Source organism: Centropristis striata, chromosome 23 (assembly GCF_030273125.1).
Source record: "Centropristis striata isolate RG_2023a ecotype Rhode Island chromosome 23, C.striata_1.0, whole genome shotgun sequence".
In the NCBI taxonomy this organism is placed as follows: Eukaryota; Metazoa; Chordata; class Actinopteri; order Perciformes; family Serranidae; genus Centropristis; species Centropristis striata.
In genome coordinates, this window is record NC_081539.1 from 157,769 (window position 1) to 227,335 (window position 69,567).

General features: G+C 43.3%; 3 protein-coding genes across 6 annotated transcripts in view; 1 reads left to right on the plus strand and 2 right to left on the minus strand.

The window, feature by feature from the left end:
- Positions 1-1,775, minus strand: part of LOC131962434 (guanine nucleotide-binding protein G(olf) subunit alpha-like) — a 14,391-nt gene extending 12,616 nt beyond the window's left edge. Inside the window, exon 1 of one of the 2 annotated variants that reach the window (XM_059327434.1) lies at positions 1,418-1,775. The gene's annotated coding sequence lies outside the window, so the exon portion shown is untranslated. Of the gene's footprint in view, positions 467-1,417 lie in introns of those variants that run through there. The other variant, XM_059327435.1, reaches the window with a different exon arrangement.
- Positions 1,776-2,070: 295 nt separating this feature from the next.
- Positions 2,071-25,348, minus strand: sycp2l (synaptonemal complex protein 2-like). 3 transcript variants are annotated; one of them, XM_059327259.1, is made up of 24 exons: positions 25,338-25,348; positions 23,744-23,863; positions 22,816-22,965; positions 21,038-21,142; positions 20,846-20,870; positions 20,603-20,682; positions 19,816-19,904; positions 18,471-18,505; positions 18,233-18,375; positions 10,990-11,042; positions 10,866-10,911; positions 9,829-9,921; positions 9,325-9,397; positions 7,497-7,624; positions 7,106-7,202; positions 6,964-7,013; positions 6,810-6,876; positions 5,983-6,026; positions 5,864-5,903; positions 5,255-5,347; positions 4,634-4,682; positions 2,765-2,864; positions 2,495-2,553; positions 2,071-2,414 (listed from the first exon to the last, which is right to left on the minus strand). In XM_059327259.1, exons 1-24 carry the CDS (start codon positions 25,338-25,340, stop codon positions 2,258-2,260), a joined length of 1,899 nt encoding a protein of 632 aa, XP_059183242.1. In that variant the 5' UTR covers positions 25,341-25,348; the 3' UTR covers positions 2,071-2,257. The 3 variants fall into 3 exon arrangements, 2 of the variants coding, with proteins under 2 accessions (XP_059183242.1, XP_059183241.1); XM_059327258.1 differs by having other exon boundaries at positions 7,106-7,205; XR_009389918.1 differs by lacking the exons at positions 2,071-2,414; positions 2,495-2,553 and having other exon boundaries at positions 4,634-4,728; positions 7,106-7,205.
- A 3,222-nt stretch (positions 25,349-28,570) lies between these two features.
- On the plus strand, positions 28,571-40,557 carry gcm2 (glial cells missing transcription factor 2). The gene is made up of 8 exons (XM_059327290.1): positions 28,571-28,663; positions 36,925-36,988; positions 37,627-37,815; positions 38,071-38,183; positions 38,575-38,700; positions 38,780-39,036; positions 39,259-39,499; positions 40,243-40,557. The coding sequence occupies exons 1-8, from the start codon at positions 28,571-28,573 to the stop codon at positions 40,555-40,557; spliced, it is 1,398 nt and encodes a 465-aa protein (XP_059183273.1).
- Positions 40,558-69,567: the final 29,010 nt, after the last annotated feature.

Sequence of the window (69,567 nt, forward strand, 5' to 3'; positions counted from 1 at the left end):
ATAAACTCCAGAAACCAGTAATAAACTACAGGAACAGGAAATAAACTACAGAAACCAGTAATAAACTACAGAAACCTGTTAATAAACTACAAAAACAGGTAAGTAAACTACAGAAACCAGTTAATAAACTACAGGAACAGGTAAATAAACTACAGAAACCAGTAAAAGATAAATTACAGAAACTAGTAAATAAACTATTGAAAACAGTAAATAAACTACAGAAAACAGGAAATTTACTACAGAAACCAGTAAACAAATCACATAAAAAGTAAATGAAATACAGAAACCAGTAAATAAAATACAGAAACAGTACTTTTTCGTCACAGCACTGCTACTTTTACTGCAGTAATCTGAGTACTCTTCCCACGGCTCCTGAACCCAGTGGAACCAGTGAACCCAGTGAACCAGTAGACGAAGTGGAACCAGTGGAACCCAGTGGAACCAGTGAACCCAGTAGAACCAGTGAACCCAGTGGAACCAGTGAACCCAGTAGAACCAGTGGAACCAGTGAACCCAGTGGAACCAGTGAACCCAGTAGAACCAGTAGACGAAGTGGAACCAGTGAACCCAGTGGAACCAGTGAACCCAGTAGAACCAGTGAACCCAGTAGAACCAGTGAAACCAGTAAAACCAGTGGAACCAGTAGATGAAGTGGAACCAGTGGACTCAGTGGAACCAGTGAAACCAGTGGACCAAATGGAACCAGTAAAACCAGTGGAACCAGTGAACCCAGTGAACCCAGTGGAACCAGTGAAACCAATGGACCAAGTGGAACCAGTAAAACCAGTGAACCCAGTGGAACCAGTGGACCAAATGGAATCAGTAAACCCAGTGGAACCAGTAGAATCAGTGGAACCAGTGAACCCAGTAGAACAAATGGAATCAGTCTATAAACTAAAGAAACCAGTAAATTAACTATAGAAACCAGTAAATTAACTATAAAACCTGTAAATGAACTCTAAAACCAGTAAATGAACTATAAAACCAGTACATTAACTATAAAACCTGTAAATTAACTATAAAACCAGTAAATGAACTATAAAACCAGTAAATTAACTATAAAACCAGTAAATGAACTATAAAACCTGTAAATGAACTATAAAACCAGTAAATGAACTATAAAACCAGTAAATTAACTATAAAACCAGTAAATTAACTATAAAACCTGTAAATTAACTCTAAAACCAGTAAATGAACTATAAAACCAGTACATTAACTATAAAACCTGTAAATTAACTATAAAACCAGTAAATGAACTATAAAACCAGTAAATTAACTATAAAACCAGTAAATGAACTATAAAACCTGTAAATGAACTATAAAACCAGTAAATGAACTATAAAACCAGTAAATGAACTATAAAACCAGTAAATTAACTATAAAACCAGTAAATTAACTATAAAACCAGTACCTGTACCTGCAGCTGTTGGTGATCACAGATCGTCTTTCTGTCCGTCCATCAACGTCCAAAGAGAAAAAACAGGATCTCCTCAACCAGTCAGCCTCCCCGTCTGTCCACCAGGTCTAGTCCAGGTCCAGGTCCAGTCCAGGTCCAGGTCTAGTCCAGGTCCAGGTCCTGATCAGAGGCTCAGTGTGGTGTTAGTCTTTTGTTACAGTGGAGAGAAACACCTGAGTGTGTCTCCTCCCCGCGGTCTCTAACAGCGTCTCATTAGTCGACTCTGACTCGAGTCTTCGGGGACTCGCATGTTTTTCCTCTCGTGTCATTTTGCTGCTTGACAACCAGCAGCTGGATCACAAACACAAACTCCTCCGCTGCTGTCTTCTGTGTCTTCTCATTGGAATGAACCAAAACACCCACAGAAGACACAAAAAGACACAAAATGACCAAAGACACAAAAAGACACAAAAAGACACAAAATGACCAAAAAAGACACAAAAAGACATGAAAAGGATTCACTATAAGATTTTATGCTAAAGTTATTTTATATTTTCAGATGAAATATAGAAAATAAATGCGACAGTTTGATGTGAATATTTTATTGAACAAGAAACAAAAGTGACTGAAGAAATCAATAATCAATAACTTCAGTTCCAAACTAATTTTCACATTTTTTACCCAAAATGTTTTAATATTTATTATTACTTATAATAATAATAATAATAATAATAATAATGGTTCTGGTTCTGGTTCTGATCTGGGTTCTGGTTCTGGATCTGATCAGGGTTCTGGTTCTGATTAGGGTTCTGATTCTGATCAGGGTTGTGGTTGTGACCAGGGTTCTGGTTCTGGATCTGATCAGGGTTGTGGTTGTGACCAGGGTTCTGGTTCTGGATCTGGATCTGGACTCAGAGACCGGGTCACAGGTCTGTCCTGCTCCTGATTGGACGAGCTCGTCTCTCCTCCCTCATTGGCTGGACGGACGATTCGTCCTCGACTCTCCAGCGACTCCAACCTGAGGGGACAGAAACCAGATCCAGGTCTGAACGGGTCTGAACCAGAACCACAGAGAGTCCAACAGGATCTGGATCAGACCTGCTCAGGTGTTGGTCACAGAAGGAGCCCAGGCGCTGCATCTCAGACCGGAAGAACCTCTGCAGGGACAGACGGGGCCACAGTGAGACCTGGACCAGGACTGAGACCTGGACCTGGTCTCACTAAGACACAAAATGACCAAAAAAAGACAAAAGATGACTAAACCAGGACCGAGACCTGGACCTGGTCTAACTTTGTTGTTGCTTTCATGCATTTAACGTTTCTGGAGTTTTTCAGAATCAAACGATGAAACTAAAAGTTAATAAAGACCAGAATCTGAGAGCTGAGAGAGTTCAGAGACGACGAGTCCTGGTCCAGACGAGTCAGCAGACCAGAGACCTGGACCTGGAAGCTCTGCAGCAAGTCCAGCCTGCAGGCAGACAGACAGACAAGTTAATGGACAGGTGTGAGTGGGCGGTACCTGTGTTGATGGACAGGTGAGTGAGTGGGCGGTACCTGTGTTGATGGACAGGTGAGTGAGTGGGCGGTACCTGTGTTGATGGACAGGTGAGTGAGTGGGCGGTACCTGTGTTGATGGACAGGTGAGTGAGTGGGCGGTACCTGTGTTGATGGACAGGTGTGTGAGTGGGCGGTACCTGTGTTGATGGACAGGTGAGTGAGTGGGCGGTACCCGTGTTGATGGACAGGTGAGTGAGTGGGCGGTACCTGGGTTGATGGACAGGTGAGTGAGTGGGCGGTACCTGTGTTGATGGACAGGTGAGTGAGTGGGCGGTACCTATGTTGATGGACAGGTGTGAGTGGGCGGTACCAGTGTTGATGGACAGGTGTGAGTGGGCGGTACCTGTGTTGATGGACAGGTGAGTGAGTGGGCGGTACCAGTGTTGATGGACAGGTGTGAGTGGGCGGTACCTGTGTTGATGGACAGGTGAGTGAGTGGGCGGTACCTATGTTGATGGACAGGTGAGTGAGTGGGCGGTACCTATGTTGATGGACAGGTGAGTGAGTGGGCGGTACCTATGTTGATGGACAGGTGTGAGTGGGCGGTACCTGTGTTGATGGACAGGTGTGAGTGGGCGGTACCTGTGTTGATGGACAGGTGTGAGTGGGCGGTACCTGTGTTGATGGACAGGTGAGTGAGTGGGCGGTACCCGTGTTGATGGACAGGTGAGTGAGTGGGCGGTACCCGTGTTGATGGACAGGTGAGTGAGTGGGCGGTACCCGTGTTGATGGACAGGTGAGTGAGTGGGCGGTACCTGTGTTGATGGACAGGTGTGAGTGGGCGGTACCTATGTTGATGGACAGGTGTGAGTGGGCGGTACCTGTGTTGATGGACAGGTGAGTGAGTGGGCGGTACCCGTGTTGATGGACAGGTGTGTGAGTGGGCGGTACCCGTGTTGATGGACAGGTGAGTGAGTGGGCGGTACCCGTGTTGATGGACAGGTGAGTGAGTGGGCGGTACCCGTGTTGATGGACAGGTGAGTGAGTGGGCGGTACCCGTGTTGATGGACAGGTGAGTGAGTGGGCGGTACCCGTGTTGATGGACAGGTGAGTGAGTGGGCGGTACCTGTGTTGATGGACAGGTGTGAGTGGGCGGTACCTGTGTTGATGGACAGGTGTGAGTGGGCGGTACCTGTGTTGATGGACAGGTGAGTGAGTGGGCGGTACCTGTGTTGATGGACAGGTGAGTGAGTGGGCGGTACCTGTGTTGATGGACAGGTGAGTGTGTGGGCGGTACCTGTGTTGATGGACAGGTGTGAGTGGGCGGTACCTGTGTTGATGGACAGGTGAGTGAGTGGGCGGTACCCGTGTTGATGGACAGGTGAGTGAGTGGGCGGTACCTGTGTTGATGGACAGGTGAGTGAGTGGGCGGTACCTGTGTTGATGGACAGGTGTGAGTGGGCGGTACCTGTGTTGATGGACAGGTGAGTGAGTGGGCGGTACCTGTGTTGATGGACAGGTGAGTGAGTGGGCGGTACCTGTGTTGATGGACAGGTGAGTGAGTGGGCGGTACCTGTGTTGATGGACAGGTGTGAGTGGGCGGTACCTGTGTTGATGGACAGGTGAGTGAGTGGGCGGTATCTGTGTTGATGGACAGGTGTGAGTGGGCGGTACATGTGTTGATGGACAGGTGTGAGTGGGCGGTACCTGTGTTGATGGACAGGTGTGAGTGGGCGGTACCTGTGTTGATGGACAGCTGTCAGCAGTGAGGTGACGTGTCGTTGACACTCTTGTAAAGACAGAAGAACTTGAGTTTCAACATTCTGCAGGCAGTTCTGTTAACAAAGCTTCAGTTACTGATCGTCAATAATCATCAATAATTGTCAGTAATCGTCAGTAACTGTCAGCAATAGTCAATAATAAACAATAGTCAATAATAATCGATAATTATCAGTAATCAATGACTTTGTGCACTGACGGAGAAGTGTTGTTCCAGTTGTGTTGTGAAGATGCTGAAAGCCTCCTTCAGCTCAGACTCTGGCTCCGCCCCCAATGCTGGCTCCGCCCTCGATACTGGCTCCACCCCCAATGCTGGCCCCGCCCTCGATACTGGCTCCTCCCCTAATGCTGGCTCCACCCTCGATACTGGCTCCGCCCCCAATGCTGGCCCCGCCCCATTGCCTGGCTCCGCCCCTGATACTTGCTCCGATGCTGGCCCCGCCCCCTTGTCTGGCTCTGCCCCTGGTGGCTCCACAGGCTCCTCCCTCTGCTCTGGAGGCCCCGCCTCCTCAGGTGACTCTGCGAGCAGGTGAGCAGGTTCAGAAAACAACAAACGCTGAGGCACATTCCCAGACAAACTACCTGTCAGAAGGGAGATAGACTCCTCCCCCTCCGGATGAGGCTCCGCCCTCCTCTTATGGGTCGGCAGGCCCTCAGTTTGGCCTGACAGGTAGCCTTCAGACAGGAAGCAGGGAATAACATAAAAACCCCTCAGTCAGAAAAAATAACACGTCTGAGAGTAAAATACTCATACATGATTTAAAATGTGTCCAGTTTCTCCTGTTTACACAGAGCAGAGAGGAGAGGACAGGAGAGGCTGTTTACACAGAGCAGAGAGGAGAGGACAGGAGAGGCTGTTTACACAGAGCAGAGAGGAGAGGACAGGAGAGGCTGTTTACACAGAGCAGAGAGGAGAGGACAGGAGAGGCTGTTTACACAGAGCAGAGAGGAGAGGACAGGAGAGGCTGTTTACACAGAGCAGAGAGGAGAGGACAGGAGAGGCTGTTTACACAGAGCTGAGGGGAGAGGACAGGAGAGGCTGTTTACACAGAGCAGAGAGGAGAGGACAGGAGAGGCTGTTTACACAGAGCAGAGGGGAGAGGACAGGAGAGGCTGTTTACACAGAGCAGAGAGGAGAGGACAGGAGAGGCTGTTTACACAGAGCAGAGAGGAGAGGACAGACTGTGAGACCTGAGTCCGGAGCGCTCCTCTTCCTGTCCCTGAACATTTCCTGCAGAAGTCAACAGGAAACAGAAGTGACACACAGGAAGTTTGACTTTTTTAATCTGGACTTTAGAGAAGACGTTTACCTGTCGGAGAGGAGACACGTCTGGCTGCGCCTCCACAGGAAGTCCTGAAAAACAAACCGTCTCATGGACATCTTGTTTTATGTCTCTCTGGTTGTTTTGAGTCTCTCTGTGGTTGTTTTGAGTCTCTTTGTGGTTGTTTTGAGTCTCTGTGGTTGTTTTGAGTCTCTCTGTGGTTGTTTTGAGTCTCTTTGTGGTTGTTTTGTGTCTTTCTGTGGTTGTTTTGTGTCTTTCTGTGGTTGTTTTGAGTCTCTTTGTGGTTGTTTTGAGTCTCTTTGTGGTTGTTTTGTGTCTTTCTGTGGTTGTTTTGTGTCTTTCTGTGGTTGTTTTGAGTCTCTTTGTGGTTGTTTTGAGTCTCTCTGTGGTTGTTTTGAGTCTCTTTGTGGTTGTTTTGAGTCTCTCTGTGGTTGTTTTGAGTCTCTTTGTGGTTGTTTTGTGTCTTTCTGTGGTTGTTTTGTGTCTTTCTGTGGTTGTTTTGAGTCTCTTTGTGGTTGTTTTGAGTCTCTTTGTGGTTGTTTTGTGTCTTTCTGTGGTTGTTTTGTGTCTTTCTGTGGTTGTTTTGAGTCTCTTTGTGGTTGTTTTGAGTCTCTCTGTGGTTGTTTTGAGTCTCTGTGGTTGTTTTGAGTCTCTCTGTGGTTGTTTTGAGTCTCTTTGTGGTTGTTTTGAGTCTCTCTGTGGTTGTTTTGAGTCTCTGTGGTTGTTTTGAGTCTCTGTGGTTGTTTTGAGTCTCTTTGTGGTTGTTTTGAGTCTCTCTGTGGTTGTTTTGAGTCTCTCTGTGGTTGTTTTGAGTCTCTGTGGTTGTTTTGAGTCTGTAGCCAGAGAGGACTGACCTGAGCAGTATGTTGGAGTCGAGTGTCTGATCTGGTCAAACAGAAACTCTGATCGGCTCACTGGAGTCTGAAAACAATAAAACATCTTTAATGTTAAAGTCCAAACAAGTTGTTTTTACTTACATAATAAACATCAGCTGATGTTTATGGATACCTTCACGACAGACGAGTCTTCTTCACTGCTCGGAGACGACAGAGGCAAAACTACAGACAGACAGACAGACAGACAGACAGACAGACAGTTCATTAAGAGCTCATTTAGTTCATTAAGTTGATTAAGTGCCGGTCTGTCTCACTCTTCAGCTGACTCGGAGGTTTCTTCTTCCTGCTGTAGGATCTAACAACCTGTCTGTCTGCTGGGGGGGACGCCTGGACCAGACCACCTGCAGACCCCTTCTGATAAACAGACAGACAGTCAGTGAGACAGTCAGTGAGACAGTCAGTGAGACAGACAGACGGTCAGACAGACAGCCAGGTGGACTGACAGACAGACAGGCTGTCAGACAGACAGACAGACAGACAGACGTTCAGACAGACAGACAGACCCTCAGACGTTCAGACAGACAGACAGACATTCAGACAGACAGGCTGTCAGACTGACTGACAGACAGACAGACAGACAGACAGGCTGTCAGACAGGCTGTCAGACAGACAGACAGACAGACAGGCTGACAGACAGACAGGTACCATGAAGACCCTCCCAGCAGCTGTCTCCAGCTCTCTCTGATGTTCAGGGTCAAAGGTCAGCTCCACCGTCTGACCTCGGCTGTCCAGGTGCATGATGGGATTGTTCAGCCGAACGCTGAGGACCACCTCTGCCCCAGTGCATCATGGGAACACACACACACACACACACACACAATTTTATATATTTTTTTGGTGATGTAAAATAATCCATAAAAATATGTAAAATTACACAGGTTTCTAGGTCCAAAGGTTTCTAGTTCTAAAGGTTTCTAGGTCCAAAGGTTTCTAGTTCTAGAGGGTTCAAGTTCTAAAGGTTTCTAGTTCTAAAAGTTTCTAGGTCCAAAGGTTTCTAGTTCTAGAGGTTTCTAGTTCTAGAGGGTTCAAGTTCTAAAGGTTTCTAGTTCTAAAGGTTTCTAGTTCTAGAGGTTTCTAGTTCTAGAGGTTTCTAGTTCCAGAGGTTTCTAGTTCTAAAGGTTTCTAGTTCTAGAGGTTTCTAGTTCTAAAGGTTTCTAGTTCTAGAGGTTTCTAGTTCTAGAGGTTTCTAGTTCTAGAGGTTTCTGGTTCCAGAGGTTTCTAGTTCCAGAGGTTTCTAGTTCAAAGGTTTCTAGTTCTAGAGGTTTCTAGTTCTAGAGGGTTCAAGTTCTAGAGGTTTCTAGTTCAAAGGTTTGTAGTTCAAAGGTTTCTAGTTTTAGAGGTTTCTAGTTCAAAGGTTTCTAGTTCAAAGGTTTCTAGTTCAAAGGTTTCTAGTTCAAAGGTTTCTAGTTCTAGAGGTTTCTAGTTCTAAATTGTTCTGATTTTAGAGGTTTCTAGTTCTAAAGGTTTCTAGTTCTGGAGGTTTCTAGTTCTAAAGGTTTCTAGTTCTAGAGGTTTCTAGTTCTAAAGGTTTCTAGTTCTAGAGGTTTCTAGTTCTAAATGGTTCTGATTTTAGAGGTTTCTAGTTCTAAGGGTTTCTAGTTCTAGAGGTTTCTAGTTCTAGAGGTTTCAAGTTCTAAATGGTTCAGATTTTAGAGGTTTCTAGTTCTAAAGGTTTCTAGTTCTAGAGGTTTCTAGTTCTAAATGGTTCTGATTTTAGAGGTTTCTAGTTCTAAAGGTTTCTAGTTCTAGAGGTTTCTAGTTCTAGAGGTTTCTAGTTCTAAATGGTTCTGATTTTAGAGGTTTCTAGTTCTAAAGGCTTCTAGTTCTAGAGGTTTCTAGTTCTAAATGGTTCTGATTTTAGAGGTTTCTAGTTCTAGAGGTTTCTAGTTCTAAATGGTTCTGATTTTAGAGGTTTCTAGTTCTAAAGGTTTCTAGTTCTAGAGGTTTCTAGTTCTAAATGGTTCTGATTTTAGAGGTTTCTAGTTCAAAGGTTTCTAGTTCTAGAGGTTTCTAGTTCTAGAGGGTTCAAGTTCTAAAGGTTTCTAGTTCTAGAGGTTTCTAATTCTAAAGGTTTCTAGTTCTAAAGGTTTCTAGTTCAAAGGTTTCTAGTTCTAGAGGTTTCTAGTTCTAGAGGTTTCTAGTTCAAAGGTTTCTAGTTCTAGAGGTTTCTAGTTCTAGAGGTTTCTAGTTCTAGAGGTTTCTAGTTCTAAATTGTTCTGATTTTAGAGGTTTCTAGTTCTAAAGGTGTCTAGTTCTGGAGGTTTCTAGTTCTAAAGGTTTCTAGTTCTAAAGGTTTCTAGTTCTAGAGGTTTCTAGTTCTAGAGGTTTCTAGTTCAAAGGTTTCTAGTTCAGAGGTTTCTAGTTGTAGAGGTTTCTAGTTCTAGAGGTTTCTAGTTTTAATGGTTTCTAGTTCAAAGTTTTCTAGTTCAAAGGTTTCTAGTTCTAGAGGTTTCTAGTTCTAGAAGGTTCTGACCGTCCTGGCGGAGCTGAAGACTGTAGAGGTCCACGTCCTCCTTCAGCAGGTGGATCGACCCCCACAGGAACCCCTGAGACACACAGGAGACATGAGGACACACAGGAGACATGAGGACACAGAGGAGACATGAGGACACAGGAGACATGAGGACACAGGGGACATGAGGACACAGAGGAGACATGAGGACACAGGGGACATGAGGACACACAGGAGACATGAGGACACACAGGAGACATGAGGACACAGGAGACATGAGGACACACAGGAGACATGAGGACACACAGGAGACATGAGGACACAGGGGACATGAGGACACACAGGAGACATGAGGACACACAGGAGACATGAGGACACAGGAGACATGAGGACACACAGGAGACATGAGGACACAGGGGACATGAGGACACACAGGAGACATGAGGACACAGGGGACATGAGGACACAGGAGACATGAGGACACAGGAGACATGAGGACACAGGGGACATGAGGACACAGAGTACCTGAGGCTCGTCTACGAAGAAGCTCACACATCCTGAACTGACATTAAAATCAATCCAGAACTCGTCAAGTTTCTCGTCTTTGGGTCGGAAAATCTGAAAAGTAGAAAAATACATTATCCTCACAAAGTCTGTTCAGAGTCTGTGTATAGTTTGTATATGGCCTGTGTATAAACTGTATATAGTCTGCATATAGTCCGTGTATAAACTGTATATAGTCTGTATATAGTCCGTGTATAGTCTGTAAATAGTCTGTATATAGTCCGTGTATAGTCTGTATATAGGCCGTGTATAGTCTGTAAATAGTCTGTATATAGTCCGTGTATAGTCTGTATATAGTCCGTGTATAGTCTGTAAATAGTCTGTATATAGTCCGTGTATAGTCTGTATATAGTCCGTGTATAGTCTGTAAATAGTCTGTATATAGTCCGTGTATAGTCTGTAAATAGTCTGTATATAGTCCGTGTATAGTCTGTATATAGTCCGTGTATAGTCTGTAAATAGTCTGTATATAGTCCGTGTATAGTCTGTATATAGTCTGTATATAGTCCGTGTATAAACTGTATATAGTCTGCATATAGTCTGCGTATAGTCTGTATATAGTCTGTGTATAGTTTGTATATAGTCTGTATATAGTCTGTGTATAAACTGTATATAGTCTGTGCATAGTCCGTGTATAGTCTGTGTATAGTCTGTGTATAGTCTGTGTATAGTCTGTGCATAGTCTGTGCATAGTCCGTGTATAGTCTGTGTATAGTCTGTGTATAGTCTGTGTATAGTCCGTGTATAAACTGAATAGTCTGCATATAGTCCGTGTATAGTCTGTATATAGTCTGCATATTGTCCGTGTATAGTCTGCATATAGTCTGTGTATAGTCTGTGTATAGTCTGTGTATAGTCCGTGTATAAACTGAATAGTCTGCATATAGTCTGTGTATAGTCTGTATATAGTCCGTGTATAAACTGAATAGTCTGCATATAGTCTGTGTATAGTCTGTATATATCGATGTAAAGTCGTCATTAAGGGCAGAGTGTTTTACCTCAGTGGATTCTAGGAAGGCTCTGAGACAGGGGAAGGTGTACACCCTGTCAGACAGAACACAGGGAACAATAAACAGGTAAACATGTAAACAAGTGAACAAGTTGTTTATTTCAGTTAATCACCTCCTGTTGTCGCCATGGTGACGGTTCACAATGTTCAGGAAACGGCGACAGTCCTGAAGAGAGAGAGAGACAGGTCAGAGATAGAGAGAGAGACAGGTCAGAGATAGAGAGAGAGAGACAGGTCAGAGAGAGAGAGAGAGAGAGAGAGAGTCAGGTCAGAGATAGAGAGACAGGTCAGAGAGAGACAGGTCAGAGATAGAGAGACAGGTCAGAGAGAGAGAGAGACAGGTCAGAGATAGAGAGAGAGAGACAGGTCAGAGATAGATAGAGAGAGAGAGACAGGTCAGAGAGAGTCAGGTCAGAGAGAGAGAGAGAGAGACAGGTCAGAGAGAGACAGGTCAGAGAGAGAGAGAGAGAGAGAGACAGGTCAGAGAGAAACAGGTCAGAGAGAGAGAGAGAGAGAGACAGGTCAGAGAGAGAGAGAGAGAGAGAGAGAGAGACAGGTCAGAGAGAGTCAGGTCAGAGAGAGAGAGAGAGAGACAGGTCAGAGAGAGAGAGACAGGTCAGAGAGAGTCAGGTCAGAGAGAGAGAGAGAGAGACAGGTCAGAGAGAGACAGGTCAGAGAGAGAGAGAGAGAGAGAGACAGGTCAGAGAGAGACAGGTCAGAGAGAGAGAGAGACAGGTCAGAGAGAGAGAGAGAGAGAGAGAGACAGGTCAGAGAGAGTCAGGTCAGAGAGAGAGAGAGAGAGACAGGTCAGAGAGAGAGAGACAGGTCAGAGAGAGACAGGTCAGAGAGAGAGAGAGAGAGAGAGACAGGTCAGAGAGAGACAGGTCAGAGAGAGAGAGAGAGAGAGAGAGACAGGTCAGAGAGAGACAGGTCAGAGAGAGAGAGAGAGACAGGTCAGAGAGAGAGAGAGACAGGTCAGAGAGAGAGAGAGAGTCAGCACAGACCAGCACACCAGCAGCCTCCTGAGAGACAGACTGGCTCTACTAGAGGTGGAGCTGACCGAGCTGAGAGAACAGCTCCTCACCACCAGCACCAGCACCACACCACACTCTGACCTCCAGGAACAACTCAGCCAATACAAACACCAGATGGAGACGACTTCACAAGAGCTAAGAGAGCAGATCTCCAACCTGCAGAAGGACAAACAGGCCCTCACCACAGAGCTGTGGGAAACAAAAGACACCATGAGAAGAGAAATGGCGCAGATGAGAGACGAGATGACGAGGGAACTCTCAGCCATCATGGTAGAGCTACAGCACAGAGCACAGACTGAAGAGGCACCTACATGTATAGAAGAGCCACAGCCCCTCGTGCCCCACAACCCTACGATCACTCAGCCCCCACCCCCCAGTGAGAATGCAGCAGAGGAAAGACCACCAGCCCCCTGCCCCCCCTCCACACCAGGCACCTCACAACGCCAGCCCACCACCCTGAAAAAAGACACAGAAGTCGCTATCCTTATTGACTCAAACGGGAAGTTCATCCAAGAACAAAAGCTCTTCCCTAATATGAAAGTGTCAAAGATCTGGTGCCCCACAACTGAGGCTGCACTCAAAATCCTCGCCCACCCTGAATTTGGCACACCAGGCCATATACTGATCCACACTGGCACCAACAACCTGCGTGAGGAACAGGAACGGGTTGGTAATCTGGTCACCAATGTAGCAGAGGAAGCAGCTGCATCCTTTCCAAGTTCACGAATCACCATCTCTACCCTGCTACCCCGCAGAGACTTTCACCCCAAGACCATCCACAGGGTGAATGCTGACATCACCAGAGGGTGCGCCTCGCTCCCTAATGTGCATGTTGCACATCACCCAACCATCACTCCTGAGCACCTGTTTGACCACTCCCACTTAAGAAAGCAGGCAGTGGGCATACTCACCAAAACACTGAAGGATGTGGCACTGGGCCGTCAAAACCTTCATCTCACACCAACCAGAGGACCAGCCAGAGGATCTACCAGGGACCTGCATTACCCACCAGACCCCGTCAGGAGCCAAAGATCTCCCAGACACCCACCCAGACCCAGCGTACCCCACAGACCCCCACATCCACCACCTCCACCACAATACCACCACCTCCAGCAACGACGTCAGACAGGCCCTGAATCAGGGTACTACCCCACACCAAACCAGAACGTCTACCAGAACCAAGAGCCTGGTCCCCAGACCCTGTCCAACCCCGTCCCACAGCTACAGCAGACAGAGTCACACCAAGCCCCACGCAGCTACGCAGAGGCCGTCCGACGACGAGTGGAGCCAGAGGGGATGAAGGAGATCAAACAACTGCTTCAGTATATCTGCACCAAACTGAACTAATGTTGTAATGATACACACACACACAAAACATACACACACACACACACACACACACACTTAAGGTAAAGATTACTATTAATGTTACAACTTTTTTATTTTTATTTTATTTTATTTTTTATTTTTTTTACTTAATATTGTTTGAACATGTTACATTTTAAACAGTTCAGTGTTTGTGACTCTCTTGACGGTCCAATTGTTCAAATTGTTCAAATTGTTTTCATTTGTTTCCTTCTAACTGTCATCTATATTATAATGAAATCTCTTTCTATATGCATGTGGAACATACAGGGCCTAAAGTCTTCAGCCTTTGGGCTGAAGACTTTGGCGCCAGAATTTAAAACAAACCTTACAGATATAGATATGATCATCCTACAGGAAACATGGTGTAAAGCTGACACTATGACCCACTGTCCCAGCAATTATAGAGAAATCATAATACCATCTCAGAAACACAGCAACACTAATAGAGGTAGGGAATCTGGAGGATTGATTATTTGGTATAAATCTGATCTACATATTCAAATTGAGCCACTAAAAATGGGCAAATATTACATATGGTTAAAACTAAAGAAAGAACTTTTATTAACAGATCTGGAATTATTTATTTGTGCAATATATATCCCTCCCTCCGAATCACCCTACTTCTCAGAAGACACCTTCCTCACCCTAGAAACAGAGATAAGCCATTTCCAGGCCCAGGGAAATGTGCTCATCTGCGGGGATACAAATGCACGCACAGGAACACTGACTGACCTCACAGATCCACAAGGGGACAAATACATCACACATGGAGAAATGTCTAACACCTTCACTCTGCCCCACAGGAACAATAGTGACCAGGTCATCAACAAGAGCGGCAGAGAGCTGCTGCAGCTCTGCCAGAGCCTCAGTCTGTACCTTGTCAACGGTAGGGTGCGGGGGGACAGCCTGGGTAGATTCACCTGCTGCTCACCTCTCGGCCATAGTACTGTAGACTATATGATCACAGACCTTGAACCTTCCTCTCTCAGCTCATTCACAGTTAAACCGCTCACCCCCCTGTCTGATCACAGCCAAATTACCCTGTTTATTAAAAGATCAGACATTAAAATGGTACACACACAACCCAATAAGCTGTACAAAATCACAAACTCATACAGATGGGACCAAAACAGCACAGAACAATACGAGAGAGCAATTGACAGCCCAAAAATCCAAACACTTTTAGATAACTTTCTGGATTGTACTTACTCTTGCGATAAGGAAAACATCAATCTAGCAGTGAACAATATTAACAATATATTCAGGCAAACAGCAAAAGAAGCACAACTAAAATTGACCAAGAACAAACCAACAACCACAACAAAAACAAACTGGTTTGATACAGATTGTAAAACGATTAGAAAAAATCTTAGAACGCTATCAAACCAAAAACACAGAGACCCCCACAATGCTGATCTGCGTCTTATTTACTGTGAGACCCTGAAACTCTACAAACGTACACTCAGACTCAAAAAACAACAATATAACAAACAGCAACTAACAATAATTGAAGAGGCAATCAACACAAACAACTTTTGGCAACATTGGAAAAATCTAAACAAACCTCAACACCAAGAATTGGCCATACAAAACAGTGATATATGGACCACTCATTTTAAAACCCTGTATCACACTGTTCAAACTAATGCAAACACAGAACAATCTCAAATTCATCAGAAGTTGACTCAATTAGAATTAGCAATAAAAGATAATCAGAATCCATTAGACTCACCAATTACTGAGCAGGAAGTCCTGAAGAAACTGCAGAGCCTCAAAACTAAAAAAGCTAGTGGGCCTGACGGCATCCTGAATGAGATGCTAAAAAACATGGACAAAAAATTCCAATTGGCCGTATTAAAACTATTCAATTTGGTTCTGAGTGTAGGTTTCTTTCCTGAGATCTGGAATCTGGGACTTATAACCCCAATTTATAAGAACGGAGACAAATTTGACCCTAATAATTACCGAGGCATCTGTGTGAACAGTAACCTGGGGAAGGTTTTCTGTAACATTATGAACACCAGACTTATGAACTTCCTTACCGAGCACAATGTCTTGAACAAAAGCCAAATTGGATTCATACCAAAACACAGAACAACCGATCATATTTACACCCTACATACCCTCATTGATAAACATATAAACCAAGATAAAACCAAATTGTACGCCTGTTTTATTGACTTCCAAAAAGCTTTTGATTCTATTTGGCATGTTGGATTATTCTACAAAACTCTGGAGAGTGGTATAGGGGGTAAAACATATGACATTATTAAATCAATGTATTCTGGCAACATGTGCAGTGTAAAAATGGGTAAAATGAGGACAGAATACTTTAGCCAAGGACGAGGCGTCCGTCAGGGCTGCAACCTCAGCCCTGCACTCTTCAACATCTATATAAACGAGTTAGCAACTACCCTAGAAAAGTCCTCAGTACCGGGTGTCAGTCTCCATAGTCAGGAGGTGAAGTGCCTCCTCTTTGCAGATGACCTGGTTCTGCTGTCCCCCACAGCACAAGGTCTACAGCAGAGCCTGGATCTGCTGGAGCAGTACTGTCAGACCTGGGCCCTGACAGTAAACCCCAAAAAGACCAAAATAATGATATTCCAAAAAAGATCCAGATCTCAAGACATTCTCCCCAAGTTCTCCATTGGTCCACAGCAGGTCGAGTACTGCACACATTATACTTATTTAGGAATAAAATTAAGTTCAACTGGACACTTGAAGGATGCAGTTCATGAGCTGAGAGAGAAAGCACGCCGGGCTTTCTATGCTATAAAGAAAAATATACTAACTGAAATACCAATTCGAATTTGGCTAAAATTAATTGAATGTGTTATTGAACCAATTGCACTTTATGGCAGTGAGGTGTGGGGTCCACTTACAAAACAAGAATTGACTCAGTGGGACAAACACCCCATTGAGACCCTGCATGCAGAGTTCTGTAAAATCCTTCTACATGTCCAGAGGAAGGCCACAAACAATGCATGCAGGGCAGAATTAGGCAAATACCCACTAATAATCAAAATACAAAAAAGAGCAATTAACTTTTGGACACATCTAAAACTAAGTGACCCCCTCTCATATCATTTCCAAGCCCTGCAATACCAGGAGATGAGCAGCAGGAGCCCCCTGAGCCAGCTGGTCCTGAGGCTGAGGTCACAAACCTGCACCACAGACACAGCCCAGGGACAGAGCACTGCACCAATCAGACCCAACCAAATTACAAAACAGCTAAAACAAGACTACATCACCTATTGGCAAACACAAACCAAAACACAGAGCAAAATGCAGTGCTACTTGGATCTGAAGCGACAGGACACCACAGCAGATTATCTGAGCACGGTGACGGATCCACAGCTGAGACGAACCTTGACAAAGTACAGACTGAGTGAACACAGACTGGCTGTGGAAACAGACTGAGTGAACACAGACTGGCTGTGGAAACAGACTGAGTGAACACAGACTGGCTGTAGAAACAGACTGAGTGAACACAGACTGGCTGTGGAAACAGACTGAGTGAACACAGACTGGCTGTAGAAACAGACTGAGTGAACACAGACTGGCTGTGGAAACAGACTGAGTGAACACAGACTGGCTGTAGAAACAGAGTGAGTGAACACAGATTGGCTGTGGAAACAGACTGAGTGAACACAGACTGGCTGTAGAAACAGACTGAGTGAACACAGACTGGCTGTAGAAACAGACTGAGTGAACACAGACTGGCTGTAGAAACAGAGTGAGTGAACACAGACTGGCTGTGGAAACAGACTGAGTGAACACAGACTGGCTGTAGAAACAGACTGAGTGAACACAGACTGGCTGTAGAAACAGAGTGAGTGAACACAGACTGGCTGTGGAAACAGACTGAGTGAACACAGACTGGCTGTGGAAACAGACTGAGTGAACACAGACTGGCTGTGGAAACAGACCGAGTGAACACAGACTGGCTGTAGAAACAGACTGAGTGAACACAGACTGGCTGTAGAAACAGACTGAGTGAACACAGACTGGCTGTAGAAACAGACCGAGTGAACACAGACTGGCTGTGGAAACAGACTGAGTGAACACAGACTGGCTGTGGAAACAGACTGAGTGAACACAGACTGGCTGTAGAAACAGACCGAGTGAACACAGACTGGCTGTGGAAACAGAGTGAGTGAACACAGACTGGCTGTGGAAACAGACTGAGTGAACAGGCTGGCTGTGGAAACAGCCTGAGTGAACACAGACTGGCTGTGGAAACAGACTGAGTGAACACAGACTGGCTGTGGAAACAGGGAGGACCAGGAGGAGCTGCTCCCTGCAGAGCAGAGGCTGTGCTGCCACTGCAGCCTCAGTCAGCCTGAGACAGAGCTACACTTCCTCACCAAATGTCAAAAATATGAACTAATTAGAGAAACATATTTCCAAAAATTTGAATCCGTCAAAAAAGGTTTTTTAAAATGGTCAGATGAGGAAAAACTGCCGCTCCTCCTCGGGGAAGGGTCACAGAGCTCTAGATTAGCAGCACTCTATGTTTCTGCCTGTAACACACTGAGAGACAGCCAGTGACACACAGCTGTTGGTTGTTTTGTTTTTATTTTTATTTTTTAATTTTACTTTTCTTATTTTTTTTGCTGGGACAGTTAGATTGTATAAATTATATGTTGATTGTAATTCAATGATTGTAAATATTGCTTTCTTTTATTGTTATTAGTTTTTCTTTTCATCTAAAATGAATAACAGAATTATAATTTATTGTAAATATTGCTTTCCTTATCTTGTTATCTTTTTTTCTGATGCTTGCTTTGGCAATATATACATTGTTACGTCATGCCAATAAAGCCAATTGAATTGAATTGAGAGAGGGAGAGAGAGAGGACAGAGAGAGAGAGAGACAGTGAGACAGGTGGAGGCAGTGAGACGGGTGGAGACAGTGAGACAGGTGGAGGCAGTGAGACAGGTGGACACTCACCACCTCGAAGTCTCTGTCTCTGATGTCACAGAAGGCGCTGCTGATGTCACGGCTGGAGAACCACTGATTGGCTCTCAGCTGGCGCTCCTTCTTGGGCGTCAGGCGACACAGAGCCTCTGATAGGCTGACCTGCAGCTCGTAGTCTGAAGAACAGCCAATGAAAACACAGCGTGGTCACCTGTCACTGTCTGTCCTCATCACACAAAGCATCATGGGAACTGTAGTCCACCACACTCACCTCCCACATTCAGGACAGCCACAGCCACCTGGTTACTGTCAGACAGACAGGCAGAGAGGCAGACAGGTAGAGAGACAGACAGGCAGGTAGAGAGACAGGCAGACAGGTAGAGAGACAGACAGACAGGTAGAGAGACAGACAGGCAGGTAGAGAGACAGACAGGCAGGTAGAGAGAGAGAGACAGGCAGGTAGAGAGAGAGAGACAGGCAGGTAGAGAGACAGACAGGCAGGTAAAGAGACAGGCAGGTAAAGAGGCAGACAGGTAGAGAGACAGACAGGCAGGTAGAGAGGCAGACAGGTAGAGAGACAGACAGGTAGAGAGACAGACAGACAGGTAGAGAGACAGACAGACAGGTAGAGAGAGAGACAGGCAGGTAGAGAGACAGACAGGCAGGTAGAGAGAGAGAGACAGGCAGGTAGAGAGGCAGACAGGTAGAGAGGCAGACAGGTAGAGAGACAGACAGAGAGACAGACAGACAGACAGACAGACAGGTAGAGAGACAGACAGACAGGTAGAGAGATAGACAGACAGACAGACAGGCAGGTAGAGAGAGAGAGACAGGCAGGTAGAGAGGCAGACAGGTAGAGAGACAGACAGAGAGACAGAGAGACAGACAGACAGACAGACAGACAGACAGACAGGTAGAGAGATAGACAGACAGGTAGAGAGACAGACAGACAGGTAGAGAGACAGACGGGTAGAGGGATAGACAGACAGACAGACAGACAGACAGGAAAGGAGACGATTAATGTGTGTACTGTGTGTACTGTGTATTACTGTGTGTACTGTGTGTATTACTGTGTATTACTGTGTGTACTGTGTGTATTACTGTGTGTACTGTGTGTACAGTGTGTATTACTGTGTGTACTGTGTGTATTACTGTGTATTACTGTGTATTACTGTGTGTACAGTGTGTACTGTGTGTACTGTGTATTACTGTGTGTACAGTGTGTATTACTGTGTGTACTGTGTATTAATGTGTGTACAGTGTGTACTGTGTGTACTGTGTATTACTGTGTGTACAGTGTGTATAGTGTGTATTACTGTGTGTACTGTGTGTATTACTGTGTATTACTGTGTGTACAGTGTGTATTACTGGGTGTACTGTGTGTACTGTGTGTACTGTGTGTATTACTGTGTATTACTGTGTATTACTGTGTGTACAGTGTGTATTACTGTGTGTATTACTGTGTGTACTGTGTGTACAGTGTGTACTACTGTGTGTACAGTGTGTACAGTGTGTACTGTGTGTACAGTGTGTATTACTGTGTGTACTGTGTGTACAGTGTGTACTACTGTGTGTACAGTGTGTACAGTGTGTACTGTGTGTACTGTGTGTATTACAGGATCTGGTTCTGGTTCTGGTCCATCTGGATCAGTTTCTTCTGTTCGCGACTCAGAGACTCGAGGACACTGTTCAAGGTTCTGATGGACTAGAAGACAACAACAGAGACTAGGAGAGACCAGGACAGACCAGGAGAGACCAGGACAGACTAGGAGAGACCAGGACAGACCAGGAGAGACCAGGACAGACTAGGAGAGACTAGGAGAGACCAGGACAGACTAGGAGAGACCAGGACAGACTAGGAGAGACCAGGACGGACTAGGAGAGACTAGGAGAGACCAGGACAGACTAGGAGAGACCAGGACAGACCAGGAGAGACCAGGACAGACTAGGAGAGACCAGGACAGACCAGGAGAGACCAGGACAGACTAGGAGAGACCAGGACAGACCAGGAGAGACCAGGACAGACTAGGAGAGACTAGGAGAGACCAGGATAGACTAGGACAGACAAGGAGAGACCAGGATAGACTAGGAGAGACCAGGACAGACTAGGAGAGACCAGGACAGACCAGGAGAGACTAGGAGAGACCAGGACAGACTAGGAGAGACTAGGACAGACCAGGACAGACTAGGAGAGACCAGGACAGACTAGGAGAGACCAGGACAGACCAGGAGAGACTAGGAGAGACCAGGACAGACTAGGAGAGACTAGGAGAGACTAGGACAGACCAGGACAGACTAGGAGAGACCAGGACAGACTAGGAGAGACTAGGAGAGACTAGGACAGACCAGGACAGACTAGGAGAGACCAGGACAGACTAGGAGAGACTAGGACAGACTGTTTACCTCAAGTCTCACTGAGAAGCTGATTTTTGGTTCGAGAGCAACTTGACCCAACTGAAGAAGGACCACAGACAGCTGAGAGACTGAGAGACAGACAGGTGGAGAGACAGACAGACAGAGAGACAGACCGGTGGAGAGAGAGACAGACAGGCCGGTGGAGGGAGAGACAGACAGACAGGTGGAGAGACAGACAGGTGAGTGATGGGCAGAGTGATTAAAAAAATAAATTAAAATAAAGATACAAACCTGGAAGAGAAGCTCGACCCAACAGCTGAGAGAGAGACAGGAGGTCAGTCAGACAGGAGGTCAGACAGACAGACAGACAGACAGGAGGTCAGACAGACAGACAGACAGACAGACAGACAGACAGACAGGAGGTTAGACAGACAGACAGGAGGTCAGACAGACAGACAGACAGACAGACAGACAGCTCCTCACCAGGAAGAACTGGTAGAACTCCTCTGAGAGGTTGATCAGGAGGGCGGAGCCTCTCTGGAGGTCAGAGGTCAGCAGGTCACGGACCGCCTCGAACCACAACACCACCTCACAAACAAACAAACAAACAAACAAACAAAAAAACAAACAAACAAACATTCCGTTGGTTTACTCATGCTCCCTGTGTAAAAGATTACTGTAGAGTAGTAATAGACTAGAAAATTTCCTCTGGGGAAATTCTGAAAGGGCCATGGGGGCTACTGCCGGTGTGTGTAAACTATGATGAGATTCTTCAGAGATTTATAACAATGCCCTTTAACCTCAAAATGTGTGTGTTTCTGTGTGTGTGTGTGTGTGTATCTGTAACTTTAATCACATCAAAGATCAAAGGCAATCAGATCACAGCAATCAACAGAATTAACTGACACCTGTTCCTGAACAGTGACAGCAGAGACTGACGGACTGTAATTTCTGGCCTCGAACAGAAAGCATTTTTGGCAAAACCATAATACCTATCATTGATCCGACTTCACTTTGAGCGTCCTGAGTTCTTCCTGAACGTCGACATATGTTGTTTTTTTTTAAAGAAAAATGAAGAAATAGCTTTGTTAGAGCGATCTAAAAAAACTGTTCCATCTCCCTTTTTCAGAAATCCCCCTGTGTTTTTAATATGGGAGCCAATGAGGCTGTTGGTGGTGTTGGTGGATCATCTGTGCGTCCTACGCCCAAACTATAACTCTGACAGCTTTACCAGAGGATTGTGAGGGAGAAGACTAATTTTCCTACGTTTCTATGTATAAATTATTTCTGTAGAGTGGAATTTGCGGCCTGGAGCGCAGTTTTCAAATTTATTTTTTGACAGTTTTTTCTCTCCCTCTACACTCTGGTGATGATGTCACACACTGTGACACGAACATTCCGTGCAATACACACCCATTATAATCTCAGAATTTCTCCAAAAATGATCATGGTCATTGAACAGGGATTGATAAAAAACTATATGACCTATCGAAACGTGGATTAATACACCGATACACAAGACTTGTGTCTACTGTTTAAAGTTTAAATGGAGTCTCTAGGTGGAATTATGCCGGAGAAGTAGACGTTTAAAAATCTCCAATTATTGTTCTTTTTCCCTCATTTTTTTTCGGCCGTCCCATTCACTTCAATGCAAAATTTTGGGCAGATTTTTCGCGACTTATGTCGCGAAAGAGTAGTAATAGATTAAAGTAGAGTAGTAATAGCTTACAGTAGAGTAGTAATAGATTACAGTAGAGTAGTAATAGATTACAGTAGAGTAGTAATAGCTTACAGTAGAGTAGTAATAGTTTAAAGTAGAGTAGTAACAGATTACAGTAGAGTAGTAATAGATTACAGTAGAGTAGTAATAGATTAAAGTAGAGTAGTAATAGCTTACAGTAGAGTAGTAATAGATTACAGTAGAGTAGTAATAGATTACAGTAGAGTAGTAATAGCTTACAGTAGAGTAGTAATAGTTTAAAGTAGAGTAGTAACAGATTACAGTAGAGTAGTAATAGATTACAGTAGAGTAGTAATAGATTACAGTAGAGTAGTAATAGATTACAGTAGAGTAGTAATAGCTTACAGTAGAGTAGTAATAGAGTAGTAATAGAGTAGTAGAGTAGTAATAGACTACAGTAGAGTAGTAATGGATTACAGTAGAGTAGTAATAGAGTAGTAGAGTAGTAATAGATTACAGTAGAGTAGTAATAGTTTACAGTAGAGTAGTAATAGACTACAGTAGAGTAGTAATAGATTACTTTGGCGGTCAGCCCCCGGTGGATCAGCGTCTGCAGGACGTCTTCGTCCTCAGACAGAATGTGTAAAGACTTCAACACCACCAGGACCCTGCTGAGACCAGGACCAGGACCAGGACCAGGACCAGGACCAGGACCAGGACCACACAGGGCCTGGGCAGACAGACAGGTGGGGAGAGAGACAGGTAGACAGACACAAAAACAATACGTTTGGTGGCAGATTACCTGAAATAAATAAAGTGAATATAATGCACAAATAACTTTTTTGGGTTGTTTATTTCTTTATAAATTAGAATAATTTATGATTTTTCTGTTTCTGGTGTCTGGAGGAAAGTCGTTACTTTGACCATGAAGCCACATCTCAACCACAATATATAGAATATATAGAATATATAAAATATAGAATATATAGAATATATAAAATATAGCATATATAGAAGATATAGAATATAGAATATATAGAATATATAAAATATAGAATATATAGAACATATAAAATATAGAATATATAGAATATATAGAATATATAGAATATATAAAATATAGAATATATAGAACATATAAAATATAGCATATATAGAAAATATAGAATATATAATACATAGTATATAGTATATATAGAATATTTAAATAACCGTGGTGTCTGTAAAAATACATGTGTTTGTGTTTATTATTGACCAAATGGAATAAAAAATGCAAACAAATAATTTTTCAATCGCTCTTTTCTTGGTGGGGTAGTAAAAGGGTTAAAGTGTCAGTCCTTTCAGAATAAAAGCTGCTGTGTTGTGGTTACGTCCTTTCAGAATAAAAGCATGTGTTGTGGTTCAGTCCTTTCAGAATAAAAGCTGCTGTGTTGTGGTTACGTCCTTACAGAATAAAATCATGCGTTGTGGATCAGTCCTTTCAGAATAAAAGCATGTGTGGTGGTTACCTTGGTAACCAGCAGGTGGAGCCTGGTGAGTGTGATGCTGCTCAGACCGTCACAGAGCAACAACGAGACGAGGTCAGAGGTCAAACCAGCAGACACACACTGCTCTATCTGCAGCTCCAACTACACACACACACACAGACACAGACACACACAGAGACACACAGAGACACACACACAGACACACACACAGACACACACACAGACACACAGACACACAGAGACACACACAGAGACACACACACAGACACACACACACACACACACACACACACACACACACACACACACACACACAGACACACACAGAGACACACACACACACAGACACACACAGAGACACACACACACAGACACACACACACACACACAGAGACACACACACACAGACACAGACACACACAGAGACACACACACAGACACACACAGAGACACACACAGAGACACACACACAGACACACACACACACACACACACACACAGACAGAGACACACACAGAGACACACACACACACACACAGACAGAGACACAGACACACACAGAGACACACACACACACACAGACACAGAGACACACACAGAGACACACACACACACACACACACACACACACAGACACACACAGAGACACACACACACACAGAGACACACACACACACAGACACAGACACACACAGAGAGACACACACACAGACACACACACACACACACAGACACACACAGAGACACACACACACACAGACACAGACACACACAGAGACACACACACACACACACAGACACACACAGAGACACACACAGAGACACACACACAGACACACACACACACACACACACACACAGACAGACACACACACAGAGACACACACACACACACACAGACAGAGACACAGACACACACAGAGACACACACACACACACAGACACAGAGACACACACAGAGACACACACACACACACACACACAGACACACACAGAGACACACACACACACACACACAGACACACACAGAGACACACACACACACACAGACACACACACACACACACACAGACACACACAGAGACACAGACACACACACACACACACAGACACACACAGAGACACACACACAGACACACACACACACACACACAGACAGAGACACACACAGAGACACACACACAGACAGACACACACACACACACAGACACACACACAGACACACACAGAGACACACACACAAGCACACACAAACACACAGACACACACAGAGACACACACAGAGACACACACACAGACAGACACACACATACACACACACACACAGAGACACACACACACACACACACACACACACACACACACACACACACACACACACACGGGTTTTACGTTGTTTGATGATATTTATAGTCAATTATTTCACGTGACACAAAAAAAACAAAAAAAGACACAAAATTAATTCAGTGAATAATTAATAATTAATGAGTTAAACGGATCAATAATCATCAGATTCAGAATCAAACATCAGAAAGTTTCACTGAAAAGTGAAACAAAACAACAACAACAACAACAACAACAACAACAACAATAATAATAATGTTTGTTTACTCACCATCGTGTCTTCTCTCTGTGTCGGGAGCGAGCACAGCTGCCGCTAATGAGCTCATCAGTGACGCGGCCGCGCATGCGCAGAGAGAAACAATGAAACTTAATGTGAAAATATTTTATTATATAACAAACTTACAACAAACACATTTATTATTTATTTCCACAATAATGTCACATTTAAATGAATTATTATCTCACATATTCATATAGGTTATTATATTATTCATAATTTATGAGCTGTAATAAATCTGAACTTTTTTATATTTCTTAAATGTAAAACATTTAATAAATATATAAATTAATTTAAGTATGTTTAAAAAAATATTTATTTAAACATGTTATTAAAATTAATATTCGGTCTCATTATATGAAATCATCTTTAGATTCAACACATTTTAATCCATAAATATTGATTTATTCTTCTGAATGTTTTTATTTGTTCACATTCAAGATCAACTGAACTAATAATAAGCAGTCTGTCCCATAGAGAGCAATGAGATTTTCCTCCAGCAGGAGGAGCCAGACCTTCATAATAAAAGCCCACAGAGATCTGTGTGTTAACAGGAATATCTTTCTCTCAGCAGTTTAACAAAATAAAAGCCTGGAAACAGGAAACGGGTAGTAGGAGAACTCCTACAAAGTAAAATGACTGTAACTGAGATGGTTGAAGGAAAGAACGTCACCAGGCTCAAATATATAAATATATAAATAATATATAAACATCTATAATATATAAATATATAAACATCTATAATATATAAATATATAAACATCTATAATATATAAATATATAAACATCTATAATATATAAATATATAAACATCTATAACATATAAATATATAAACATCTATAATATATAAATATATAAACATCTATAATATATAAATATATAAACATCTATAATATATAAATATATAAACATCTATAATATATAAACATATAAACATCTATAATATATAAATATATAAACATCTATAATATATAAAAATATAAACATCTATAACATATAAATATATAAACATCTATAATATATAAATATATAAACATCTATAATATATAAATATATAAACATCTATAACATATAAATATATAAACATCTATAATATATAAATATATAAACATCTATAATATATAAATATATAAACATCTATAATATATAAAAATATAAACATCTATAATATATAAACATATAAACATCTATAATATATAAATATATAAACATCTATAATATATAAATATATAAACATCTATAATATATAAATATATAAACATCTATAACATATAAATATATAAACATCTATAATATATAAATATATAAACATCTATAATATATAAATATATAAACATCTATAATATATAAAAATATAAACATCTATAATATATAAACATATAAACATCTATAATATATAAATATATAAACATCTATAATATATAAATATATAAACATCTATAATATATAAATATATAAACATCTATAATATATAAACATATAAACATCTATAATATATAAATATATAAACATCTATAATATATAAACATCTATAATGTATAAACATATAATCTATAATATATAGATATATAAACATCTATAATATATAAACATCTATAACATATAAACATCTATAATGTATAAACATATAATCTATAATATATAAATATATAAACATCTATAATATATAAACATCTATAATATATAAACATCTATAACATATAAACATCTATAATGTATAAACATATAATCTATAATATATAAATATATAAACATCTATAATATATAAACATCTATAATATATAAACATCTATAACATATAAACATCTATAATGTATAAACATATAATCTATAATATATAAATATATAAACATCTATAATATATAAACATCTATAATATATAAACATCTATAACATATAAACATCTATAATGTATAAACATATAATCTATAATATATAAATATATAAACATCTATAATATATAAACATCTATAATATATAAACATCTATAACATATAAACATCTATAATGTATAAAAATATAATCTATAATATATAAATATATAAACATCTATAATATATAAACATCTATAACATATAAACATCTATAATGTATAAACATATAATCTATAATATATAAATATATAAACATCTATAATATATAAACATCTATAATATATAAACATCTATAACATATAAACATCTATAATGTATAAACATATAATCTATAATATATAAATATATAAACATCTATAATATATAAATAACACATCAGTGACCAATCAGGGAGCTCCACCTGCTGCTGGCCCCGCCCACAACTCTCCACCCTCACACACACACTAGACCTGTCTGTCTGTCTGTCTGTCTGTCTGTCTGTGTGTCAGTCAGACAGGTTCTAACTGACCTCTCGTCCTTTAATTGATGACTAATGAGTTTGTTTGTTTTAGGAGAAACACTGAAGTGTTTCAACAACAAACACACACACACACACACACACACACACACACCTGTTCACTGTGTGTTTCTGTAAATCAGCATCTTTAAAACCTGAAACATAAAAAACATGAAAAGTCAAAAAAATAAAATAAAATCTGACGTGAAAAAAAATAAAAATAAAAAAACAGTCATAATAATAATAATAATAATAATAATAATAATAATAATAATAATAATAATAATAATAATAATAATGATGAATAGCCTATATAAAATATAAAACAAATAAAAATGAGAAAAAGAAATAAAGAAAGAACTTTGTGTCTGTTCATTAATATCTGATCCATAAACATTCTACGTCTTTACTTTTTATTATTATTATTATTATTATTATTATTATTATTATTATTATTATACCCCCCCCCCCCCCCCGGGCCCCGCCTCCCTCTGACTCACCTGAGCAGCTTCACCTTCATTCAGTCTGAAGCTGAAACTCAACAACACCACACACTGTTACTGCTGCTGCTCTAGACCAGGACCAGGACCAGGACCAGGACCAGGACCAGGACCAGGACCTGGAGGACTGACCGGGACCCGCACTGGGACCAAGACCGGGACCGGGACAAAGACAGGACAAGAACCGGGAAAAAGAACAAAACTTACAAGACTCAAAACTTACTCGGAACAAGACTTAGACCAGGACCAGGACCAGGACCAGGACCAGGACCAGGAAAAGGACCAGGAAAAGGACCAGAACCAGGACAAAGACACGGACCAGGACCAGGACCAGGACCAGGACCAGGACCAGCAGCATGTCCAGGGCCGAGGAGCGCGACGAGGCGGATTGTGTTTGTTCCGTCGGGATGAAGTTCACCTGGGACATCAACGACCCCAAACTGCCTCAGGTAAGACCCGGACCCGGTCCTAGTCCCGGACCCGGACCCGGTCCTAGTCCCGTACCCGGACCCGGTCCTAGTCCTAGTCCTAGACCCGGACCTAGTCCAGGTCCCGGTCCTGATAAAGTTCGTTAAACTGGTTTAAAGTTTGTTTGAGTTATTAATAATCAGATATTAATAATCAGAGTTTGGTTCCATTCGAAATAAATTCAGTTTTTATTATTATTATTTTTATATTAAATCATATTTCATCTTTATTATAAAAACCAAACAGTAAATAAATAAACAAACAACCGGAACATTTACAGTCTAAATTAACAATAATAAACAATATTTAACATGATAAATGTTTTTTACGGGCTGAAAGGTTTAATATTAATATTAATATTAAAATCTGTGATCGGTGATTAAAACAACACTCAGATAATAAACATGACATGTTTATTAAATATTAAAGTGGTTTATGATGTAAACATGAGGAGAATAAACCGAGCGGCAGAAATGATTCAGAATATTAAATCTGTTATATTTATATTTAATAATCTGGAGAGTTTTAGTTTGTTCCGTGTTTTAATAATAATAACGAGGCTTTGACTTTGTTACATAAAGGATTTATATAAACACTATACATATTAATATATAAATATCATAATAATTATCATAAAAATAATGTTTCAGATGTTCTGTTGAATCATTTCAGAGTTTAAAACAGATCAAAGTCTTTTTAGTGAATCAACAGAATAAAACGGATCGATCACTGTCAAATAATAATAATAATAATAATAATCATAATATAATGAAAATTATTTCATTATATTATGATTATTATTACGGCGGGTTGTATAATGTTAGTTTAAATGTAAATATCAGCAAAAATCTACTCTACTCTGTAAAAATGTAGAAAAAACGAGGAAAAGTCATTTACTCTGAAAAATCCTGTTATTTTTTATTATTATCACAATATTTATATATAAATATAATTATAATAATAATGAGTCTAAAAAGGTCTAAACCTGATTATTAAAAATAATTAAGTTTATTTACGGTAAAAAACAACAACAACAACAACTGTAAATAAAAACACCGCGCGGCTTTTAGTTTAAATGTAAAATATCAGCAAAATCTGTCATTCAGACTAATAAAATAAAAAAACTGCGCGTTTTCTACTTTATGACAGTAGAAGTTAAAGTTTTGTGCTTTTCTTTGATTTACGGTGATTTATGATTAATTTACAGTTTAATTTTTATATTTTGACAGCAAAACTGTTTGTTTTACTGTAAATAATCGGTTTATTTACGGCAAAACACGGTAAAAAACAACACGCTGAGCGGCTTTTATACTGTTAGTTTAAATATCCGCAAAAACTCTCATATTATTACTATTATTTATGATTATGATGGTTTTTCTCCTTTAACTTTACATGATAATTTTTATATTTTGACAGTAAAACTGAATGATTTACCGTAAATAAACAGTTTATTGACGTAAAACACGCTGAGCGGCTTTTATACTGTTAGTTTAAATGTAAATATCAGCAAAAACTCTCATTTACTCATAATTATTATTATTATAATAATAATAATTATTATTATTATTATTATTATCATAATGTGGGACATTTGTGAGGTTCTCTACATGTTCTTAGTCATCTTTTGCAGTATTAAAATACTTTATTAATACAGATATTTAAGGGCATTTTTACTGCGTGAGTGTGTGTGTGTGTGTGAGTGTGTGTGTGTGTGTGTGTGTGTGTGTGTGTGTGTGGAGTCTATATAACAATAAAAGAAATATCAACTCAATAATTCATTTTATTCCATAAATATAGTTTTAACTTGAATAATATCGACTCATTAACTTCTGTTATCTGCTGTTGTTTGTTGTATTGTGATATTTTTATATATTTAGTTGATAATAAAAGCATCATATTGTTTTATCTGCTTCATCATAAACCTTGTTGTTCTGAACAGAAACAACACTGTAACAGATAAAATGACTGAAGATAAAATAAATAACCTCCAGAATGATAATAAATGAAGTTTTACTGTCAATAACTGAAGGTTGAGACCTTTTAACAAACACTGTCAAAAATAATAAAACTGGTGTTTTTATGGTCAAAACCAGCAGAACTTTACCGTAATAAACACGCTGCAACTTCTTATAATATTACGGTAAAATGATATTAACACTGTTGATTTCACCTTTAAGATGGACATTTTATTACATATTTTACCATAAAACATAAGACAAAAAATGACTAAAAAGGAAACAAAAAAGACACAAAAAGACACAAAATGATTAAAAAAGACACAAAATGATTAAAAAAGACACAAAAAGACACAAAAAAGTTTTTCCATCAACAGAAACGCTGTTCTGCCAGAAAATACTTCATAAATGAAAGATGTATTTTACCATTAAATATGACAGTATATTTCTGAGGTATTAGTACATTTAACAGCGAGAAAAAGTATTTTTACCAAAGATAAATGTAAATAAATATTATATAAATATAATATATATAAATATATATATTATATTTATATATATATTATATAATATATATATATATTAATATAATACATAAATATTACATTAAATACATTTTACAGCGGAGTAATTTATTAAAAAACAATATCAATGTAATAAATCCTGTTCAGTGTTTCATTGTTACTGAAAGTGAATTAATCATTTATCATTTTACATGTTGAACAGTTTTAAAATCTACAGACATTTTGACAGAATAAACGTCAAAGAGTAAAAATATAATAATATAAAAAGAGTTATTAGATTATCTCATTTATTCTATTAATGTTTTATCTCTATTTTCCTCCTGAAGCTTTCTAAAAGCTTTTCTTTATGATTTACACATTAATATTCTACACAAGTCTGAAAAGAAAAACATGTCTCACATTAGGGCCTGTTATTATATTTATATATGAATATAATAATAATAATAATAATAATAATAATAATGAGACCAGAGGTTCTGTTGAATCTGTTAAAAATATAAAAACAGTCTTTTTCTCCTTTAACTTTACCTCGTCATCATTTTCATATTTTGACAGTAAAACTGAGAGTTTTTACTGTAAATAATCTGTTTATTATAAATAATAAAGTTTATTTACAGTAAAATACAGTAAAAACATGCTGAGTGGCTTTTATACTGTTATACTTTCATTCAGACTAAAAATCCTGTTACTTTTATTGTTATTTATGATTATTATAATATTTCTCCTTTAACTTCACTTGATCATTTTTATATTTTACAGCTAAACTGAGTTTAAAAACAGCAGAAGTTAAAGTTTAGTTCAGTTTTTATTCTTTGTTTTACGGTAATTAAAGAGTCTAATAATGATAAAATAATAATGTGATTTACTGTGTTTAATTTTATATATTATAATATTTCTAATGTGGTTTGACATTTTTACAGTAATTCATACAAACATGTAAATCATTAAAATCTCTCATCCAGATTAATAATAACTAATAATAATAAGTTATTTTATGATCATTGTGCGATATTTCTCCTTTATGACACATTTAACACTATGAGCAGTCATAAACACTACATAGAATCATAGAAAACACAATGAACACAGACATGAAGCTGCAGAAATAAATGTTCACTGTTGGATAAATACATGTTGCAAAACAAAAACACACACATTCATCCTGGTGGCAGAGGCTACACACACATTCATCCTGGTGGCAGAGGCTACACACACATTCATACTGGTGGCAGAGGCTACACACATTCATACTGGTGGCAGAGGCTACACACACATTCATCCTGGTGGCAGAGGCTACACACACATTCATCCTGGTGGCAGAGGCTACACACATTCATACTGGTGGCAGAGGCTACACACACATTCATCCTGGTGGCAGAGGCTACACACACATTCATCCTGGTGGCAGAGGCTACACACATTCATACTGGTGGCAGAGGCTACACACACATTCATACTGGTGGCAGAGGCTACACACACATTCATACTGGTGGCAGAGGCTACACACACATTCATCCTGGTGGCAGAGGCTACACACATTCATACTGGTGGCAGAGGCTACACACACATTCATCCTGGTGGCAGAGGCTACACACACATTCATCCTGGTGGCAGAGGCTACACACACATTCATCCTGGTGGCAGAGGCTACACACACATTCATACTGGTGGCAGAGGCTACACACACATTCATCCTGGTGGCAGAGGCTACACACACATTCATCCTGGTGGCAGAGGCTACACACACATTCATCCTGGTGGCAGAGGCTACACACACATTCATACTGGTGGCAGAGGCTACACACACATTCATACTGGTGGCAGAGGCTACACACACATTCATCCTGGTGGCAGAGGCTACACACACATTCATCCTGGTGGCAGAGGCTACACACACATTCATCCTGGTGGCAGAGGCTACACACACATTCATACTGGTGGCAGAGGCTACACACACATTCATCCTGGTGGCAGAGGCTACACACACATTCATACTGGTGGCAGAGGCTACACACACATTCATACTGGTGGCAGAGGCTACACACATTCATACTGGTGGCAGAGGCTACACACACATTCATCCTGGTGGCAGAGGCTACACACACATTCATCCTGGTGGCAGAGGCTACACACACATTCATACTGGTGGCAGAGGCTACACACACATTCATACTGGTGGCAGAGGCTACACACACATTCATACTGGTGGCAGAGGCTACACACATTCATCCTGGTGGCAGAGGCTACACACACATTCATCCTGGTGGCAGAGGCTACACACATTCATCCTGGTGGCAGAGGCTACACACATTCATCCTGGTGGCAGAGGCTACACACACATTCATCCTGGTGGCAGAGGCTACACACATTCATCCTGGTGGCAGAGGCTACACACATTCATCCTGGTGGCAGAGGCTACACACATTCATCCTGGTGGCAGAGGCTACACACACATTCATCCTTGTGGCAGAGGCTACACACATTCATCCTGGTGGCAGAGGCTACACACATTCATCCTGGTGGCAGAGGCTACACACATTCATCCTGGTGGCAGAGGCTACACACATTCATACTGGTGGCAGAGGCTACACACATTCATACTGGTGGCAGAGGCTACACACATTCATCCTGGTGGCAGAGGCTACACACATTCATCCTGGTGGCAGAGGCTACACACATTCATCCTGGTGGCAGAGGCTACACACATTCATCCTGGTGGCAGAGGCTACACACATTCATACTGGTGGCAGAGGCTACACACACATTCATCCTGGTGGCAGAGGCTACACACACATTCATCCTGGTGGCAGAGGCTACACACATTCATCCTGGTGGCAGAGGCTACACACACATTCATCCTGGTGGCAGAGGCTACACACACATTCATCCTGGTGGCAGAGGCTACACACATTCATCCTGGTGGCAGAGGCTACACACACATTCATACTGGTGGCAGAGGCTACACACATTCATACTGGTGGCAGAGGCTACACACACATTCATACTGGTGGCAGAGGCTACACACACATTCATACTGGTGGCAGAGGCTACACACACATTCATACTGGTGGCAGAGGCTACACACATTCATCCTGGTGGCAGAGGCTACACACACATTCATACTGGTGGCAGAGGCTACACACATTCATCCTGGTGGCAGAGGCTACACACATTCATCCTGGTGGCAGAGGCTACACACACATTCATCCTGGTGGCAGAGGCTACACACATTCATCCTGGTGGCAGAGGCTACACACATTCATCCTGGTGGCAGAGGCTACACACACATTCATCCTTGTGGCAGAGGCTACACACATTCATCCTGGTGGCAGAGGCTACACACATTCATCCTGGTGGCAGAGGCTACACACATTCATCCTGGTGGCAGAGGCTACACACATTCATACTGGTGGCAGAGGCTACACACACATTCATCCTGGTGGCAGAGGCTACACACACATTCATCCTGGTGGCAGAGGCTACACACACATTCATCCTGGTGGCAGAGGCTACACACATTCATCCTGGTGGCAGAGGCTACACACACATTCATACTGGTGGCAGAGGCTACACACATTCATACTGGTGGCAGAGGCTACACACATTCATCCTGGTGGCAGAGGCTACACACATTCATACTGGTGGCAGAGGCTACACACATTCATCCTGGTGGCAGAGGCTACACACATTCATACTGGTGGCAGAGGCTACACACATTCATACTGGTGGCAGAGGCTACACACATTCATACTGGTGGCAGAGGCTACACACACATTCATCCTGGTGGCAGAGGCTACACACACATTCATCCTGGTGGCAGAGGCTACACACATTCATACTGGTGGCAGAGGCTACACACACATTCATACTGGTGGCAGAGGCTACACACACATTCATACTGGTGGCAGAGGCTACACACACATTCATCCTGGTGGCAGAGGCTACACACATTCATACTGGTGGCAGAGGCTACACACACATTCATCCTGGTGGCAGAGGCTACACACATTCATACTGGTGGCAGAGGCTACACACATTCATACTGGTGGCAGAGGCTACACACACATTCATCCTGGTGGCAGAGGCTACACACACATTCATCCTGGTGGCAGAGGCTACACACATTCATACTGGTGGCAGAGGCTACACACACATTCATACTGGTGGCAGAGGCTACACACATTCATACTGGTGGCAGAGGCTACACACACATTCATCCTGGTGGCAGAGGCTACACACACATTCATCCTGGTGGCAGAGGCTACACACATTCATACTGGTGGCAGAGGCTACACACATTCATACTGGTGGCAGAGGCTACACACATTCATCCTGGTGGCAGAGGCTACACACATTCATACTGGTGGCAGAGGCTGAACGCTGCCACCAGCAGGAATTAATTCTCCCTGATGAACCAGCATCAGGAGACAGCAGGGTTCAGTATCTTGCTCAAGGAGACTTCATGGTCAGGGATGGAACCACCAACCCTCCGGTCGGTGGGCAGCCGCTCTACCAGCCGCCCGTCCACATTCAGTCTGTCCAACAGGGGAGAACCTCCTGGCACCTCCTCCTGTGTCCCCACATGGAGATCCACCTGGTGAAAGGAGCTTCCACCTCCATGAGGAGCAGAACTCCTCTTTGGGTTAGGAAACGTTGATGAACCCTTCATACTGAACCGCTGTCTGACCTGGAGGGCTCTGTGGAAACTCCTCCTGCTCCTCCTGCTGCCCCAACAGATCAAAACTCCTCCACATAGACGGGATGCTCCTCCTGCTCCTCCTGCTGCCCCAACAGATCAAAACTCCTCCACATAGACGGGATGCTCCTCCTGCTGCCCCAACAGATTAAAACTCCTCCACATAGACGGGATGCTCCTCCTGCTGCCCCAACAGATCAAAACGAGGAGGTGCTGAGTGTTGTTGGGCTCCAGGTTGGCCTGATGCTGGAACACCTCCTGACTGCTGCTGACCCAATGACCAACAAAAGACACAAAATGACCAAAAATACACAAAAGAGGTGTAGGGTTTAATAGTTTTTAATAGTTTTTAATAGGGTTTAATAGTTTTTAATGGTTTTTAATAGTTTTTAATAGGGTTTAATAGTTTTTAATAGAGTTTAATAGGGTTTAATAGTTTTTAATAGTTTTTAATAGTTTTTAATAGGGTTTAATAGTTTTTAATAGAGTTTAATAGGGTTTAATAGTTTTTAATAGGTTTTAATAGTTTTTAATAGGGTTTAATAGGGTTTAATAGTTTTTAATGGTTTTTAATAGTTTTCAATAGTTTTTAATAGGGTTTAATAGTTTTTAATAGGGTTTAATAGGGTTTAGTGTTTTAGCAATTGAGAAAAACTGTAATGTGAGTAAATACATTAAATGTAATTAAATATTAAAAACGACTGTTAGAGGTCGACTCAAGGTGTGTGTGTGTGTGTGTGTGTGAGTGTGAGTGTGTGTGTGTGTGTGTGAGTGTGTGTGTGTGTGTGTGTGTGTGTGTGTGAGTGTGAGTGTGTGTGTGTGTGTGTGTGTGTGTGTGTGTGTGAGTGTGTGTGTGTGTGTGTGTGCTGACTCAGCTCTTCTCTTGTTGATCAAACAGTCAAAACTGGTTTTTTATATTTTTGTTTTCAGTGAAACCAAAACAAACGATCAGCTGATTCTCAGTCACACACACACCCAGTTATTATTATTATTAATATTAAATAGTTATTAATCTGTCTGTCTGTCTGCCTGTCTGTCTGCCTGTCTGCCTGTCTGTCTGTCTGTAGGACACGAAGCAGTTCGACCCGTTCCAGGAGTGGACAGACGGTTACGTTCGTTACATCTACAGCGGTGAGAAACATTTAGCAGAGTCAGAAATTATATATATATATATATATATATATATATATATATATATATACATGCTGATATAACGTTTATTAATGTCAGTAATTCAATAACACATTCTATAGATCCATTACACACAGAATTAAAAACATTTCATGTCTTCATTTATTTAATTTATTCTCATTATAATGATTATTACTTTGACATTTAATGAACACATAAAATTCACTGTCTCAAAAAATGTGGATATTACAAAAGATCAATTTTAAAAAGTCTGTTTCATATGTAAATGTTGTTTAATATGAAAAGTGTGTCATCTGTATGACTCAATACTTGAACTAGTGAGATGGACTTTATCAGATTCTGATCTGTAGATCCTGTAGGAGTCAATGAGACCCCGAACACAAGAAATATATGATGTTCATTTATCAACTCCAGAACAGACAAAAAGACACAAAATGACCAAAAAAACATAAAATTCCTGGAGACTTATATATATATATGTGTGTGTGTGTGTGTGTGTGTGTGTGTGTGTGTGTGTGTGTGTGTGTGTGTGTGTGTGTGTGTGTGTGTGTGTGTGTGTGTGTGTGTGTGGTGTGTGTGTGTGTGTGTGTGTGTGTGTGTGTGTGTGTGTGTCCCAGCCGAGGATAAGAACGCCCAGAGGCACCTGTCTGGTTGGGCCATGAGGAACACCAACAACCACAACTGTCAGATCCTGAAGAAGTCTTGTCTGGGGGTGGTGGTCTGCTCCCGAGGCTGCTCGCTGCCCGACGGGTCCCGCCTGCAGCTCCGCCCCGCCATCTGTGACAAGGCCCGCCAGAAACAGCAGAGTAAGGACCCGTTTAGACCCCTGGGACCCCCTCAGACCTCCTCAGACCTCCTCAGACCCCCTCCGACCCGTTCAGACCCCCTCAGACCTCCTCAGACCCCCTCGGACCCTCTCAGACCCCCCTCAGACACCTCAGACCCCCTCAGACCTCCTCAGACCCCTTCAGACCCCCTCAGACCCTCTCAGACCCCCTCAGACCTCCTCGAACCCCCTCGGACCCCCTCGGACCCCCTCTGACGGTGTCTTTGTGTTTCAGAGAAGCTGTGTCCGAGCTGCAGCGCCGCCCTGGAGCTGCTGCCGTGCCGCGGCCACAGCGGTTACCCCGTCACCAACTTCTGGAGGGTCGACGGCAAGGCCATCTTCTTCCAGGTCCCACAGCACACCATCTAACAGGGCCCTCCCAGTCCAAGCAGGCTCACAGGGTCCCTGGACTGGCTTAAACCAGATCCTGGTAGTCTGAAAACCAGATCCTGGTAATCTGAACAGACTACAACCAGAACCTGGTAGTCTGAACTGGTTTAAGCCAGATCCTGGTAGTCTGAAAACCAGATCCTGTTAGCCTGAACTGGTTTAAACCAGATCCTGGTAGCCTGAACTGGTTTAAACCAGATCCTGGTAGCCTGAACTGGTTTAAACCAGATCCTGGTAGCCTGAACTAGTTTGAACCAGATGCTGAAGAACTAAACCAGATTGAATTGATTCTGAAGGTCCAGATTGGGTTGTTTTGTTTACTGTTGTTGTTGTTGTTGTGGTCCTGCAGGCTAAAGGGGTCCACGATCACCCCAGACCCGAGTCCAAATCCGAGACTGAAGCCAGAAGAAGTTCGGTGAAGCGACGCGTCAGCTCGCCGCCGTTCACGCCGAAGAGACGACTCATCGAAACCCAGGTCCTCCAGAGACCACATCAGCTGTTTGAGATGTTGTTGTTGTTTACTGTTTACTCATTTGTTGTGTTTACGGCCTCAGGCTCTGGGCCCCGCCCTCCTGTCCTGCGTGGATCCGGCGGACCGGATCTCCTTCATGGAGCCCAGCTACCCGCAGCATTACCCAGCATTCCAGAGTCCAGAGCCCTACTACAACCCCCACAATGCACTGGGGGAGGCCCCGCCCACGCTGCAGAAACCAGCCAATCCCAGGCTCTACATGGGCCGGCCCGGCTACGAGTTCCAAGGATACCTGACCTCGCCCTCGTACCCCATGACCTCTGACCTCTGTGACCCCAGGTGAGCTCCAAACCAGGTTCTGGACATTTAAACACCTTTTACTCCAAATCTGGACCAGATCCTGGTAGTCTGAACTGGTTTAAACCAGATCCTAGTCGTCTGATCAGGTTTAAAAATCTGCTGTAATGGTCTAACAGGTCTGGTCCAGGCCAGTTCAATAAGTTCTGGTCCAACCTTGGAACCAGGTCTACAGGTCTAACCGAGGTTGTGGTTTCTGTGCAGGGTGACTCCGGTCCTGGGTTCCTCCTCCTCCTCGGCGGCCTCCTCGGCTCCTCTCTCCTCCTCCTGCTCCTCCTTCGACCCCCAGACCAAGTCCCCCGCCGGCTGGAAGGAGCTCCTGAAGAGCTCCGCCCCCTACGGCGACAACCACCACTACTACAGCACCGAGTACCCCTGCCGGTACCCCCCCGCCGCCCCGGGGTCCCCCGCCGCCCTGCAGACCATCATCACCACCACCACCAAGGTGAGGGGGGCTCATCAGGGGGGTCCAGACCTTAGACCTGCAGGCCCAGGTCTGTCAGCCAATCAGGAGACAGTAGAACCAAAAACCCCTCAAAGCTGCAGTTGGTAATGGGTCCATTTGAAGGAAAACCAGTTTCAGTCGCTGGTGTTTAAATCTCTCTGGTTATAGTAAGGGGGGCGGGCCGGTCCTCAGGGAGTCAGGGTCTGGGACCAGAACAAACCACCCGAACCATCAGAGGGACGGATTTAATCTCAAACAAAAGAAGCTACCTGATTCCAACGAGGTTTGGACATTGTGTAAAATGTTTATTTACATAATATCAGTTTGAACATTAAGTGTATTATAGATCCTGGTTGTCTGAAAACCAGATCATGGTAGTCTGAACTGGTTTGAACCAGATCCTGGTAGTCTGAACTGGTTTGAACCAGATCCTGGTAGTCTGAGCTGGTTTGAACCAGATCCTGGTAGTCTGAACAGGTTTAAACCAGATCCTAGTAGTCTGAACTGGTTTGAACCAGATCCTAGTAGTCTGAACTTGTTTGAACCAGATCCTGGTAGTCTGAACAGGTTTAAACCAGATCCTAGTAGTCTGAACTGGTTTGAACCAGATCCTGGTAGTCTGAACAGGTTTGAACCAGATACTGGTAGTCTGAACAGGTTTGAACATTAGACTTGTCTCTGTGAATATATTTGTGAGTATTTGTTTGAGGTGTGAGACATTAACGGGTCCTGGTCCTCCGCAGGTCTCCTACCAGCCGTGTCCGAAGCCTCCCGCGGCGCTGCCGTCCTACCAGTCCTGTCCCAAACCTCCCGCCGGACTCCCGTCCTACCAGTCCTGTGCACCTCCTAAACCCGCCGGACTCCCCGGCTGCTCGTCGCTGCTGGACGACGCGTCCTCGTCCTCGTACTCCACCGAGGTGAAGGTGACGGACGAGTCCGGCGGCGTCATCAAGTCCCTGTCCTTCCAGCCGGAGTCCCTCCAGACCAAGACGGAGCGCGCCGACGGCTACGACTACCGCTACACCTACCCCAACACGTACCGCTATGAGGACTACTGAGACCAGGACCCCAACACGTACCGCTACGAGGACTACTGAGACCAGGACCCCAACGCGTACCGCTACGAGGACTACTGAGACCAGGACCCCAACACGTACCGCTACAAGGACTACTGAGACCAGGACTGAACGGAGCAGCAGCTACGGAGACGCAAAGGGGGACAAGGTCAAAGAACTCTTTACAACAAGAGACTAGAGTCCTGGACTCTACTGTGCCCCTCTAGTCCAGGTTCTGATCATCACAGGAGGTTCACCAGCTGGTTCTGGAGCTTTCAGCTACACTCATGGCCTTCCTCAGCAGGAGCAGTTGCAGGTTACAGGGAGTTACTCAGCAGTCCACAGTCCTAGAGTCCAAGAGTCCCAGAGTCCAAGAGTCCAGAGTCCCAGAGTCCAGAGTCCCAGAGTCCAAGACTCCACAGTCCCAGAGTCCAAGAGTCCAAGAGTCCAGAGTCCTAGAGTCCCAGAGTCCACAGTCCCAAAGTCCAGAGTCCCAGAGTCCATAGTCCCAACGTCCAGAGTCCCAGAATCCAAGAGTCTCAGAGTCCAAAGTCCCAGAGTCCACAGTCCAGATTTCCACAGTCCCACAGTCCAAGAGTCTAGAGTCCAGAGTCCCAGAGTCCAGAGGGTGGGGGGGTGGTAGCCTCATGCCTCCATGGTTGAGAAAGCGCGCTAAAGTGCCCTCAAAATTGGTGAAAACAAGAGGAAGTGCCTTATTGGCTGCCCTCTCGGGTTCCCTTCATACAATAAATGATGATGATGTGCCCTCTAAAACAAGAATATGGCAAACCGAAAAAACCTGTTGTGGTCAGCTAACAAGGTGCAGACGTTCCTCTCTTTGGTAGCCGACGAACGGGGAACGTCAAAGAGGCGTTGCTTACATGTGGCGTCGCTATGACGAACTAAAAACTAGTAACCCGTCCGGGCTGCCAGAGGTCCAAACACACTGTTGTATAAACTGTTTGGTAGCCGCGAGCTAACATCAGCTAACAATTAAAGTTGTTTTATACAAAAAGCTATGATTGCTTCCTGTCTCTTAACACATGCAGCTTTCAAAATAAGAGCATAGTGTGTTAGCAGAATCCACCACAGAAGACTGTCAAAATAAGATGAAATAAAACAATAAACAACCCTTATTCTCCATCCGATGATTCATTAAAATATGCAATGATTAAGATCAGTGGATATGATGGAAGAGTGGCATTAGAATGTGTGAGAGGCTCCAAGTTTGGGCTTTTATGGGATAAAAATGCTCCAGGGGGCCCCAGACCCCCCGAGATGGTTCGGTTCGATGGTTTTAACTGTCAGTACCAGATCATTGATTACTTTGATCTGGATCTCCTTTAACTTCATGCTGATCGTAATCAAGGATGAGGATTATTCATCAGGCATCAGAGCTGCTGCTGGGACCCGAGCAGAAGGGGCCCTTGTTATTGTTTCGCCCTTCAAACAGTCTGAGTCCAACACTGGTCCCAGAGTCCCAGAGTCCCAGAGTCCCAGAGTCCCAGAGTCTTAGAGTCCTCTGTCCCAGAGTCCTAGAGTCCCAGAGTCTTAGAGTCTTAGAGTCCTCTGTCCCAGAGTCCTAGAGTCCCAGAGTCTTAGAGTCCCAGAGTCCTAGACTCTTAGAGTCCTCTGTCCCCGGTCTCTGAGGTTCAGGCAGAAACCTCCCTGGTTTGTTTTTGAAGCTGTACCAGTAAAACAAAAGATGCTGCTGAAGTCCATGAGGGCGTCTGAGAGCTCCTGAAACACTCTGAGCTGTTTCCAGACTGAAGTCCCACAGCGGAACAGAACCCGGTTCTCTGATCTGATCAATAAATATGAAAGTTTGTCAGTCGATTCATCATCATCATCATCATCATCATCATCATCATCATAATGTTTCTGAGTTATTTATTGAATCAGCTGAAGATCTGAAACATTAATAAACTGTTAATAAACTGTTAATAAACTGTTGGACAGACGATACTCGATTCTCTCGTTTCTCTTTCCTTCACATCAGTCCTCATACTCATATTATATAGAATATACATTAGATATGATATATATATATGACTGTATATATATATATATATATATGTATATATATGTATATATATATGTATATATACATATATATGTATATATATATATATATACATTTATATATATATACATATATATATGTATATATATACATATATACATATATATATGTATGTATATGTATATATATATATATATGTCTCTGGTGGACCTGGGCGTCCCTCCTCAGGCCCTGCAGCAGGATCAAAGCAGTCTGGATGGTGTGTCTGAGTGTGTGTGTGTGTGTGTGAGTGTGAGTGTGTGTGTGTGTGTGTGTGTGTGTGTGAGTAATAGATGTTGTTTTGACAGGGACACGCTGGGACAGGAGGCGTCCTCCGTCTGAACCTTTAAACACTGAGTCCTCTGTCACTACGTTCCATTAGAGACAGTCAGACGGATTTATACACCTTCTGAGGACAGACAGACAGAGAGACAGACAGGCAGACAGACAGACAGACAGACAGACAGACAGGCAGAGAGAGAGACAGGCAGAGAGAGACAGACAGGCAGACAGACAGACAGACAGACAGACAGGCAGAGAGAGAGACAGACGGATTTATACACCTTTTGAGGACAGACAGACAGAGAGAGAGACAGAAAGACGGACGCTCGTCTCCATCACGTCTCTTCTTCTTCTGCTGGTTTTTAGATGTGACATATATTATTATTATTATTATTATTATTATTATTATTAGGGCCTCGGGGCAATCTCCCCAGCACTGGTCCCATCCAGCAATATCTGTAGGGACCAGTGCTGCACTACTGTTATACTGTGGATTTCTTCTTCTTCCTCTTCCGGACGCAATTTCATCCCGCTACAAATTATATATCAAAACGTGCGGTTTGATCGGGATCGGTGTGCAAAATTAGTCTTCTCCCTCACAATCCTCTGGTAAAGCTGTCAGAGTTATAGTTTGGGCGTAGGACGCACAGATGATCCACCAACACCACCAACAGCCTCATTGGCTCCCATATTAAAAACACAGGAAGATTTCTGAAAAAGGAAGATGGAACAGTTTTTTTAGATCGCTCTAACAAAGCTATTTTTTAATTTTTCTGAAAAACAACAACATATGTAGACGTTCAGGAAGAACTCAGGACGCTCAAAATGAAATCTGATCAATGATAGGTATTATAATGTGCATAATTACCTATCTTTATAAGAAACAATGTCAATACTAAAATATGTAATAGGCAACATGTTAGCAGTATTTACCGTACACAATAGTTCCACTAGTAGCCTAATAGAAGTGCAATGCCATCGTCTCACACGTTTCTGTGTAAAACGTATCTCAGTGGATGTTTTTCTGAGCTGCAGCTGTTGAATGAATCAGTTGTTGTGGCGTGATAGCAGACGGAGCTTTTTTTTGCACTTACTTGTATCCAGCTGGTGGTGGTTCTCCCACCACTGAATATGCTGCTGTGGGCCAAGAAGAAAATGCTTTGTCATCTAGATCAGTAGTTCTCAACCTTTTTTAGTCGCGACCCCCAATTTAACATCCATGTTGTCCGCGACCCTCGATCACTGAACACAATCTCACACACACAGTTCAGATCACCGAAAAAAAGAAACAAAATGACCAAAAATGGAAACAAAATGACCAAAAAGACACAAAATCACCCAAAAAAAGACACAAAATGACCAAAGAAAGGAAACAAAATGACCAAAAAAGACACAAATTGACCACAAAATGACCAAAAAAAGACATTAAGTGACCAAAAAGACTAAAACACATTAACACATGAACACTTTAACACAGTGGAGACAGAGCTGACTTCCAAAATGATTTGGAGACCCCCAGAAATCATCTCGCGACCCCAATTGGGGTCCCGACCCCAAGGTTGAGAATAGCTGATCTAAGGAACTCCAAACTGAAGTTTCACGTTTCCGTACCGCAGGTAGCTAGTGCTAGTGCTAACGCGGTGACATGTATCCAACACCACTAACGTTACTGTTCAAGTACAATAACCTATTGACGTTCATTTAAAGTCGCATATTCCTATCAAAACATTTACAAAATCATAACGCATCCACAAGATAAATACCGGGGCAACTTGTTTGCTATATTTGGAGCTAGCTCCTAACGGATAACTAGCTGTAGCATGCTAAACGGGACGGTGTTAATACATGTCAATACATTAATAAACTATTCAGAGGCCATTTTAAATATGAATATGTACGACAAAAGGTACATCTGTAGGGTTCGGGAGCTGCAGGCGCTGTTGTCTCGGCCGCCATTACAAACAGTTTTCCGAGCTGAGCGGCTCGCCTGGCTCCGCCTCCTCCGCTACGTAGACAAGATGGCGGCCGTTGAGGGCGTAAAGGTCACATCGTTGCACACTCAGCGCTTTGACCTCCAGGTCCACTTCTCTTGACCGCGGTCAGAATCAGAACATCCTGCGTACTCAAACTAAATATAGTATCAGTACACAGCTCATGTTTAATGCATCAACTCTTTTACTGCAAAGGATCAAATCACCTCCACCAACATGCAGCATGACTTTACTGTTTGTGAAGAGTGTTTACTGGGTTTTTTGTGTATTTTTTGTAATTTTTGTATGTGTTTCCTGTGTGTTTTTATGTTTTTTTTGTATTTTTTTTTTAATGTGTTTTTTATGTGTTTTATTTTTGTTTTTTGGATGTTTTTATTGGTATTTTATATATATATATATATATGTATATAAATATACATATATATATATATATATATATATATATATATATATGTATATATACATATATATATATATATATATATATATATATATATATATATAATTATAATTTTTTTGTTGATTTTGTGTCTTCAGATTTAGATGTGGTAGATTTTGTGTCTTCAGCTGGAGTAAATGTTTTAGAGTGTTTTAACGTCGGTACATGTCGTCAGATGTTCAGAGACGAGTCACACATCAGATAACATCACTGTCCTGTCCCTTTAAGAAGCCAACTGATAAGACTTCTCACGGCACGCAGAGCAGCCAGTATCAACACACACACACACACACACACACACACACACACACACACACACACACACACAGACGTGATTATGTTCTGTGTGTTTCTGCAGTTTGATAGTTTTTTATCTTTCATCTTTGTTTCCAAAGTTTTGCTTTTATGGCTTTGAAGCTGATATGATTTCCATTTCTTTCTGCAGCAGCTTTTTGTTTATAGGGGCCCTGCACCCATCTCACCCATCTCACCATCCTCCTCCTCCTCCTCCTCCTCCTCCTCCTCCTCACCATCCTCCTCCTCCTCCTCCTCCTCCTCCTCCTCCAGCTGCAGCGTCCTGACATGATAAAAGGTTCCTGTGACTCTGAGGATCTGAGTCCTCTCAGCGCTGAGCCCCACGTCTGTTTTACTGTTATAATCTGTTAATGTGCTATAATGTGTTATAATGTGTTATAAAGTGTTATAATGTGTTAAAGTGGACTGTGGAGGATTCATCAGCTTCTTGTTGAGTCCTCCGTAAAGAACAAAGGTTGAATTTTTCACCTTCAACAACCCAAACATCTCCAGCCGTCCTCTCAGTCAGATCTCCGTCTGCTGCTGTTTCCTCTCTTTAGTTCCTGAGAGTTTAATCGTCATGTGAAAGTGACACAAAATGACCAACAATAGATGCAAAAATGATCAAAAATGACTAAAAAACACACAAAATGACAGAAAATAGATGTAAAAATGACTAAAGTTACAGTCGTGCACTCTCAACCCGGACTAGTTGACTTTACTCTCAAACCTGTTGCCCACTTTAGCTTCAACACAAGCTGAAACTAAATATGGAACCTTAAGTTTATTATTTAGATTTATTAGTAGTGTGTACTCAAAATCATTAACTAAAACTAGCTGACTAGTTACTAGTACTGCTACTACTATATGACTAGTTATTGCTACTTATCATTTATTATTTAAAATACTGTATGAAACGTAGTTTCAATTAAAGTGGATGGAAATTTAAAATAAAACACCTCTAAATGCTCCAATGCATTTTATTTTATTTTTAAAATGGAAAAACACAGCCAGGTCAACCTAAAAATATGAATCTGAAAAAGGTTATTTCAAATAATTGAAACAGTTACTGAGGTAGCATAAATAAAAACAACAATAGAAAAAAACACAGAATAGAACAAGAACAAGAACACTAAAGAAGTTAAGAAAAGAACATCAGTTGGTAGGATGGTTGGAAAGATGAAGGTAATAATTAAACTGGTGATATGATGCAACAATGCTATAGTGACTAGACGGTATATAATAATAATAATAGTACAGTATATAAAATATATAATATAATATTTTTTGTGGATTGTATGCAAAATGTATAAAAAATGTCCTTCCTGGGTAACAGGAATGGATTTTAAAATAATTCAAATTTCTACCATTGTTAGCTTATAAAAGTTAATAGATATACATTTTTAGAGTTCAACAAACAATTACTGCTCAGAAAAACATAGTTTTATCAAAAATGTTTGCGATATATTTGGTTAGTTATACTGGAATGGGCTTATTAGGTGCTCTTGATCGTACAATCTTTCATGCCAAAAAGAGAAAAAAACTGGAAAATGTATTAGAATACTTTACAGTAAAGGCAAAAATATTTGTCATTGTATCCTCAACTCAAGAAAACCTGATTGTGTAAGATAATATTACATTTTAGGTTAGATTACTTCACTGCATCACTGTTACCCGGAATGACATGCTGTTATCCAGGAATGACGTACTGCAAGATTTCAAAGTTTTTCACTACTCATGAATATATCTTTTCAACAGTCATACATAGTACAAAGGGAGAGACACTGAGAACTGTTAAATATTTGAAAAATAATTTTTCAATCTCAATTTCAAAAACAGAACTGACCGTTCAACAGAAGACAAGTCAGGTTGAGAAAGAAAGAAAGAAGGAAAGAGAAAGAAAGAAAGAAAGAAAGAAAGAAAGAAAGAAAGAAAGAAAGAAAGAAAGAAAGAAAGAAAGAGATGGGGTCAATTTGACCCTTGAGGACGGTATGAGGGTTAAATGTAGGCATTTCATAAATTAATTTTTATAGTTAGATTTAAGCCCGGACGTTACTCAGGAAGGACATTTTGGTACTTTTGAGCACCATAGCTCCTTAAATGTTTATTTCTTACAATAGGTAATGATCTAAGTAAGTAGAGAGGAGTGGGTTGGAGAACATAATGTAGTGTTTTAAAATGTTTATTTATTTATTACATAATAAATATGCTTCGGACCCTGAAATTGAGACGTCTCGTCTTTGACCCTTATACATTAAAACATTTTTAAATTATGTAAAAATAAACGCAGAATGCCGTAAAGACAAATAAAACAATCACTAAAACCTGCCAGTCTGTGAGCAGTCCTGACTTCCACCGGCCGCCGCGCCCGCCGCCGCGCCCGCCGCCGCGCTCGCCGCTCTCCGCGCCGCTGAGCTTTCGATCCGTAGCGTTTACATTCTTACCGCCAGCCGTTGCTAAACCTCGTAAATCTCCACAGAGCAGATTGCACCAGACAGGAAGTCAAACAGGAAGTCAAACAGGAAGCCAAACAGGAAGTCAAACAGGAAGTCAAACAGGAAGTCAAACAGGAAGCCAAACAGGAAGTCAAACAGGAAGCCAAACAGGAAGTCAAACAGGAAGCCAAACAGGAAGTCAAACAGGAAGTCAAACAGGAAGCCAAACAGGAAGCCAAACAGGAAGTCAAACAGGAAGCCAAACAGGAAGTCAAACAGGAAGCCAAACAGGAAGTGTTCTCGTTCGCTACGCCGCCGTTCCAGGGCCGCTCCGTGCCTCCCCAGACTGTTAACACTAAGCTAGCTTCAACATGGTAGCTGACACTATGTTGAGTGGACATCAGCTAGCGTTAGCCTGCTATTAGCATGTATTTACACCATGCACACGTTCAAACAGAAAGTTCCCACAAAGATAACGAGGTTACAAGAGTTATTTCACACACTAACCGCTGTTTCCCGTCAGAGTCGTCTGTCCAAGTGTAAAGAACCGCACAGTTCCCTTGCCTTGTCACGTCACCAGGCATGTTTCTGAACTAGACCCCTCCCTTTTCCTATTAAAGTAAACATACCAAGTTATCTCTGCTAAACATGATTAGTGCAATAAATATTATAGTACAAGCAACTAATGTTGTTTAGTAATGAGAGCAGGTTTTTACAAAACATAAAGAATAACGATCACTCGGAAGTTTAATTAGAAAACTAAATCTGAGTTTACAGTGTGGATAAAATGATTACATCATCTTGTTTCCTTCAGGTTCATTTTACTGTCTGGTTCAACTAAAGGTAACAACAATAATGACAACAACAGAAATATCTGATGAGAGTTTAATGTCAGAGCTGGTATCTGGACATTTAACATGGTTTTATTGATCATAACCAGAATCATTATGATCGCAGCATAGCAGAAATAAACTGTCATATTTATACAAGACATCATTTTAGCATTTATTTTTTGTAAAATCTTTGTAATCTTTTTAAAAATGCAAAAAGTTTTGGTTTTGTAACTAAAAGTTCCTGATTTATTTATTGCTCAGGTTCATGTTTACATATCTGATATATTTATGGGAGGAAAACATTTATCATAAATACTCTTTTATTGACAAATCAGAGCAAAGAATCATTTATTCATAAAGAGTCCTCCTTCATTCACCAGCTTTAAATGATTCACCCAGAATCTGTCGATTCTGATTCAGATTCACCGTCTGGAAGACATATTGGCTCTCATAGGCTTTATATGGGAGCCGGTTCTCATAGACTTTATATGGGAGCCGGTTCTCATAGACTTTATATGGGAGCCGGTTCTCATAGGCTTTATATGGGAGCCGGTTCTCATAGACTTTATATGGGAGCCGGTTCTCATAGACTTTATATGGGAGCCGGTTCTCATAGACTTTATATGGGAGCCATCTCTGATACACTATCTGGATGAAAAGGTTCCATCAACATAGATGGTGATGGAGAAAATGTGTCCCCTTTATTCTGAAATCTGGTCCTGAGCTGTCTGCCTGTCTGTCTGCCTGCCTGTCTGCCTGCCTGCCTGTCTGTCTGTCTCTGTCTGTCTGTCTGTCTGCCTGTCTGCCTGTCTGCCTGTCTGTCTGTCTGCCTGTCTGCCTGTCTGTCTGTCTGCTTGCCTGTCTGTCTGTCTGTCTGCCTGTCTGCCTGTCTGCCTGTCTGCCTGCCTGCCTGTCTGTCTGTCTGTCTCTGTCTGTCTGTCTGTCTGTCTGCCTGTCTGCCTGTCTCCCTGTCTGCCTGTCTGTCTGTCTGCCTGTCTCCCTGTCTGCCTGTCTGTCTGTCTGCCTGCCTCCCTGTCCTGTCTGTCTGTCTGTCTGCCTGTCTGCCTGTCTGCCTGTCTGCCTGCCTGCCTGTCTGCCTGCCTGTCTGTCTGCCTGTCTGTCTGTCTGCCTGTCTCCCTGTCTCCTGTCTGTCTGTCTGTCTCTCTGTTGTGAATCAGTCATGTAGCATTAAATGAAAACATCCATTAGTGCAGAAAAACATCAGAGTGTTTGGAAAAGTATCTGGTGTCATCAGGATGATTTATATAGAGGAGGAGGAGGAGAGGAGGAGGAGAGGAGGAGAGGAGGAGGAGAGGAGGATGAGGAGGAGGAGGAGGAGGAGGAGAGGAGGAGAGGAGGAGGAGAGGAGGAGGAGAGGAGGAGAGGAGGAGGAGAGGAGGAGGAGGAGAGGAGGAGGAGGAGGAGAGGAGGAGAGGAGGAGGAGGAGAGGAGGAGAGAAGGAGGAAGAGGAGGAGGAGGAGGAGGAGGAGGAGGAGGAGAGGAGGAGGAGGAGAGGAGGAGGAGGAGGAGAGGAGGAGAGGAGGAGGAGGAGAGGAGGAGGAGGAGGAGAGGAGGAGGAGAGGAGGACGAGAGGAGGAGGAGAGGTGGAGGAGAGGGGGAGGAGGAGGAGAGGAGGAGGAGGAGAGGAGGAGGAGAGGAGGAGGAGGAGAGGAGGAGGAGGAGGAGAGGAGGGGGGGGAGGAGGAGAGGAGGAGGAGAGGAGGAGGAGGAGGAGAGGAGGAGGGGGGGAGGAGGAGAGGAGGAGGAGAGGAGGAGGAGGAGAGGAAGAGGAGGAGGAGGAGGAGAGGAGGAGGAGGAGGAGGAGGAGAGGAATAGGAGGGGGAGGAGGAGGAGGAGGAGAGGAAGAGGAGGAGAGGAGGAGGAGAGGAGGAGGAGGAGAGGAGGAGGAGAGGAGGAGGAGGAGAGGAGGAGGAGGAGGAGAGGAGGGGGGGGAGGAGGAGAGGAGGAGGAGAGGAGGAGGAGAGGAGGAGGAGGAGGAGAGGAGGAGGAGGAGGAGAGGAGGAGGGGGGGGAGGAGGAGAGGAGGAGGAGAGGAGGAGGAGGAGAGGAAGAGGAGGAGGAGGAGGAGAGGAGGAGGAGAGGAATAGGAGGGGGAGGAGGAGGAGGAGGAGAGGAAGAGGAGGAGAGGAGGAGGAGGAGGAGGAGGAGGAGGAGAGGAAGAGGAGGAGAGGAGGAGGTGGAGGAGAGGAGGAGAGGGGGGGAGGAGGAGAGGAAGAGGAGGAGGAGGAGGAGGAGGAGGAGAGGAGGAGGAGGAGGAGGAGGAGAGGAGGAGGAGGAGGAGGAGGAGGAGGAGGAGGAGGAGGAGGAGAGGAAGAGGAGGAGGAGGAGGAGAGGGGGGGAGGGGGGGAGGAGGAGGAGAGGAGAGGAGGAGGAGGAGGAGGAGAGGGGAGAGGAAGAGGAGGAGGAGAGGAGAGGAGGAGGAGGAGGAGGAGGAGGAGAGGGGGGAGGGTGGGAGGAGGAGGAGAGGAGGAGGAGGAAGAGGGGGAAGGGGGAGGAGAGGGGGGGAGGGGGGGAGAGGAGGAGGAGAGGAGGAGGAGGAGAGGAGAGGAGGAGGAGGAGGAGGAGGAGAGGAGGAGGAAGAGAGGAGGAGAGGAGGAGGAAGAGAGGAGAGGAGGAGAGAAGGAGGAGGAGGAGAGGAGGAGGAGAGGAGGAGAGGAAGAGGAGGAGGAGAGGAGGAGGAGAGAAGGAGGAAGAGAGGAGAGGAGGAGAGAAGGAGGAAGAGGAGGAGATGGAGGAGGAGAGAAGGAGGAAGAGGAGGAGGAGGAGGAAGAGAGGAGAGGAGGAGAGAAGGAGGAGAGGAAGAAGAGGAGGAGGAGAGGAGGAGAGGAAGAGGAGGAGGAGGAAGAGTGATTTGCGTGTGAAAAGCAGTGATGTGTATCAGCAGCAGATAAAGAGATAAGAAGAAGAAGAAGAAGAAGACGATAGAATTACAGGATTACCTGCTGCAGGTGAGAGACAGGTGAGACAGGTGAGACACACACACACACACACACACACACACACACTCACACACACACACACACACTCACACACACTCTAACATGAGCTGATCATCTCTGAACGACTCACATGAAAGGTTTCTCTGTTTACACAGAGCCGAGGGGAGAGGACAGGGTTTACACAGAGCCGAGGGGAGAGGACGAGGTTTACACAGAGCCGAGGGGAGAGGACAGGGTTTACACAGAGCCGAGGGGAGAGGACAGGGTTTACACAGAGCCGAGGGGAGAGGACGAGGTTTACACAGAGCCGAGGGGAGAGGACAGGGTTTACACAGAGCCGAGGGGAGAGGACAGGGTTTACACAGAGCCGAGGGAGAGGACGAGGTTTACACAGAGCCGAGGGGAGAGGACGAGGTTTACACAGAGCCGAGGGAGAGGACGAGGTTTACACAGAGCCGAGGGGAGAGGCCAGGGTTTACACAGAGCTGAGGGGAGAGGACGAGGTTTACACAGAGCCGAGGGGAGAGGCCAGGGTTTACACAGAGCTGAGGGGAGAGGACGAGGTTTACACAGAGCTGAGGGGAGAGGACGAGGTTTACACAGAGCCGAGGGGAGAGGACGAGGTTTACACAGAGCCGAGGGGAGAGGACAGGGTTTACACAGAGCCGAGGGGAGAGGACGAGGTTTACACAGAGCCGAGGGGAGAGGACAGGGTTTACACAGAGCCGAGGGGAGAGGACGAGGTTTACACAGAGCCGAGGGGAGAGGACACTGTTTATATAGACTCTGTTTCATTCAGTATACTAACGTTGTGTCTCCTCTGAGAGTTTGTCTGGTTGTTTATTTGGAGGTAAACCAGTCGAACCTGTTGCCTTTTAATCTCTGTTATCTCTTCTCTCCATCCGACCGTCAACGCAACTTATCTCTCCCTCCATCTCTCCTTCTTCTCCTCTCCTTCATCTCTCCATCTGTCGTCATCTCGCAGTCAGGACTCCAACAAACATCACGTAGGCAGACGAGTCTCCGCCCGCACAGCAACAGCTGCTGCAACTACATAAACAGCAACCGGCAACAGCTGCTGCAACTACATAAACAGCAACCGGCAACAGCTGCTGCAACTACATAAACAGCAACCGACAACAGCTGCTGCAACAACATAAACAGCAACCGGCAACAGCTGCTGCAACTACATAAACAGCAACCGGCAACAGCTGCTGCAACTACATAAACAGCAACCGGCAACAGCTGCTGCAACTACATAAACAGCAACCGGCAACAGGTGCTGCAACTACATAAACAGCAACTAGCAACAGCTGCTTCAACTACATAAACAGCAACCGGCAACCAGCTCCCTTTGAACTCTCTAAAACAACCTGCTGCTGCAACTACATAAACAGCAACCGGCAACAGCTGCTGCAACTACATAAACAGCAACCGACAACAGCTGCTGCAACAACATAAACAGCAACTGGCAACAGCTGCTGCAACTACATAAACAGCAACCGGCAACCAGCTCCCTTTGAACTCTCTAAAACAACCTGCTGCAACCGGCAACAGCTGCTGCAACTACATAAACAGCAACCGGCAACCAGCTCCCTTTGAACTCTCTAAAACAACCTGCTGCTGCAACTACATAAACAGCAACCGGCAACAGCTGCTGCAACTACATAAACAGCAACCGGCAACAGCTGCTGCAACTACATAAACAGCAACTAGCAACAGCTGCTGCAACTACATAAACAGCAACCGGCAACCAGCTCCCTTTGAACTCTCTAAAACAACCTGCTGCTGCAACTACATAAACAGCAACCGGCAACAGCTGCTGCAACTACATAAACAGCAACCGGCAACCAGCTCCCTTTGAACTCTCTAAAACAACCTGCTGCTGCAACTACATAAACAGCAACCGGCAACAGCTGCTGCAACTACATAAACAGCAACCGGCAACAGCTGCTGCAACTACATAAACAGCAACTAGCAACAGCTGCTGCAACTACAGGCAACCAGCTCCCTTTGAACTCTCTAAAACAACCTGCTGCTGCAACTACATAAACAGCAACCGGCAACAGCTGCTGCAACTACATAAACAGCAACCGGCAACAGCTGCTGCAACTACATAAACAGCAACTAGCAACAGCTGCTTCAACTACATAAACAGCAACCGGCAACCAGCTCCCTTTGAACTCTCTAAAACAACCTGCTGCTGCAACTACATAAACAGCAACCGGCAACAGCTGCTGCAACTACATAAACAGCAACCGACAACAGCTGCTGCAACAACATAAACAGCAACTGGCAACAGCTGCTGCAACTACATAAACAGCAACCGGCAACCAGCTCCCTTTGAACTCTCTAAAACAACCTGCTGCAACCGGCAACAGCTGCTGCAACTACATAAACAGCAACCGGCAACCAGCTCCCTTTGAACTCTCTAAAACAACCTGCTGCTGCAACTACATAAACAGCAACCGGCAACAGCTGCTGCAACTACATAAACAGCAACCGGCAACAGCTGCTGCAACTACATAAACAGCAACTAGCAACAGCTGCTGCAACTACATAAACAGCAACCGGCAACCAGCTCCCTTTGAACTCTCTAAAACAACCTGCTGCTGCAACTACATAAACAGCAACCGGCAACAGCTGCTGCAACTACATAAACAGCAACCGGCAACCAGCTCCCTTTGAACTCTCTAAAACAACCTGCTGCTGCAACTACATAAACAGCAACCGGCAACAGCTGCTGCAACTACATAAACAGCAACCGGCAACAGCTGCTGCAACTACATAAACAGCAACTAGCAACAGCTGCTGCAACTACAGGCAACCAGCTCCCTTTGAACTCTCTAAAACAACCTGCTGCTGCAACTACATAAACAGCAACCGGCAACAGCTGCTGCAACTACATAAACAGCAACCGGCAACAGCTGCTGCAACTACATAAACAGCAACCGGCAACAGCTGCTGCAACTACATAAACAGCAACCGACAACAGCTGCTGCAACAACATAAACAGCAACCGGCAACAGCTGCTGCAACTACATAAACAGCAACCGGCAACAGCTGCTGCAACTACATAAACAGCAACCGGCAACAGCTGCTGCAACTACATAAACAGCAACCGGCAACAGCTGCTGCAACTACATAAACAGCAACCGGCAACAGGTGCTGCAACTACATAAACAGCAACTAGCAACAGCTGCTTCAACTACATAAACAGCAACCGGCAACAGCTGCTGCAACTACATAAACAGCAACCGACAACAGCTGCTGCAACAACATAAACAGCAACTGGCAACAGCTGCTGCAACTACATAAACAGCAACCGGCAACCAGCTCCCTTTGAACTCTCTAAAACAACCTGCTGCAACCGGCAACAGCTGCTGCAACTACATAAACAGCAACCGGCAACCAGCTCCCTTTGAACTCTCTAAAACAACCTGCTGCTGCAACTACATAAACAGCAACCGGCAACAGCTGCTGCAACTACATAAACAGCAACCGGCAACAGCTGCTGCAACTACATAAACAGCAACTAGCAACAGCTGCTGCAACTACATAAACAGCAACCGGCAACCAGCTCCCTTTGAACTCTCTAAAACAACCTGCTGCTGCAACTACATAAACAGCAACCGGCAACAGCTGCTGCAACTACATAAACAGCAACCGGCAACCAGCTCCCTTTGAACTCTCTAAAACAACCTGCTGCTGCAACTACATAAACAGCAACCGGCAACAGCTGCTGCAACTACATAAACAGCAACCGGCAACAGCTGCTGCAACTACATAAACAGCAACTAGCAACAGCTGCTGCAACTACAGGCAACCAGCTCCCTTTGAACTCTCTAAAACAACCTGCTGCTGCAACTACATAAACAGCAACCGGCAACAGCTGCTGCAACTACATAAACAGCAACCGGCAACAGCTGCTGCAACTACATAAACAGCAACCGGCAACAGCTGCTGCAACTACATAAACAGCAACCGACAACAGCTGCTGCAACAACATAAACAGCAACTGGCAACAGCTGCTGCAACTACATAAACAGCAACCGGCAACCAGCTCCCTTTGAACTCTCTAAAACAACCTGCTGCAACCGGCAACAGCTGCTGCAACTACATAAACAGCAACCGGCAACCAGCTCCCTTTGAACTCTCTAAAACAACCTGCTGCTGCAACTACATAAACAGCAACCGGCAACAGCTGCTGCAACTACATAAACAGCAACCGGCAACAGCTGCTGCAACTACATAAACAGCAACTAGCAACAGCTGCTGCAACTACATAAACAGCAACCGGCAACCAGCTCCCTTTGAACTCTCTAAAACAACCTGCTGCTGCAACTACATAAACAGCAACCGGCAACAGCTGCTGCAACTACATAAACAGCAACCGGCAACCAGCTCCCTTTGAACTCTCTAAAACAACCTGCTGCTGCAACTACATAAACAGCAACCGGCAACAGCTGCTGCAACTACATAAACAGCAACCGGCAACAGCTGCTGCAACTACATAAACAGCAACTAGCAACAGCTGCTGCAACTACAGGCAACCAGCTCCCTTTGAACTCTCTAAAACAACCTGCTGCTGCAACTACATAAACAGCAACCGGCAACAGCTGCTGCAACTACATAAACAGCAACCGGCAACAGCTGCTGCAACTACATAAACAGCAACCGGCAACAGCTGCTGCAACTACATAAACAGCAACCTGCAACCAGCTGCTGCAACTACGTAAACAGCAACCGGCAACAGCTGCTGCAACAACATAAACAGCAACTGGCAACAGCTGCTGCAACTACATAAACAGCAACCGGCAACAGCTGCTGCAACTACATAAACAGCAACCAGCAACCAGCTCCCTTTGAACTCTCTAAAACAACCTGCTGCTGCAACTACATAAACAGCAACCTGCAACAGCTGCTGCAACTACATAAACAGCAACCAGCAACAGCTGCTGCAACTACGTAAACAGCAACAGGCAACAGCTGCTGCAACTACATAAACAGCAACCTGCAACCAGCTGCTGCAACTACATAAACAGCAACCAGCAACAGCTGCTGCAACAACATAAACAGCAACCGGCAACAGCTGCTGCAACTACATAAACAGCAACCAGCAACAGCTGCTGCAACTACGTAAACAGCAACAGGCAACAGCTGCTGCAACAACATAAACAGCAACTGGCAACAGCTGCTGCATCTACATAAACAGCAACCGGCAACAGCTGCTGCAACTACATAAACAGCAACCGGCAACAGCTGCTGCAACTACATTAACAGCAACCAGCAACCAGCTCCCTTTGAACTCTCTAAAACAACCTGCTGCTGCAACTACATAAACAGCAACCAGCAACAGCTGCTGCAACTACATAAACAGCAACCGGCAACAGCTGCTGCAACTACATAAACAGCAACCAGCAACAGCTGCTGCAACTACATAAACAGCAACCTGCTCCCTTTGAACTCTCTAAAACAACTTGCTGCTGCAACTCTCTCAGCCAGCCTGTCTGTCTCTCTGGTTCAGTCAGAGAGACAGACAGTCTGATTGTTGAAGGATTTTCCGCATCTGAAACATTTTTCAGTCGTTCAGCCAGAGTTCATTATTAAGACCAGGACCAGGACCTGGACCAGGACCGGGACCAGGACCAGGACCAGGACCGGGGTGGTGTGAGGTCTGCAGTGTGTGTGTGTGTGTGTGTGTGTGTGTGTGAGCGGCAGCTGTTTCTTCTTCTGCTGTTTTGACAGAACAGGAAGTGTTTGTGGTTGAGTGAAGAAGAATGAAGTTTATCTTTAAAGACACGAGAACCAGACTGACGAGTCCAGACCTGAGGACGAGTCCAGACCTGAGGACGAGTCCAGACCTGAGGACGAGTCCAGACCTGAGGACGAGTGAGACAGAGAGGGACATGAAACCACACAGCAGGTTAATAAAGGGTTAATAAAGGGTTAATAAATGGTCAATAAAGGGTTAATGAAGAGTTAATAAAGGGTCAATAAAGGGTCAATAAAGAGCTAATAAAGGGTTAATAAAGGGTTAATAAAGGGTTAATAAAGGGTCAATAAAGGGTTAATAAAGAGTTATTAAAGACTTAATAAAGACTTAATAAAGGTCTCTCTAGAACCAGGTCTGGCTGACCCGGTCAAGTCCAGTCAGTTTTATTTATCGAGCCCAGAATCATAAATCCCAGATTTTCCTCAAAGGATTTCACAGACTGGACATGGAAGGACTCCCTCTGACCTTTGACCCTCACATCAGCCAGGGAGCTCCTCTAAAAGCCTTCAGCAGGAGTTCTGGGAGGAGAACCACCACCGCCAGCAGGAGAGAGAGACAGGACCACAGTGAGACCAGCAGGAGAGAGAGACAGGATCACAGTGAGACCAGCAGGAGAGAGAGACAGGACCACAGTGAGACCAGCAGGAGAGAGAGACAGGATCACAGTGAGACCAGCAGGAGAGAGAGACAGGATCACAGTGAGACCAGCAGGAGAGAGAGACAGGACCACAGTGAGACCAGCAGGAGAGAGAGACAGGACCACAGTGAGACCAGCAGGAGAGAGAGACAGGATCACAGTGAGACCAGCAGGAGAGAGAGACAGGATCACAGTGAGACCAGCAGGAGAGAGAGACAGGACCACAGTGAGACCAGCAGGAGAGAGAGACAGGATCACAGTGAGACCAGCAGGAGCTTCCACTACCGGGCAATAACCAGAATGAAGCCGGTCTCACTTGCCAAAACCCCGTTAAGAAGAGCCTCCGTTAGCTACAGTTAGCTACAGTTAGCTCTGTAGCAGTACAGTGTGTATGTGCTAACAGGCTAACAGTTAGCTCTGTAGCAGTACAGTGTGTATGTGCTAACAGGCTAACAGTTAGCTCTGTAGCAGTACAGTGTGTATGTGCTAACAGGCTAACAGTTAGCTCTGTAGCAGTACAGTGTGTATGTGCTAACAGGCTAACAGTTAGCTCTGTAGCAGTACAGTGTGTATGTGCTAACAGGCTAACAGTTAGCTCTGTAGCAGTACAGTGTGTATGTGCTAACAGGCTAACAGTTAGCTCTGTAGCAGTACAGTGTGTATGTGCTAACAGGCTAACAGTTAGCTCTGTAGCAGTACAGTGTGTATGTGCTGCTGCTGCAGGAGGTGTTCACTTAGCGATCTCTGTTTGTTTACAACAAGCACCAGACACTCTGTGCAGTTAGTGATGCTGTTAATTCACCATCACTATGTTTATGATCAGCGGAGACTCTGTGCATAATTAGCCATGCTGCTTTCAGCTGCTGCACAGTTAGCAACGGCGAAAACCAAACATCACCTCCAGAGTCTCTAAATCCCTCTGGGGGCTAACTTGTAATGGAGACACGCAGAGTGAGAGGACTAGAGAGGGCCGGTCAGATCAGCCCCCCTTTAGACGGTCAGATCAGCCCCCCTTTAGACGGTCAGATCAGCCCCCCTTTAGACGGTCAGATCGCCACCCTTTAGACGGTCAGATTGCCCCCCCTTTAGACGGTCAGATCCCCCCCCCCCCTTTAGGCGGTCAGATCGCCCCCCTTTAGACGGTCAGATCGCCCCCCTTTAGACGGTCAGATCCCCCCCTTTAGACGGTCAGATCCCCCCCCCCCCCTTTAGACGGTCAGATCCCCCCCCTTTAGACGATCAGATCAGCCCCCCCTTTAGACGGTCAGATCGCCCCCCTTTAGACGGTCAGATCGCCCCCCTTTAGACGGTCAGATCGCCCCCCTTTAGACGGTCAGACAGGCCCCCTTTAGACGATCAGATCAGCCCCCCCTTTAGACGGTCAGATCCCCCCCCTTTAGACGATCAGATCAGCCCCCCCTTTAGACGGTCAGATCGCCCCCCTTTAGACGGTCAGATCAGCCCCCCCTTTAGACGGTCAGATCGCCCCCCTTTAGACGGTCAGATCCCCCCCCCCCCTTTAGACGGTCAGATCGCCCCCCTTTAGACGGTCAGATCAGCCCCCCCTTTAGACGATCAGATCAGCCCCCCCTTTAGACGGTCAGATCGCCCCCCTTTAGACGATCAGATCGCCCCCCTTTAGACGGTCAGATCGCCCCCCTTTAGACGGTCAGATCAGCCCCCCTTTAGACGATCAGATCGCCCCCCTTTAGACGGTCAGACCCCCCCCCCCCCTTTAGACGGTCAGATCGCCCCCCTTTAGACGGTCAGATCGCCCCCCCTTTAGACGGTCAGATTGACCCCCTTTAGACGGTCAGATCGCCCCCCCTTTAGACGGTCAGATCAGCCCCCCTTTAGGCGGTCAGATCCCACCCCTTTAGACGGTCAGATCGCCCCCCTTTAGACGGTCAGATCAGCCCCCCTTTAGACAGTCAGACCCCCCCCCCCCTTTAGATGGTCAGATCGGCCCGCCTTTAGACAGTCAGACCCCCCCCCCCCCTTTAGACGGTCAGATTGCCCCCCTTTAGACGGTCAGATCAGACACGTTATGTTTTCATAAATCTTCAAGATGAAACGCCCGTCAAAGCTCTCCCCCCGGTGGAAACACGACTTAGAGGTTTTGTCAAAGTGTAAAGTTTTAAGTTGACTCTTAAATAAAAAGGACGCCGTACTGAGACGGGGAGATGGTTCCAGGAGCCTGATAACTGAAGGCTACCAGTCTAGTTTTAAGGACTTTAGGAACCACAAGAAACCTAGAATTTTTCGAGCGTAGTTCTCTAGAAGGGTAATATGGGACTATGAGTCTCTCTGGTCCCAGGTCTGGCTGACTCGGGTCTCTCTGGTCCCAGGTCTGGCTGACTCGGGTCTCTCTGGTCCCAGGTCTGGCTTACCCGGGTCTCTCTGGTCCCAGGCCTGACTGACCCGGGTCTCTCTGGTCCCAGGTCTGGCTTACCCGGGTCTCTCTGGTCCCAGGCCTGACTGACCCGGGTCTCTCTGGTCTCATGTCTGGCTGACCCGGGTCTCTCTGGTCCCAGGTCTGACTGACCCGGGTCTCTCTGGTCTCATGTCTGGCTGACCCAGGTCTCTCTGGTCCCAGGTCTGACTGAACCGGGTCTTTCTGGTCCCAGGTCTGGCTGACCCGGTTCTCACTGGTCCCAGGTCTGGCTGACCCGGGTCTCTCTGGTCCCAGGTCTGGCTGACCCGGGTCTTTCTGGTCCCAGGTCTGGCTGACCCGGGTCAACTAAAAACTAAAATCTGACAAATAAAATCAGATCTTTTTGTTGACTTCATGATTTGTTTCAGTTAGAAGTCTTAAACAAAACTTTACAAATACTTTTTTTAATATATATATAATCAAAAAATATTATCTGTATTAAAATGCGTTATAATGGTAATATTATAATAAGATAATATCTGTAATAAAACGTGTCAATAATAAAATAATACCTGTAATAAAACGTGTTATAATAATATAATAATACATGTAATAAAACATGTTATAATAATATAATAATACCTGTAATAAAACATGTCAATAATAAAATAATACCTGTAATAAAACATGTTATAATAATATAATAATACATGTAATAAAACATGTTATAATAATATAATAATACCTGTAATAAAACATGTTATAATAATAAAATAATACCTGTAATAAAACATGTTATAATAATAAAATAATACCTGTAATAAAACGTGTTATAATAATAAAATAATACCTGTAATAAAACATGTTATAATAATAAAATAATACCTGTAATAAAACATGTCAATAATAAAATAATACCTGTAATAAAACATGTTATAATAATATAATAATACCTGTAATAAAACATGTTATAATAATAAAATAATGCCTGTAATAAAACATGTCAATAATAAAATAATACCTGTAATAAAACATGTTATAATAATATAATAATACCTGTAATAAAACATGTTATAATAACATAATAATACATGTTATAAAACATGTTATAATAATATAATAATACCTGTAATAAAACATGTTATAATAATAAAATAATACCTGTAATAAAACATGTTATAATAATATAATAATACCTGTAATAAAACATGTTATAATAATAAAATAATACCTGTAATAAAACATGTTATAATAATATAATAATACCTGTAATAAAACATGTTATAATAATATAATAATACCTGTAATAAAACATGTTATAATAACATAATAATACATGTTATAAAACATGTTATAATAATATAATAATACCTGTAATAAAACATGTTATAATAATATAATAATACATGTTATAAAACATGTTATAATAATATAATAATACCTGTAATAAAACATGTTATAATAATATAATTATACCTGTAATAAAACATGTTGTAATAATAAAATAATACCTGCAATAAAACATGTTATAATAATATCATAATACCTGTTATAAAACATGTTATAATAACATAATAATACCTGTAATAAAACATGTTATAATAATAATAAAAGTTGTTCTCCTGCAGAAGAAGAAACAGAAACAAACAGATTAAAAGATTTAATCCAGAAGATGTAAACAGAGACGGAAACATTTCAGAGATTAGACCCTCACACACACACACTCACACACACACACTCACACACACACACACACACACACACACACACTCTGCAGTGTTAAAATGAGTGTTTTCTGAATGGTGCAGCAGTCAACAATCTGTCTGTCTTTTTGTGTCTTTTTGTCATTGTCTGTCTCTCTACCTGTCTGTCTGTCTGTCTCTCTACCTGTCTGTCTGTCTGTCTGTCTGTCTCTCTACCTGTCTGTCTGTCTCTCTACCTGTCTGTCCGTCTCTCTACCTGTGTGTTTGTCTGTCTCTCTACCTGTCTGTCTGTCCGTCTCTCTACCTGAGTGTCTGTCTCTCTACCTGTGTGTCTGTCTCTCTACCTGTCTGTCTGTCTGTCTCTCTACCTGTCTGTCCGTCTCTCTACCTGTGTGTTTGTCTGTCTCTCTACCTGTCTGTCTGTCCGTCTCTCTACCTGAGTGTCTGTCTCTCTACCTGTGTGTCTGTCTCTCTACCTGTCTGTCTGTCTGTCTCTCTACCTGTGTGTCTGTCTCTCTACCTGTGTGTTTGTCTGTCTCTCTACCTGTCTGTCTGTCCGTCTCTCTACCTGAGTGTCTGTCTCTCTACCTGTGTGTCTGTCTCTCTACCTGTCTGTCTGTCTGTCTCTCTACCTGTCTGTCCGTCTCTCTACCTGTGTGTTTGTCTGTCTCTCTACCTGTCTGTCTGTCCGTCTCTCTACCTGTGTGTCTGTCTGTCTCTCTACCTGTCTGTCTGTCTCTCTACCTGTCTGTCTGTCCGTCTCTCTACCTGTGTGTCTGTCTCTCTACCTGTGTGTCTGTCTGTCTCTCTACCTGTGTGTCTGTCTCTCTACCTGTGTGTCTGTCCGTCTCTCTACCTGTGTGTCTGTCTCTCTACCTGTGTGTCTGTCTCTCTACCTGTCTGTCTGTCCGTCTCTCTACCTGTGTGTCTGTCTCTCTACCTGTCTGTCTGTCTGTCCGTCTCTCTACCTGTGTGTCTGTCTCTCTACCTGTCTGTCTGTCCGTCTCTCTACCTGTGTGTCTGTCTCTCTACCTGTGTGTATGTCTCTCTACCTGTCTGTCTGTCCGTCTCTCTACCTGTGTGTCTGTCTCTCTACCTGTCTGTCTCTCTGACGTCTTCTTGCTGCTTCAGATCTCTGTGATTGTGTCAGAGTGTCACATGATGGATGCTGTGTGTCTCTGTCCTCACCACTGATCCACAGCAGGAATGTCACACACACACACACACACACACACACACACACACACACACACACACACACACACCACACGGTGACGGAGTGATACTGTGATGATCAGCTGATAACTCTGGTGTGTTTCCAGTAGTCCAGATATGAATCTCACTGTTTAATATTCAATATGTTTTATTCTTTATTCACACACACACACACACACACACACACACACACACACACTCTGATGAATCACACGTTAATCTCAAACACGATCATTTAAAGAACAAAGAACCTCAGTGAGTCTATTAGAACTGATATAAACTCAGGAAAAACTGCCCAAAATGTTGCATTGAAGTGAATGGGACGGCTGGATAATTAAATAATTGGAGATTTTCAAACGTCTACTTCTCCGGCATAATTTCACCTAGAGACTCCATTTAAACTTTAAACAGTAGACACAAGTCTTGTGTATCGGTGTATTAATCCACGTTTCGATAGGTCATATAGTTTTTTATCAATCCCTGTTCAATGACCATGATCATTTTTGGAGAAATTCTGAGATTATAATGGGTGTGTATTGCACGGAATGTTCGTGTCACAGTGTGTGACATCATCACCAGAGTGTAGAGGGAGAGAAAAAACTGTCAAAAAATAAATTTTAAAACTGCGCTCCAGGCCGCAAATTCCACTCTACAGAAATAATTTATACATAGAAACGTAGGAAAATTAGTCTTCTCCCTCACAATCCTCTGGTAAAGCTGTCAGAGTTATAGTTTGGGCGTAGGACGCACAGATGATCCACCAACACCACCAACAGCCTCATTGGCTCCCATATTAAAAACACAGGGAGATTTCTGAAAAAGGGAGATGGAACAGTTTTTTTCAGATCGCTCTAACAAAGCTATTTTTTTATTTTTCTTAAAGAAAAAACATATGTAGACGTTCAGGAAGAACTCAGGACGCTCAAAGTGAAGTCGGATCAATGATAGGTATTATGGTTTTGCCAAAAATGCTTTCTGTTCGAGGCCAGAAATTCCAGTCTGTCTACCTCTGTTGTCACTGTTCTGTCACACACACACATTTTGAGGTTAAAGGTCATAGGTTGCTGTATTAATAAATACTTGTAAAGGAATGCTTGTTGTAGGTGTGCTCCTTGTATATTATATAGTATCATAACATTACTAGTATTAATTGTTATAAATCTGAAGAATCTCATCATAGTGTACACACACCGGCAGTAGTGGCCCTTTCACTATTTACCCAGAGGTAAATATACTTATATATATATATATATATATAATACATATATGTAATATAAACCTCTATTTCATTAAATGAACCTGAAGCTTCTTTACTCCGAACACAGAAGTCAGAATAAATGATTCCAGATACATAAACATGTAATAAGGAACGTTTCAACACACACACACTGCTGGAGTTAATGAGGCGGAGAACACACACACACACACACACACACAGACACACAGACACACACACACACACACACACACACACACAGACAGACACTCAGGTAACCTGAGAGCGTGACACACACCTGGATGCTCACCTGTTCTTCCTGTTGGCTGTAAACACAGAAACACATCCGTCACTTTCACAACTGACCTGAACATATCTGGATATATAACGGGTTCTAGTCCCCACGAGTCTCTACTGACACGTCTACTTTATGTTATTAACCCTCGAGTCTCTACTGACACGTCTACTTTATGTGATTAACCCTCGAGTCTCTACTGACACGTCTCCTTTATGTGATTAACCCTCGAGTCTCTACTGACACGTCTCCTTTATGTGATTAACCCTCGAGTCTCTACTGACACGTCTCCTTTATGTTATTAACCCTCGAGTCTCTACTGACACGTCTACTTTATGTTATTAACCCTCGAGTCTCTACTGACACGTCTACTTTATGTTATTAACCCTCGAGTCTCTACTGACACGTCTACTTTATGTTATTAACCCTCGAGTCTCTACTGACACGTCTACTTCATGTGATTAACCCTCGAGTCTCTACTGACACGTCTACTTTATGTTATTAACCCTCGAGTCTCTACTGACACGTCTACTTTATGTTATTAACCCTCGAGTCTCTACTGACACGTCTACTTTATGTTATTAACCCTCGAGTCTCTACTGACACGTCTACTTTATGTTATTAACCCTCGAGTCTCTACTGACACGTCTACTTTATGTTATTAACCCTCGAGTCTCTACTGACACGTCTACTTCATGTGATTAACCCTCGAGTCTCTACTGACACGTCTACTTTATGTTATTAACCCTCGAGTCTCTACTGACACGTCTACTTTATGTTATTAACCCTCGAGTCTCTACTGACACGTCTACTTTATGTTATTAACCCTCGAGTCTCTACTGACACGTCTACTTTATGTTATTAACCCTCGAGTCTCTACTGACACGTCTACTTTATGTTATTAAACCCCTCGAGTCTCTACTGACACGTCTACTTTATGTTATTAACCCTCGAGTCTCTACTGACACGTCTACTTTATGTTATTAACCCTCGAGTCTCTACTGGACACGTCTACTTTATGTTATTAACCCTCGAGTCTCTACTGACACGTCTACTTTATGTTATTAACCCTCGAGTCTCTACTGACACGTCTCCTTTATGTGATTAACCCTCGAGTCTCTACTGACACGTCTACTTTATGTTATTAACCCTCGAAGTCTCTACTGACACGTCTCCTTTATGTTATTAACCCTCGAGTCCTCTACTGACACGTCTACTTTATGTTATTAACCCTCGAGTCTCTACTGACACGTCTACTTTATGTTATTAACCCTCGAGTCTCTACTGACACGTCTACTTTATGTTATTAACCCTCGAGTCTCTACTGACACGTCTACTTTATGTTATTAACCCTCGAGTCTCTACTGACACGTCTACTTTATGTTATTAACCCTCGAGTCTCTACTGACACGTCTACTTTATGTTATTAACCCTCGAGTCTCTACTGACACGTCTACTTTATGTTATTAACCCTCGAGTCTCTACTGACACGTCTCCTTTATGTGATTAACCCTCGAGTCTCTACTGACACGTCTACTTTATGTTATTAACCCTCGAGTCTCTACTGACACGTCTACTTTATGTTATTAACCCTCGAGTCTCTACTGGACAACGTCTACTTTATGTTATTAACCCTCGAGTCTCTACTGACACGTCTACTTTATGTTATTAACCTCGAGTCTCTACTGACACGTCTACTTTATGTGATTAACCCTCGAGTCTCTACTGACACGTCTACTTTATGTTATTAACCCCTCGAGTCTCTACTGACACGTCTACTTTATGTTATTAACCCTCGAGTCTCTACTGACACGTCTCCTTTATGTTATTAACCCTCGAGTCTCTACTGACACGTCTACTTTATGTTATTAACCCTCGAGTCTCTACTGACACGTCTACTTATGTTATTAACCCTCGAGTCTCTACTGACACGTCTACTTTATGTGATTAACCCTCGAGTCTCTACTGACACGTCTCCTTTATGTTATTAACCCTCGAGTCTCTACTGACACGTCTACTTTATGTTATTAACCCTCGAGTCTCTACTGACACGTCTACTTTATGTGATTAACCCTCGAGTCTCTACTGACACGTCTACTTTATGTTATTAACCCTCGAGTCTCTACTGACACGTCTACTTTATGTGATTAACCCTCGAGTCTCTACTGACACGTCTACTTTATGTTATTAACCCTCGAGTCTCTACTGACACGTCTACTTTATGTTATTAACCCTCGAGTCTCTACTGACACGTCTACTTTATGTGATTAACCCTCGAGTCTCTACTGACACGTCTACTTTATGTTATTAACCCTCGAGTCTCTACTGACACCGTCTACTTTATGTTATTAACCCTCGAGTCTCTACTGACACGTCTACTTTATGTTATTAACCCTCGAGTCTCTACTGACACGTCTTCCTTTATGTGATTAACCTCGAGTCTCTACTGACACGTCTCCTTTATGTTATTAACCCTCGAGTCTCTACTGACACGTCTACTTTATGTGATTAACCCTCGAGTCTCTACTGACACGTCTACTTTATGTTATTAACCCTCGAGTCTCTACTGACACGTCTACTTTATGTGATTAACCCTCGAGTCTCTACTGACACGTCTACTTTATGTGATTAACCCTCGAGTCTCTACTGACACGTCTACTTTATGTTATTAACCCTCGAGTCTCTACTGACACGTCTACTTTCATGTGATTAACCCTCGAGTCTCTACTGACACGTCTACTTTATGTTATTAACCCTCGAGTCTCTACTGACACGTCTACTTTATGTGATTAACCCTCGAGTCTCTACTGACACGTCTACTTTATGTTATTAACCCTCGAGTCTCTACTGACACGTCTACTTTATGTGATTAACCCTCGAGTCTCTACTGACACGTCTACTTTATGTGATTAACCCTCGAGTCTCTACTGACACGTCTACTTTATGTGATTAACCCTCGAGTCTCTACTGACACGTCTACTTCATGTGATTAACCCTCGAGTCTCTACTGACACGTCTACTTTATGTTATTAACCCTCGAGTCTCTACTGACACGTCTACTTTATGCGTGACTAACGAGTCTCTACTGACACGTCTACTTTATGTGATTAACCCTCGAGTCTCTACTGACACGTCTACTTTATGCTGATGACTAACGAGTCTCTACTGACACGTCTACTTTATGTTATTAACCCTCGAGTCTCTACTGACACGTCTACTTTATGTTATTAACCCTCGAGTCTCTACTGACACGTCTACTTTATGTTATTAACCCTCGAGTCTCTACTGACACGTCTACTTTATGTGATTAACCCTCGAGTCTCTACTGACACGTCTACTTTATGTGATTAACCCTCGAGTCTCTACTGACACGTCTACTTTATGTTATTAACCCTCGAGTCTCTACTGACTTACGTCTACTTTATGTGATTAACCCTCGAGTCTCTACTGACACGTCTACTTTATGTTATTAACCCTCGAGTCTCTACTGACACGTCTACTTTATGTGATTAACCCTCGAGTCTCTACTGACACGTCTACTTTATGTGATTAACCCTCGAGTCTCTACTGACACGTCTACTTTATGTGATTAACCCTCGAGTCTCTACTGACACGTCTACTTTATGTTATTAACCCTCGAGTCTCTACTGACACGTCTACTTTATGTGATTAACCCTCGAGTCTCTACTGACACGTCTACTTTATGTTATTAACCCTCGAGTCTCTACTGACACGTCTACTTATGTGATTAACCCTCGAGTCTCTACTGACACGTCTACTTTATGTGATTAACCCTCGAGTCTCTACTGACACGTCTACTTTATGTTATTAACCCTCGAGTCTCTACTGACACGTCTACTTTATGTTATTAACCCTCGAGTCTCTACTGACACGTCTACTTTATGTTATTAACCCTCGAGTCTCTACTGACACGTCTACTTTATGTGATTAACCCTCGAGTCTCTACTGACACGTCTACTTTATGTTATTAACCCTCGAGTCTCTACTGACACGTCTACTTTATGTTATTAACCCCTCGAGTCTCTACTGACACGTCTACTTTATGTTATGAACCCTTGAGTCTCTACTGACACGTCTACTTTATGTTATTAACCCTCGAGTCTCTACTGACACGTCTACTTTATGTTATTAACCCTCGAGTCTCTACTGACACGTCTACTTTATGTTATTAACCCTCGAGTCTCTACTGACACGTCTACTTTATGTGATTAACCCTCGAGTCTCTACTGACACGTCTACTTTATGTTATTAACCCTCGAGTCTCTACTGACACGTCTACTTTATGTGATTAACCCTCGAGTCTCTACTGACACGTCTACTTTATGTTATGAACCCTTGAGTCTCTACTGACACGTCTACTTCATGTGATTAACCCTCGAGTCTATACTGACACGTCTACTTTATGTTATGAACCCTTGAGTCTCTACTGACACGTCTACTTTATGTTATTAACCCTCGAGTCTCTACTGACACGTCTACTTC

What these genes read in the sequence shown, in the direction of transcription:
- sycp2l (XM_059327258.1), bottom strand. An exon ending in CACCATGGCGACAACAGGAG is followed by an intron (nt 10,912 to 10,989) that starts GTGATTAACTGA and finishes TCTGTCTGACAG; the next exon opens with GGTGTACACCTTCCCCTGTC. An exon ending in CCTTCCTAGAATCCACTGAG is followed by an intron (nt 9,922 to 10,865) that starts GTAAAACACTCT and finishes TCTACTTTTCAG; the next exon opens with ATTTTCCGACCCAAAGACGA.
- gcm2 (XM_059327290.1), top strand. Translation starts at nt 28,571, where the DNA reads ATGTCCAGGGCCGAGGAGCGCGACGAGGCGGATTGTGTTTGTTCCGTC. An exon ending in ACGACCCCAAACTGCCTCAG is followed by an intron (nt 28,664 to 36,924) that starts GTAAGACCCGGA and finishes GTCTGTCTGTAG; the next exon opens with GACACGAAGCAGTTCGACCC. An exon ending in TCATCACCACCACCACCAAG is followed by an intron (nt 39,500 to 40,242) that starts GTGAGGGGGGCT and finishes GGTCCTCCGCAG; the next exon opens with GTCTCCTACCAGCCGTGTCC.